The sequence below is a fragment of the Ascaphus truei genome, chromosome 4 (assembly GCF_040206685.1).
Source record: "Ascaphus truei isolate aAscTru1 chromosome 4, aAscTru1.hap1, whole genome shotgun sequence".
Taxonomy (NCBI): domain Eukaryota; kingdom Metazoa; phylum Chordata; class Amphibia; order Anura; family Ascaphidae; genus Ascaphus; species Ascaphus truei.
Window position 1 is genome coordinate 54,309,998 of NC_134486.1, and position 66,556 is coordinate 54,376,553.

General features: G+C 43.7%; 1 protein-coding gene across 6 annotated transcripts; it reads left to right on the top strand.

The window, feature by feature from the left end:
- The first annotated feature begins 20,958 nt into the window (after window positions 1–20,958).
- Window positions 20,959–58,619, top strand: PPM1B (protein phosphatase, Mg2+/Mn2+ dependent 1B). 6 transcript variants are annotated; one of them, XM_075595784.1, is made up of 7 exons: window positions 20,959–21,104; window positions 40,756–41,615; window positions 43,354–43,471; window positions 53,031–53,142; window positions 53,704–53,761; window positions 54,161–54,230; window positions 56,804–58,619. In XM_075595784.1, exons 2-6 carry the CDS (start codon window positions 40,770–40,772, stop codon window positions 54,209–54,211), a joined length of 1,185 nt encoding a protein of 394 aa, XP_075451899.1. In that variant the 5' UTR covers window positions 20,959–21,104; window positions 40,756–40,769; the 3' UTR covers window positions 54,212–54,230; window positions 56,804–58,619. The 6 variants fall into 6 exon arrangements, with proteins under 6 accessions (XP_075451899.1, XP_075451900.1, XP_075451898.1 ...); XM_075595785.1 differs by lacking the exon at window positions 20,959–21,104 and adding an exon at window positions 21,140–21,567; XM_075595783.1 differs by lacking the exon at window positions 20,959–21,104 and adding an exon at window positions 21,473–21,860.
- The last annotated feature ends 7,937 nt before the right edge of the window (window positions 58,620–66,556 follow it).

Below are 66,556 nucleotides of genomic sequence, written 5' to 3' on the forward strand. Positions count from 1 at the left end.
GGAACCGCAGCGTCTGCTGTGTCCCTGTCTAATCTAAATGGTACTAACGTGACAGGAACCCTAACCTAGGGCCTGTCCCTGTAGTACAGCAACCTGTAGTGGCTTGGGGAACTCCTAGGGCCTGCAGGTGTAATGACCTGTCCCACTCCCCCAACTACCCAAGTCCCTTCGGTAAGTGATCTGGAATGGACTAGAGTACTCTTCCATGCAGTACTTGGGCGTCTACCTACTGTTGGCTAGCCTAGTGCAGATCCTCTCCAGAATTCCTGCTCTCAGTTACCAGTTTATCCCTTCAGGCATCCTACCCCTAGCGCTACCTCAAGGTGACTAGAACAGCTATAGCCCTTCTCCAGACCCACTACTCTCTGACTAGTCCCAGCGCCTACCGCAGCAAGCTGTAGCTCACTTTTGACTGCAGCCAACGTGCTGCGCAACAAGGTGCCTGCCTGTCAGACCTCACAGCACTGACAGCCGTGACTCTGACAATGCAGCACTACACTAAGGGCAACGTCCCTATCTTGGGCCTCCCTCAGCAATTACCCACTACTCTAGTGGGGAGTTGGGGCCTACCTGGGGTGTGGGTACCTATGGGGTGCAGGAGCTGCTCTCGCTCCCCGCACCTTACTTCCCTACAGCTCCCTGACTCCAACTCTGCGTAACCTTCCTTTCCCAGCTCCCACTAATGTAAGTGGCAGGGTCCCTAACCCGAGGGCTGCCCCTGGCAACACTCACCTTACTGGGGAGCTGAGCTATCTCGAGCCCTGGGGGTGCTGGCCTAGTACAGGGAGTCCCTGACTCCTGTACCCTACCTCCTTCCCTGTGCTGCTCCGGTCTCTGACTGATCTAACGTGCTCCAAGCCCGCCAAATGTATCTCTTTTCCCAGGGGTCTCCTAAGCCCTATTGGCTCCCTGGGGTCACATGGGGCTCGCAAAGGCTCTGGGGATATGTAGTCCCAGCTCAGAGCCTTCCCTGGTAGGCTAGGGGTTCGCGGGCTTTTCCCTACCTTCACTGCGCTTGCGCAAGCTTTCCCGGGCTGCCTCGACCTTCCCTCAGCTCTCCCTGCTCTCGCGCGAGCTATCCCTGTCTCGGGGGCTGTCCCTGCGCCTACGCATCCCTGCGCATGCGCAACAGTATCCTCAATGGCGGCGCCCTGCTTGGCCGGCCGCCGGGACCTTAGAGACGCGATCGCGGCCTTAGCAACCGCCCGATCGCGTCCCCGGCAACCGGCCGCAGGCAGGAGAAGCCGCGCTGCTCCCTGCTCCAGCCCCCACCCCTGGAAGCAGCCGTCGGGTCTGTCGGCACCCGCGACCGAGCTGCTCAAGGGGAGGGGGGTCTCCAGGAGCCACGGGAGCTCCAGGCTACACTCTCCCCCTGGTGAAACTCCAACGACCTCGCTTGGATGGCAGACATAACCTGGTACACAGTTATACAATGAAAATGCAGGGCATATGTACAACCTATCACTGGTGACTTTAGACATCAGGTTACAATACAGTTCACATACCATACCCGAGGCCAGCTGAGCGTCAGCTGTTTGCTGAGACCATTCGTGGGGTGCCCCTAACTGATCAAGTGGGGGCACCTCACTTTTGCGTCCGTGAGCCTCCCCCAGAAAAATTTCTTGAAGAGCACACCGGAGGGCAACAGTCACTGGTTCCTCGCTACTTCCTCCCCCTGGTGGAAGGAGTAGCACCATGTCTCTGAAGCAGACCTTTACCCGGTCACCCGCGGCATGGATGCGGTAGACCAGGCGGCCAGGACCTTTTCCGCGGTCCACTACTTGGCGAATGGCACGCTCCCTTTTGGGCTTAAGGGAGGCAATTTTTACTAAATCCCTCGCCACACAGTCCTTGTCCCTACGTACTTGCGAGGCTTCCCCTGGGAAGCGAGCAATGGACAATGTCTCTTTCCTCAAAGTCTCTGTTTCACCTGGCAGGGGGTAAAGGGTAGATACCTTACCACTGTGGTGATTCACGGTAGCCAACAGGTCCTCGGGGACGCTGTCAGTTCCCACCTCGGCTGTATCGGGACCTGTCCCCGGCACTTCTGGGACAGTCCACTTACTGGCTTGAAACTCGGGAGCGTTGGATCCCGGTCCTGGGACCATTTGAGTCGGAGCGCACGGGCTCACACTCGGTTCAGGAGCCGTAACTCTGACCTTTTTCACGGCCACCTCCATCGGAGCCTGTGGGGGGCAAGGGGGTTCCTTACCACTCTGCTGGCTTGCAATGGTTTTCTCTTCTTGTGGAACACTGTCAGGTATCTGCGGTGCTTCACCTGACACCACGACAGAGCTGACTGTTCTCTTCAACTGAACGGTAGGTGGTAGATACTGGTCCACTCGCATGGCGGAACAGCTTTCTTCTAGGGGGAACACCTCCCCCTGTGATTCCTCTGTCTCACTGCTGGGGTGGTTCGCCGGTAGGCGCATCGCCACCGATGGTTCGTCCTTTTCCGTAGCTGGCTGGGCCTCAGTTCTTCCCGCTTGGTTGCAACAGGGAACCAGGGCAGCCTTGTCTGTCAGCTCCTCCACCTCCGTGGTTGAGGTAGAGCAAGTAACAGCATCTTCATCTCTGTGTTCTGCCATCTGAGATTCCTGCTTGGGATCTGGGACTGTAGACTGTAGCAGCACAGGCTTTAGAAACTGTGCTCCGCAACAAGCACACTTGGGACCCCAGGTCGGTTTGCCACCTGGGAAGTCACACTGGTCACAAACACATCTTATGCACCCGTCATCCTCCACCACTGCCACCCGCCATTCTATTGGTAGCCTAAAGGGGTTAAAGTCCATACCACCAGATAGATTCAAATCCTTTTGTAGGCACGGGCACAGAAGAAAGGGTATTTTTCCTCCTTTTGTCCGCCATGCCCCATACAACTGCGGGTGTGTTTCTCTACAATCTGTACTGTCTTTAGTGGGAACAGCGGTTGCTGATCGCTGTTCACTGAGCTTGCTCCCCCTGGTGGACTGTAGCAGCACGGGTTGCAGGGTCGGCGCCCTGCAGCAGACACATAAGCGTCCCCAGGCCAATTTACAACATGGGCAGTCACCCTGGTTACAGAAACATTCCAGGCACCCATCCTCGTTCGCGTCGTCCAACCGCCCCTTTATCAGGCACGTCAAAACATCAAAGTTCATACTACCCAACGGACTCAACGCTTCTGTCATACACGGGCACACCAAAAAGGATACGCACCCGGCTTTAGTCGGCCAGAGTCCATATAACGGTGAGCAATTTTCTTTGCCCCCAGTACTTTCTTTGATGGAGACAGCAGTTAGGGGTGAAGGCTTACAGTACTTGCTCCCCCTGGTGGAATCTGAAGGAGGGGCTCGCTCTATCACTGAGTCACTCACATTGCGGGGGCGGAGCTTAGGGTTTCCCGCCAAACCCGGCCAGTTTGCAACATTTTCCCGCGCGGGCGGGAAATCAGCACGTGACTTCTTCATGGCGAACAAAAATAGCACAATTTAGAAAAAAATATACCGGGCACCCCAGGTCTATCTCAGCAGCGCCTCCAAATGTAACGGGTATTCCCCCACCCAATCGCAGATTCTACTGTGTGGGTGCAGGAAACATATATTGTTACTCAGGTGTGGTGCATTACCTGTTGGCTCACAGGAGGGCTGAGCTTCCGCCACGGGGAACCTGGGGTAATTATACTAGGGGTGATTACTTACAACATCTTCTCGGTACAGCGCCTCCACCTGCGATGGCTCCCACCAGAGGGGGAGTGGTTCCTCGCAGGACAATCAATAATACCATACACAGTGCTTTATATAACGAAGGACTTTACTAACGACTAATAATGATAACCTGTGTCTCTCTCACGGTGAGACACTAACAGTGACGTCTCGCAGGACGATTCCCAAACACTAGGTGATCCCACCCAGTGTCCCAAGAACCCCACCCAATGTCCCGTACTCCTACAGAGATAGTCAATGGGTGACTGCGCAGTCACTAAGAACCTCTAGGCCTGTTGGTGCACATGTGATGGTATAATACCTGCCGAGCACTCCGGTGCTCGGGTCAGCAACAAACTTCTCAAAGGGTCAGACGTGTGATGAATCCGTCTGATCCAACCGAACTCCTTGCACGTGCGGACCGCTTCACAGGAACCGCAGCGTCTGCTGTGTCCCTGTCTAATCTAAATGGTACTAACGTGACAGGAACCCTAACCTAGGGCCTGTCCCTGTAGTACAGCAACCTGTAGTGGCTTGGGGAACTCCTAGGGCCTGCAGGTGTAATGACCTGTCCCACTCCCCCAACTACCCAAGTCCCTTCGGTAAGTGATCTGGAATGGACTAGAGTACTCTTCCATGCAGTACTTGGGCGTCTACCTACTGTTGGCTAGCCTAGTGCAGATCCTCTCCAGAATTCCTGCTCTCAGTTACCAGTTTATCCCTTCAGGCATCCTACCCCTAGCGCTACCTCAAGGTGACTAGAACAGCTATAGCCCTTCTCCAGACCCACTACTCTCTGACTAGTCCCAGCGCCTACCGCAGCAAGCTGTAGCTCACTTTTGACTGCAGCCAACGTGCTGCGCAACAAGGTGCCTGCCTGTCAGACCTCACAGCACTGACAGCCGTGACTCTGACAATGCAGCACTACACTAAGGGCAACGTCCCTATCTTGGGCCTCCCTCAGCAATTACCCACTACTCTAGTGGGGAGTTGGGGCCTACCTGGGGTGTGGGTACCTATGGGGTGCAGGAGCTGCTCTCGCTCCCCGCACCTTACTTCCCTACAGCTCCCTGACTCCAACTCTGCGTAACCTTCCTTTCCCAGCTCCCACTAATGTAAGTGGCAGGGTCCCTAACCCGAGGGCTGCCCCTGGCAACACTCACCTTACTGGGGAGCTGAGCTATCTCGAGCCCTGGGGGTGCTGGCCTAGTACAGGGAGTCCCTGACTCCTGTACCCTACCTCCTTCCCTGTGCTGCTCCGGTCTCTGACTGATCTAACGTGCTCCAAGCCCGCCAAATGTATCTCTTTTCCCAGGGGTCTCCTAAGCCCTATTGGCTCCCTGGGGTCACATGGGGCTCGCAAAGGCTCTGGGGATATGTAGTCCCAGCTCAGAGCCTTCCCTGGTAGGCTAGGGGTTCGCGGGCTTTTCCCTACCTTCACTGCGCTTGCGCAAGCTTTCCCGGGCTGCCTCGACCTTCCCTCAGCTCTCCCTGCTCTCGCGCGAGCTATCCCTGTCTCGGGGGCTGTCCCTGCGCCTACGCATCCCTGCGCATGCGCAACAGTATCCTCAATGGCGGCGCCCTGCTTGGCCGGCCGCCGGGACCTTAGAGACGCGATCGCGGCCTTAGCAACCGCCCGATCGCGTCCCCGGCAACCGGCCGCAGGCAGGAGAAGCCGCGCTGCTCCCTGCTCCAGCCCCCACCCCTGGAAGCAGCCGTCGGGTCTGTCGGCACCCGCGACCGAGCTGCTCAAGGGGAGGGGGGTCTCCAGGAGCCACGGGAGCTCCAGGCTACACTATTTTTGTTCATCTATTTATCAGAGCTCAGGGTTCAGGTTGCCATCTTGAGCCCCATGCATGTCCGATTACAAGCTAGCACTAATTTAGTATAGCCATGCATAATAATGGTATATAACTTTCCTCTCTGTTGGCAGTAAGTCCTGATAAGTACGGGTATGCCAGCAGTAGTTATGGAGGTTTTCCCTCACACCATGGTGAGGTGCCCTATGTATGAAGGGGAGTGGCTGTATGCTCTGAGTCCCTGGATAGTGACATCAGGGATGCGCCTGCCTCCTGAAGTATATAAGGCACAACACAATTAGTTACAGTGTGTTCTAGCAGCTGTGGAAAGTTGTTGGGAAATTGTATTTTCCTGCATAAGGGATTGTAGGAACACTTTGTGACCCTAGTGACGTAACTAGCGGTCCAGGTTGACCAATCAGCCTGTCGAAGCCACTCTGTGTCCAGGGACCTGGCACAGAGAGGATCTCCCTAGGAGAAGAGGGAATCCCACTTCAATTTGGGAGGGCGTACCCGGCGAAGGGACAGCACGGAGAGATGTGCGGCTAGAGCCGGCAGCTGCATAGGGCAGTCTGCTACATCACCGTCTACAATAAAGATGACCTTGTTAACGATACCCCCACTGTGTGAGTGTGAAATTACTCAGCAGTGGATGGCACCATCCAGAAGGAGTTCCTCACCAGGACCATCTCCCTGCGGAAGCATAGACCCCGATGAAGTGGAGGCGCTGCACATGATGTAAGTTGAACTCGTACCCACTACCTCAGCTACCTGTCCTGATGACATCCCCTAATACCATGAAGCGGGAGACTCAGGAGTTCTGTTGCCTACAGGTGCACCACCAGACACAAACACGTAATGGGGGTTGGTTATTAGAGTACCCGGGCCAATGTGAGATTGGGGGGGGAGAAACCTGTTACATTAGATTTATAGCTATGTTGTAAAATTCTGTTTAACTTAAATATTATAGGCTTTGCTCTATAGACTTTTATATAGCCAGGTGCTTTAATCCAGTGTGTTCTTTCCACCCCCTTTATTCAATACTTTGAGAAGTGTGTTCCCACTGCTGCAGTTATTGATGTGCTAGCTAAGACTTTGTTTTTCCTGCTTTTCACAGTATTGAAATGAAGCCTATATTTGATTTTCAGATATTTTTTATCTGTAATGTCTCTCTATATTATAAAATAATTTGAACGCCCCCTGTGAGATATAGCTTATCAGTGACATCACAATGCATATAGCCTGGTGGCAGATACGAGAGACAGATAGCTCTAAAGTTTAGACAGAAAGCAGATGAAGAAAGAAAGCAGAGAAAGAAAGAAAGAAAATGTCAGTTGACATGTGAGGAGAAAGCAAGAATGCTGGAGGAGAGGCGGAAAGAATAAATGACATCATAAGGTATTAAATGAAATAAGTGGTAGAGAGAAGGGAGGGAGAGTAGTGGGCGAAGACAGAGAAAGTGGGGGAGAGAGAGAAAGTGGGGGAGAATAAGGGAAGAGAGAGAGGTGGGAAAAGAAAAATGTCAACCCCATCATTATTTTGCACAGGGTGTGGTTGCCATGCATGGGCTGAGCCAAAATATTTAAAAAATAAATATATATCTTTTTTTTTTTTTTAGCTTTGAAATAAAATGTGATATTTTACCAAGGGAGTGGCCTTCAAGTTTTGCTCTTTTAATGTGTAGAAATGGGATTGCCGTTATCTTTTTATTAGAGGCTCTGTCGCTGGAATCCATTTCATTTTCCATGGATGGGATTCCTTTTTTAGCCGTGATGGTTCATCTGTCCGTGCCCTACCCTGGAGGCTTGAAATATCTTTGCTGATAGATTTGAATGACCCGAATAAGTTGACATTACTGGGAAATGTGTTTGACTCCAGACACCAACCCTCACCCAACAAATCCCAACATGTTAATTTATTCTGCACATTTTTGCTGTTGAGTAGCTGTGTTATCAGACATTTTAAACTCTCACAAATAGATGAGAAATTCTATAATAATAATAATTATTATTATTATTGTTTATTTGTAAAGCGCCATATAATGATAGTCTTGTATAGCTGTGTTTTTTTTCCCAACATATAGACCCGTTTAGGAGGGTATGTTTAACAATGTCAGCTCGAGCAGAGGCTCGGCATGCTGTGTTAGTGAATTCAACAATGGAACTCCTTTTGTTTCATTATAAGCACTATATTCTATGCAAGCTGTCACACATTTTTGTAGACCAACATAAAAATTATTCATGGAAGAAGTGTACAGAAAAAGTCATAGGTTTATTCTTGAGTTGTACACCTTTAGAAGAAACCTGTGAGGTTTCAAAAGCTTTGTACGCTATTATCTCATCTATGAAAATGTGTTGGTCAAACCTTGCTTGCTTTATTCATTGTAACACCGCCGGAAGAAGAGATCAGTGTATCTCGAAAGCTCGCACAAATAAAAGCAAGAGGCTCCAGAAGCCAGAAGGGATTCGCTGTCCGACACAGATCCCATAGTGTGTTTTTCCTGTGGTGAACCGGGTCACATGTCCCGACATTGTCCCCACATTGACTGTAACTATGCTCACGCCTATTTTACCCTGGGGGAGGCGATAGACCCTGCCAGAGCTAAATTCCTCATATCTTTGGAAGTAGAAGGAATTAAGGTGGAGGGGTTGGTGGATTCTGGCTGTAGTCAGACACTGGTAGAGCAGGAACTTTAAAGGGTCGGCCCAGGTACACATTGAATGTATACATGGGGATGTCAAGGAGTTCCGTCGTGCCAGAGTAAAACTAAAGGTGGGAGGACGCTCAGAGGTTTTGTTGGTGGCAGTCGTCAAGGAACTCCCATACCCAGTGATCGTAGGTTGGGATTGGAGGTTTTTTGATGAATTATTCACAAATTTTGTTTGGTCCCTTAGGCCCCAGGTGACGAGAAATACAGAGATAACGCTGGGGTAATTGTTCCCTTTTACTGACCCAGCGCTGTTTCCTTCCAGGTTCCGTCCCCGAAAATCCAAAAAGCAGCGCAGGATAGAAAAAAAAAGAAGGTACCCCCCAGGTTGTAAGATTTGGTACCGCCCAAGAGTTAGAGGCACCACAAACTAGTCAGAAAAGTGTTCCCCAACAGGTGAAGGGGCAGGGAGTAGATAACCCTCACACATTGGAGGCCGAGATGTTGTCGGATTTTCAAATTTTCTGGTAGAACAAAAAAAATGACGATTCCTTAAGCCGGGTATATGACCAAGTGGTAGTGGTAGACAAGGAACTAATAAACCCACAGGGGGTCAGTATTTTTCCTCATTTTGAGTTGCATAACAATCTCTTATACTGAGTTGAGAAAGAGAAGCAAACTCAAAAGATACAAATGCAACTGTTAGTGCAAAGACCCTTTAGAAAAGAGGTATTATGTTTAGTTCATACTCTTCCTTGTTCAGGTCACCTGGGAAGGGAGAAAACCCGAATCCGCCTCATTGCACGGTTCTATTGGCCAGGTATTTATAGAGCATTAAGGGTCTTCTGTGATTCGTGCCCTGAGTGTCAGATGGTTGCCCCAAAGGGGAACACCAAGGTCCCTTTGGTGCATATCCCATTAGTAGAGACCCCTTTTGAAAGGATAGGTGTGGATATTGTGGGTCCCCTGGAAAAAAGTGCTGCAGGGTACCTGTATATACTCGTCATAGTAGATTATGCCACAAGGTACCCAGAAGCTATTCCATTGAGAACGACATCCGCTTAGGTTGTAGCGACCAAACTAATTAAGGACTTCTCCCGAGTGGAGTTTCCTACTGAAATTTTAACAGACCAGGGAGCAAATTTTATGTCCAGGCTCATGAAGGAGGTCTGTGGTCTGTTAAAATTGAATCAATAGGCACAAAATAAGAAGGGGAGAGCTGATGAAGTGCCAAAGACTAAAACCACACAGATAAATGCATATAAATAATGCTAAATGACCATTGAAAGAAGGGGGGGGGAAGCAAATATCAAAAATCAATAGCACTACTCACATGGCCATATGTGAGCACACAGAAATAGTAGGTATCCTTTAGGCGTCCTGGATGAGCCCCAGGAACCACAGGACTGCCACGGATAGATCTTCCTTCACAGCAAGAAGGAACCCTCCTCAGTAGAACCCAAACTTAATAGTAGTGAGTGGCTGGTGTCTCTCCCACGATTCCAATAAGGAAGAGACACAGGTCAAAGGTATACACGGTTTATTGCAATATCAAATAACTGAAAAACACTCACACTTCAAAAAGCACTATCCAGCTCCTGTCCTCTCCTCGAGGTCCCGTTAGCGGTGAACTCCTGCAAACACGTCCGACCGCAGGACCGCTAGTGGAGAGCTCTTGGGAGTACAGGTTCCTGAAGGTTCCTGAACCTGAGGAAGCAATCTGTGAAACGCGTAGTTCCCTGCTAGTGCGTGCGTGCAAAGTGTGTCCACTACCAGCCACCGAACTCCCAAGAGCTCTCCACTAGCGATGGCTTTCTTAGGGTGGCTTTATGCACGGCCCATAGAGTGCTTTCTCTTACTTGTCATTTAATGAGAAATAATCTCATATGGCTGCTCCTATAGCATCTTAAGTCTCTGGTACCCTAAGTAGAAGGTTGTGCATATGCCCTCGAGCTCCGGTCTGTCTCTGATGTACAATATATCACTTAATGTCAGTGTCACTGGGGCATGATCCGACCAAGTAATGTTATCCTTCTCTGCTTTCCCTATGCGATCAACCAGGTCTCTAGATAGGAATATATAGTTAATACGTGTATATTGTTTGTGTGGTGCCGAATAAACGAATACCCTTTTGTTGCGGGATTCATCAGCCTCCATCAGTCTACTATCCCACACAGGTTTTGTTGAGTACTTCCTCTTTGGTCGAGAAGTAGTGGAGCCTTGTAATTATATCTCTAGGGTCTCTGTTTTCAAATTCCTTTGGTCTGGAAAAACCCTGTGAGCTCTGTCGAATTCCAGCTTGTTGTTGGTGGCTTCTGGGTGTATATGTAAGGATTGGACAGCCGTGCCGCGAGCGGCGTACACTCAGCACAGTTCAAGGTGCCGCGCTCCCCTCGGCGCAGATATCCCTTACCACAACCGGAGCTCTCACGCAGGTTCCCCGCCGCCGGCGGGATCGGAGGAATGCTGCTCCACTGTACAAATGTGACCACCTACGCCGCCCTAAATAGACTGCCTCCCGCGGGCACGCACGTGCACGGATTCTTGCACGCCCCCGCATGCAGACACTCCTACTGCTCTAAGGATGGCCCTTCATTAGCTGAGCACGCCCCACACCTGCAGCCTGTCCTCCGGTGGGTCCCGCCTTGCACACACCTCCAGGTCCCTGCCTGTTCATTGGATCCCATTCCCTATTTTACCCTGCTGCCTCACTTGCTATTCGTCTGAGCATAGAACCAGTTGCTCTTCTGATCACTCCCTGCCTCCATAGTCCTGTCTTGTTTTGCAGTTCTCTTCCCGTGTACCGACCCAGTTTCCTCCTCGACTACTCCGAACTCTTGGCATCAGACATCGGCTTCGGCAAACGACATCTCCGCTCTCTCCGCACCTGACCTCGGCTAAACGGCATATGACCACCCCGCTCTCTCCGCACCAGACCTCGGCTAACGGCAAACTATCACCCTGCTCTCCGCACCTGACCTTGGCTTACAGTAAAACGACTACGTCCCTCTCTCCAACCCCGCACTTGGCTAACAGTACCCTTAGCTATCCGTACCTCTCCAATCCTGACCCGGCGATCCAGACCAACCTACACTCAAGACGTACCTTCGCGTCTGCGGCTGGTGTCATATCCATTTCCACCTCAGCACCGTGGTCCCGCCTAGTTTGTGGTGAGCACAGCGTGACAGTATGTTTTGGAATAGTCTGTACAGGTAGGATTTGATTTCTTCTGGGGGGACTGACTCCACGACGTTTCGTACCCTAATGTTATTCCTCCTAGATCTATTCTCGGTCTCCTCTTGGGTGTCTTGGAGTCGGGATACCTGTTCTCTCAGTTGGGCTATGTCGGAGTCTACGGATTAGGGACCTGGTTCATTTGAGCACTGTAAACCACAGAACTTTGTTCTATCTGTAACACAATTAATCACAACAAACACAGACACAACACACACACACTCAATCACATCACCCACACACACTCAATCACAACACACACAGACACAACACACACAGACACAACACACACTCAACCACAACCAACAGACAACACACACACACAACACACACACTCAATCACAACACACACTCATATCACAACACAAACACCACACACTCATATCACAACACACACACAATCAAAACCAACACAGACATACCACACACAAATCACAACACACACAGACATAACACACAATCATAAGTCACAGACTTTCACCTGGGGGGAGTACTACTGTAAGCATGCTCTGGTCCCCCATGTTGCTGAAAACTGGGGTGGGTAACACAGGAGGAGGAGGGGATGTCTGTGTGCAGGGAAGGCCCCATCCCCGCAGCAAGCACACAAAAGCAGAAGCACAGAGCTGCTTCTTGGCCACCCGTGCACAGCTCTGCCCACCCCCAGGTTTCACCGCACGCCGCCTGCGCCCCCCGTAAATAATCATGCGCCCCCTAGTTTGCGCACCGCTGCTGTAGGGTGTGACATTGTCTCTTTCATGAGAAGCAATCCCTTGTCAGTCTTGTCGGAATAGCAGCCCAATAGCATTGGTTACAGATGTGTTTGCATCTGGCATGAATCATTCCACAATATTGAAAATAACTGAATAACCCTAAAAAGGTGCAGATTACTTTGACTTGTTAAAATATCTCTCCCAAAGTACTATTATTATGCAGCAGTGAAAAAGCAAAACACTTTCCTCTACATGGAGATTATGGCCCATATGTACCAAGTAATGTTATACCATAAGACACCTTATAGCAGATTCCCTTGAATGACTCACATGGAGTGTTGTGGTGCTGTAAATGGCGCTTAAGTTCAGTCTCAAGGGCTACCAAAAAGGCCAGATTTTCGGTGTAACACCTATGTGTTTAATTAGAGAAAACACCTGGCCAGATGGTAGCCCTCGAGTATTGAACTTGAGCATCACTTAGTAAATATGGTGCATCAAAGCACAGTATGCAAGAAGGTAATAAAGGAAAGAATTTAAGAGCATCCCACATGCTTACTTCATCACAAAGAGCCTTAACAATCCTTCTCCTTTACTTCTACACATTTCAACTCCCCCTTCCTTTTAGATTGTAGACTCCATGGGGCAGGGCCCTCTTTACCTGCTGTACCTGTGTATGTTAAGATTAAATGTTGTAATTTTATGATTATTGCCTTCACACCCTATTGCAGGGGGGCACAATCTTTTCCCCCTGCCGGCTCTCCCCGTGTAACGTTTCTGACTGCAGGACAGGATACGGACCCGCAGGGTAGAGGTAGGGAGTAGTGCACAGACCTTGGCCTGGGATCAGAGGCCTGGGATGCAGGGGTAGTCAGATCCAGTGCTGGGGTCGAGGTAGGCGCAGGCAAAGGGTATTAAGGTCCAGTTCCGAGGTCAAGGCAGGCGGCAGGCAAGGGGTAGTCAGGTCCAATTCCTAGGTCAAGGCAGGCGGCAGGCGGCAGGCAAGGGATAGTCAGGTCCAAACGAGATCCAAGCACAGACAGGCAAAGGCAGAGCTCAGACAGAACAAGGTACCAAGTACTTTGCACGAGCAAAGACTAGTAGCAACTGCCTTCTATTTAAAGGCCAGAGTCAGCTGCTGGCAATGAGAACCAAAGAAATGCTGATTTCCTGAGGGCAGGAATGCCAGGAAGCAAAATGGCCACTGTAGTATCAGTGAGGGTGTGAGTTCATGTCCTGTCAGCAGCCATCTTGAATTTTCAGACAGATCCCTTATACCTCACCCTCCTCACTCCCCCCTCCTTAACTTGGCTCCGGCTTCTGATGCCGTCTTCGGAAGCCGTCTGAGCTAAGGTAAGTGAAGATTACATAGGCCTTAGTCGCTCCCCCGGCATTTAATTTTAATGCCTTCTTGAAGCATGCGGGGCCTCTATAAACCCTGCACCCCCGCAGAGAATCTCACGCCCCCCAGTTTGCGCACCCAGGCCCTATTGTACTGCGCTATGGAATATGCCAACCTTCAAACAAGTGGTAAGAATAAAAAAGAAGCACACACCCCTATTTGTCTGTCTGCAGTGAAACACCTGGTGTAACATCAATGAATCAATGATCCAGTCGTCCAGGATCCCTTCAGCTTTTTTCTTATTTCCCACAGTGCCTTCTTTTTGCTCAGTAATAGTCAAGTTAAAACAAGAAATTGGACATCTCTTAATGTATATGTACCCCCCCCCCCCCCTTTCCCTATAACTAGGGAAACTATGTGGCAATTACACATGCTGCTATACCTGTTGGCTTAAAGAAGGCCTAAAACTCAGCTTCTGGGAGCCTGGGGTTATCTCTCTCTGTTCAGTGCAGTGCCTCCACCTATGGGGGGATCCCAGCAGCGGGGGATAATTCCACATAGGACTCAATAAACACTATACACTGGGTATAATATAACTTCTTTACTAACACTGCTATCATAAACACACACACAATACAATATCCACACACACAATGCCCAACACCTGGCGTGGTTCCCCCCCAAAGTACTGAGGGTGCTCTAGGCACCTGAACACCCGGTGTCTATAAAGCAGTCCCACCCAAAGTACGAGGTAGCGCTACCCCTGTGTGGATTTGCTGGTGCACTTTAATACCTCCCTTGGCACTCCTGTACCCAGGTACCGCCAATGAGATAACAGATCAGTCAGGTCCCACAACATGGGGTCTGCAAAATCCCCTTTTGCCTCACAGATGATGGTCCGCCTCGTAGGGGAGCTCCAGCTGGTGTGTCTCCCGTAAAGTCTATAGGGCCCTGGGACTGGTCGCAGGCCGCAGGGCACCGCGTGGTCGTCCGGTCACCAGTGCAAATACTATTGCAGCAGTACTAAGGGGAGGGTCCCTATCTGGGTCCTTCCTACAATACTGAGATACTGTGACTCAGGGCCTAGCTGGGTCCTACAGGGCAATACTGGCCTAGTCCAGGGAAGCACAGCTCCCTTGACACTACCTGCTCCGTTGACTCAAGCCCTATTGGCTGTGCTACTCCCATGTGATGATCCCCCTAGGGGATCTTGAGACTTGTAGTCCTGCGCAGCTATTGCAGAGCCACATAACTTAGCTACCGCACTGTGCAGTGAAGAAAAAGAATCAGGCACACGGTCTTAATCATGAATGAAAAAAGGTTTAATGTGCAAAGGAATCCAACGTTTCGGCAGTAAAACTGCCTTTCTCAAGGTGTAGCCTACATCTCTTTACTATGTAGTCCCCTCTTTTTCAAGGGACCACAAGTAATTGGACAATTGACTCAAAATCTGTTTCATTGACAGGTGTGGGCTATACCTTAGTTATTTCATCATCAATTAAGCAGGTAAAAGGTCTGGAGTTGATTCCAGGTGTGGCATTCGCATTTGGAAGCTGTTGCTGTGAACCCACAACATGCGGTCAAAGGAGCTCTCAATGCAAGTGAAACAGGGCATCCAGCAAGGAGGCGGCCTCCACATGCATGCTTTCACATCAGGCCCAATAGGCCTGAGAGCACGGCAAATATATATGGGGGTGGACATTTTTGCCACCCCAAAATGTTGCCGGCCCGGGCCTAACAGACCTAATGGGTAATCCGACACGGTGGGCGGCAGCAACAACACTCAAAGTAAGTCTTGCTATATCTGTACTTGGGAGACTGCAACAAAAAAACTCATTTTTATTTCACTTTTGAAAAAAAGTGTACGGTATTCATTGCGGTATTAGGAAATCACACCCAGAATTGGGCTCCCTGTTTTGGTCTAGATGGCTAGTTAGTACTTTTTGTGGTTTCTGGTTTTCCCATTTCTATTGAAAACATGATGTTAAATATGTAATATGCTCAGTACCGTTTCTGATGATCAATTAATTTGCAAAATTAAATGTCTGACAAATCACTGATGTGCAGACTAAGGAGAGTGGACGATCATGGAAGTCATATCAAAGTCTTTCAAATCACGCAAAAAGAAAACTGTGTCATATTTTTTTACAGTAAAACATTACCAATGAAACCAAAGGGGTTTTGTTCTTTAATAAATCTAGTGTAGTGTTGAAGCTGGGAAACTTTAATCAAAGACTCAGGAAGTAGTTACTCTGCAGATTAGATAGCAAAATCTGAAAATCTGGGGCAAAAATAGCACCAGATTTATCATCTGAAAAAAATCATATCGAAACGAAGTGCAGTTGTTTACTTGATAAATAAGGTGCTCATTTTTGCCCTACGTTTGCAGTCGGAAGGCTGATACTGTACATAATCCCTTTTGTTTCCACTCACTTGCTCAGCCGCTTAGATAAATAATCCTATTAAGCAATTTTAGAAACTCGTTGAGGACTATATCAATCATGACAAGATTGTCAAGCTACCAATACAAACCTTTACAATTTTATACTTTGCTTCTACATTGTTCTTTAAACCTGCTGCCAGTGGTGGATTTATGTATAAGATAAATAAACTACAGCTGGGTGCCTCGCAATTTGAGGGGCCTCCAAATCCTAACAATCTTTTTTTTTTTTTCAAATACCTATAATATATTTGAGGGATCCCGTAAATCCAAAGGGTCTAGTCACGCTAAAAATAAATTAGAATAAAATCAATAGTGCTTTGAATCTTTAGTAACAAAAGTTGAATGTACATAAAAAGCAACCTATGTCATGTAAAAAAAGACGAACCACAGTGACGCAACAACATTTTGCAGAAGAACATAATGATTTAGTTAGTACAGTAGTTCTTTCCTTTGATATCATATCCACAATTCCTGTTTTGTTAAAGTTCTAGGAATGGACTCTCACTCCACCTTTCAATGGTGAGGAGTCCTCAAAACAGTTTACGGTAGTTACCCTGACCACAATATTTTTTTTAACATGTTTTATAGGGGCTTCATCTTTATCATGGTTTAGGGCAGGGGTGCGCAAACTAGGGGTTAATTGAGGTAACTTTATTGTTATGCATACTGAGCAGCTTCATCAAGGTGAATGAGAATCTGTTTAGAATTTCCAACATAATTCATACATGTTGAAGACGAATATAATTTAATGTCAACTTCTATTAGATGTCACATACTGTGGCTAAAAGTAGCATTGATGTGTCTAAGAAAGGATCTGCATTTGTTTTTAGGCAGTCTAATTTTTGCATTTCCATCACTACCGTATTTGAACATGAAAACCTCCTAATTAATGTAGCCCAGTCTCCTGGGACTACTGATTTCCTGGCCTCATAACAATGTAAGTCCCCTTTAATAAGTGGCAGTAGACTATGCTGAATATGTTATATTGTTCATTGTGCATGCTCAATAAAGCTCAGGACAAGCCTGTGGTTGTAAGGGGGGTCTATGACAGTGAATAGGCCGGCTTACAAGCCGCTCCCCAGGGAAGGAGGTTTTTTTTTCTGTGTATTGTAGAGTTGAGTTAGTGGGTGGGGTGGTTCTGAAATAGTCTTCAGAGTATGCAGACACTGAAGAGGGTTCTCCTGCTAGAGGAGTGTATTGAGGCCTAGTCCCATAGGGGATAGGGTACTAATGATATGTGATCCAGTGCATGCATCTTGCTGTTCAATAAACTTCAGTCATACCAATACCTGGCGTAGTATTTGAAGCATGGCTATAGAATATAGATCAAAGAAGAAGTGTCCATGAGGTGCATCCTGAAGCCTCAGGATCCTCTTGGACTGGAGGCGCTGACCACTAAAGAACCACCATAAGCCTGTCCTGATGTCCTCCCCACAACATCGCGGAGATCTTCTGCCTCCTGTTACCCCTCAGGTATGAAACAGCAGCCACAGAAATCACCGGTAGCAGCACAATTCCCAGGTGGTGGGGGGGGGGGGGGGGGGAGGGGGGGAGGGAAAGAGGGCTACATTAATTTTCAGCTACCTACTGTAGCAAAGAGAGTTTTAATATAAACTAATCGTCAGTTTTCCTAAACATCATAACATTTGCAAAAAAATAATTCTGTCCAGTCTGCTAGACATCTACGTTTTCTGCTAGTAGCGCAGTTTTCCCCATCATAAATAACTGCCCACTCCACAGCCATGTTCTGAAAGAGAACATAGCAAGTGCCCAAGAGCAGACATAACCTTGACATTTGAATTTACCTGCTTCCTCAAGAGAACTCCGGTTGATGCATATTTTATTTATAAAATCTTTTACCAAGAAATAATACATTGAGAGTTATCTTTTGTTTTCAAGTATGTCCTGGGCACATAGTTGTTGACAATACATGGTTACATTAAATGAACAGAGGTTATACAGGCAGGCAGGCAGCTCACCCTCCGTTGTCCTTAAGGAAATAGAGCTCCAAGATAAGGAGCTAGTTTGTACTTCTACATCCTGTTGGACTGGAACTAGCCTCGCTTTCCAATCGGTTAGTTAATCTCTGTTATGTTTAGATAGTATTCCTAAGGCCGCGTTTATAGTCCTTGCTACGGCGACGCTGACATCGTTGAAAAAATCAAATTGAATTGACTCCCGGTGATCGCGACCAAACCGTCGCTCGCTCCTACTATAAGCGCACACGACAGATTCAATACATTTGTTTTGACGCGACGTCGCCCGGGAAAATAAGCGCGGCCTTATGTGAATAAAGATTTTAGTTTTATGCTTTGTTTTGCCTTAAAGGGACAATGTATCTAATATTTTGTTATTGATGTGGAGAAATAACTTGCTAAAGTGTTATTTCACCAGAAGAATTGCCGCCTAGTCACAAACCACTGCCATCCTGCCACAACAACATATAAACATTTGAAATATTATGGTATCGGGAGGTAAAAATGGAGCTCTCCTCAAAGTTCAGTGCAGTAACCTCAGATGCTAGGACCTGAAAACATATTAATATTATATGAATTAAACTTATACAGGCTTCTGCAAGCATTGCTTCTTAAAGATTTGAAGCTGATTAAAAGTGAAGGATGAATAGAAAGTACAGCAGAAGGCTACGATCATTCCGGCTTGGCGTGCGCACGGTCCGGTGATGTCACTGCTGCAATACGGCTAAGCGACATGTGAACTGAAGTCAGGGGGCAGCCAAAGGATGCAGGGAGGCGTAACCGTGAACGGTTCGCCCTCATTGGCTGAACCGCTCACGTTATGCGGCCGTCTCCTGCCGAGTGTAACGGTCGTGCTCGCCACAAACCTGGACCGGACCGCGGGGCTGAGGTGGGGATAGATAAACACCGACCTTAGACCACGAAGCCGGGTCCGGATTGAGGGTTCTGTCGTCTTGGATAGCGGGTCGTGGTTGGAGAAGGCGGGGTTAATGGCATCCAGGCAGGCGGCACAGGAGCGTAGGTCGCGGTCACAGGTTGGGGTCAAGGCAGGCGGCACAGGAGTATGGTTGAGGTCACAGGCTGGGGTCTGCATCAGGAAGGCTTCAGCGTAGGTGCTTCAGCGAAAAGCTTCAGCGTAGGCGCTGCAGTGCAAGGGAAGGTCTCTGGGGCAGGACTCCTACAGCGTAGGGGATCCATCACAGGTGCTCCAGCACAGGAGGTCCTCAGGAACAGGGAGGGTTCGGCGTAGGTTCTTCAGCGTAGATGCTGCAACGTAATGAAGGTGAAGTCTTAAAGAAGTAGGAAGCTTCAGCACAGGAGCTTCAGCACAGGAAGGCCAAGATGGACCAAGCAGAGGTGCTTGTGGCAAGCACAGTCACAGGAAGAAAGGATTTCAGAATTATGCTCAGCCACTTCTGATGGAAGGGCTGAACCTAAATAGCAAGGACAGCCAATAGGTACGGAGCTGCATAGCAGTCAACATGAAGCAGACTGCAGTGTGAGTCCAGAACCAGGTGATTCTAATTGCCAAGTACAGGGAGGACTTTGCCTGGAAGCTCTATCTCCTTGTAAGGGTGAGTTTCAGCCAACGCCAGGACCGGAACCCTTAAACCGAGAACAAATTCTCAAGTCCGTTCTCCTGTCTGCTGCCCTGCCTACCCTCAAATTCCAAATTCTTAGTAGCCCTGGCAATCTGACAAAGAGTGCCCTTTATTTTGAAATAATGAAATCAAATGACAGTGTCTCTGGTTGTGATCTAGAGCGCAACGTTCTGTGGCATTGGTCCAGGTGAAGGTCTGACTCGACCTGTCGGGTAGCACGTGGGACAGCCATTTTGTGGTGAACTCCTCAGGGTCCATGATGACCTCCGGAACCCCTCACAGCCTGATGTTATTGCGTAAATAGCGATTTTCAGTGTCCCCGTTTGTCCACTAGCTCCAGGACTATGGATTTCACGTGAGCTGTGGATTTTTCTGTTTTTTTGTAATGCAGTTATGGTTGAGTCAAGTTTTCTTTCCAGGTTGTGTGTTCTCTCACCAATACTGTTAATGTCCTTTCTCATATCCCAAAGTTCTTTTTGAAAGAAGGTTTTTTATTTCTTTACAAAATTCCCTTATGTCACTTCTCGTGACTAGGTCCTGGTCTCTTGCTGCTCCCCTGCTCTCCGACCCATCACCCTCCGAATCGGAGTCTTCGTTACGGTTAGGCGCACCGGAGATCCCCTCTTGCGCAATTTCGCTTTTTCGAAAGTAATCCATTAAGACGGGGGCTACTTTCTTTGATTGTGACCTTGTGGTCATCCTGGGATGTTCCGACTACTGTTAAGTTGTCGGAGAACTGTGTTCAATTTTATTGCCGCTTATGTAAAAACTTAGCGCCGGTTGGGACGGAGCTCAGTGACTAAGACTCCATTCACCTGGCCGTCGCACATGCGCCTCCAGTCTCACTGATTTTCTGCTGAAATAAAAGGAAAAATAGGAAGCATTATACTTTTTATTGGACCATTAATGGTTTGCAGTATACAAGCTTTCATTCCCACAGGGTGGTTCTTCAGCCTCACAGACTTCAATGGAGTCTCATTGGCTCCAAATCTCACAGATTTTTGGCTTTTGGAGGGTGAATGTCTCTTGTGCTTTGGCACAACGAAATACACAATAAAAATGGGATTTAATATAATTTCAAAGCCAACACTAACGTCATGCAAAGGTGGTTCTATTTAAAAGTGTAGTGGCTTTACAATGAGGTTATTTCCACTGTAATATATTTTTCTTTGATAAAGGCAGTTTTTACGTGCACCACTTTTGCTGCACAATGCTCTAAATTGTGTTTCAAGCTTTCAGCAACAAAAACTTGGGGTCTATGCATCAAGGCAAATGTTGTGCAATTGTTCTTGGGAAAAATATCTGAATCACATATACAGAATTGTTCCACTTTTGCCTTTACATCACTCCCTTTGTGTTAGGTGTTAAAGGTCCCCCGATAGCCCCGCCCCATCAGTGCACATGATTGACAAGCAGAGCGAGTTGTTTTGTGGTCGGTGACGTGATCCTCTTGGCTGATTGGTCGCCGATGATGTCATGTTACATACGGGCGTCTATTCTACCCCCCCCCCTCCTCCTCCACCGCCTCGCATTGAAGAAAACAACATTCATTCTGAGATACGTATCCCTCCCCTCGCCTACTCTCATTGGTCGCCACGCACGCCCATCATACCGCACCAGCCAATGAAAGCCCGAAAGACGGGACTCGACGCCTCCCTTCGCTTCAAACAAGGTCGGTTACGTCTTCACCAACAACATTTCTCCCTTTAGACCGCAGTCCTAGTCCTCCCCCCCTCGAACGCGCTCGGCCGGTATCGTCACTTAACAACATGGTGAAACGCCAAACCTGTCCCCTAAAAAAGACAAAGCCATCGAAAATAATAAGGGAGATTTGGCTTGTCGGTCGCGGCGCATAGCAGTTGTGAGGGGGGGCGGGAGGATAGAGAATGACTGACACCCGCGCCAGCCAATCGCGCGCCGCTGTGGTGGTTTTTCTCCCCACCCTATTCGAGCGGTTGCTGGAACGTCGGTTTTGACAGGCAGGGCAGCGGACCAATCAGGCGCAGGGGGGCTGTCAACAACCCACTACAGCGGGTAGGGCCAACCGCCGGGCGAGGCGGTGTTATTTCCCCCTCCCCCACGCTGCTGCGGCGCTCGGGTCGTTGGAGCGGAGGAGCCGCGGTGTCGTTCAATGGGTGGGGGAAAAAACGTCATCTAAAATTGGCTGCGCTGTGAGCGCCGTTTCCCCCCCGCGCCTCGATTAACCCTGTCATGAGGAGGGGGCGGCAGGCGGCGGTAACAGCGGCACGGCTTCCGTTATAACGCAGGGAGGGCGAGAGGGGGGCCCTGTCTTTACTTTTTTTTAACCTTCGTTTTGGTCCGAGATGTACGCGGCGCTTGCCCGGCCAGAAAGCGGCGCCCTAGTGTGAGAGGAGCTGGGCTGGTGTGTAGGGGAGGAGGAGGCCGCCGGTCATATTTGTGCCGTTAGGTAAGTGCCAGTAAGAGCCCCTCCTCGCCCCCCCCCCCGTGCCGTGCGGGAGAGGTCACAACTCGGGCCTGGTCACCTCGCCCCCCCCCCCCCCCCCTCCAGGCTGCCGCGGTCAGGGTGACCCTGCCAGGCCTCGGGCAGTCAGACTGGCAGTGATTTCTGCTCCACAGATGTCCGTGTTAATTTCGGTGGTGAGGAGGATAGTCTGCGGTGGTAGTAAATGGGGGTAACGCGGCGCAGACATGTTCTCGTGTTGGGCCTCGTGTGGCGTTGAAGGCTTTTTTCTTGGGAATGTGGAAACGTCGTGTTGATAGCGGGACAATTTTATTTTTTGTTTGTGGAGGGGGAGGGGGGAGAAACGGCACAATATGTTTATACCGGAAGAAAAATATCACAACCTGGCTGCAATGTTTCATATGTTGTCATTGAAGGGACCAACCACCTGTTTAAGAGCACAGTCGTATTTTAAATGTGTGGGGACTGAAATGCAGTCGGATATGGCCTCCCGTGACTATACTCGTACTGCTTTCTAGTGACTAAGCTTTAATAAGTGTATAGCCTTCACCACCAGCCACAAATGCCCTTTACTAAGGCTTACTGCTAGTTTTCTTTTTTTGTTTGGAGTGAAAATATTTTGGGAACAGAAGACTGGTTAAGTTTGACTACTGAAGACATCTTCTGTTGGTTGGAAACCTCCAAATCTTATTTTGGTATTGTCTTCTGAATGTAGTTTTCAGGCAATTTATACTGAAGTCCATAAGCCACATGGAAGTGGCTTTGATATCTTAACAATATTAGACCGTAACCAAATTCATGAGCATTGTTGTTATATTGTAGCACTTTGTCTTGCCCCTTGTGTTTTCTGGTATTTAGTTTGTCGTTAGGTGGGTAGCCTTTAATCACTACCTTTTTGTTTTTTATTATTATTATTTTTTAAGTTCTAACTTCAGGTCACTTTAGCCCCTCAATGTGGTAAATGTGAGTTTCCTCAAAGCAGTGTTCCAGGTTTATACTTTTAAGAAAGTAAAACTACTAAATGTTATATCATACCAAAAACATATACCGTGCTGTTCTAATACTGGCTTCTCTAGTAAAATAATTTCTTTGTAGTTTTAAGTAAAGTATTAGACCGAGTTGTCCCTGAAGTTGGTTTTTCTGCGGTCTGAGGAACCCGGGCCACACCAGGGTTTAGGCATAACCAAGACGGCTGCACACAGGTGAATGTACCTAATTTACATAAGTACAGATTTTGTGGTTGCCATAGAAACCAGGGGTTCCCATTGGAGGCGTTGGAACCCACTACTCTTAATTCCATGTTGCCCACCCACAATACACCTATTTTATACATGTGAAAGAGAATATTTAGACCTCCTGTGCCTTCAAAATAGTAGTGATGGAAAAGGGGTGATTCATAACCATGTGTTTATCCTCAATGAATTGTTTGGCAACACATACTACTTTTAGCTGGAAGCATTCCAACTGTTCAAACATAAGTGTGTAGTTACTGTAGTAGGTAAGACAATATGATGTAAAATGTGACACGCCTGCACTGCTGCTTAAAAATGCCTGGGCCTTCCCAACTAGAACCTTAACTTCACTGTACAATCTAAGAATAAAAGTGATTTTAGCATATCATAAAGTAAAAGCAGTAATAGCTCTGTGTTGTATAATAGGTTACTTGGGCCCCATTTCACTATAGGGTGCTAACATTTAGCACAGCTTAACTCCCATTAATTTGAAGCTTGGTCCTCTTTAGTGAATCTGGACCTTGGCTTACAGGCCAAATATGCTTCAAGAGAGCTGACCACAAATTCAGAGCTTAGTTTTTTTTAACAGATGCTACTAGGCTTGGTGGCCAATATAAAATGGAGGAGTAGTGAAGTCTGCTTCTGTATTTATCTACTTTCATGTACCACACAGCTGTGTTAGTCTCACTGGAAGCAAGGTGGTTAATATGTACAGCCTGTGTAATGTATCCTAAACTAGAACTATGTTCTGAAAGATATTTCCTTATGAATAAAAGGGCAATAATGTTTTGTGAAGCTAGTTACCTTCTAGTCAATGACTTGTGTGTAACCTAATTTCTGTAGCACATCAGTACCCAAACTATCTCAAATCTTGATAATACAGTTACATATTTTTTGTTTTCTCTGCTCCTATTTTGCCTCAGAACTGGGAGATTTTGAACAGCACTGTTGGATATGTGAGCTTTGGGCTATTTTTGTTTAAGTAATTAACCTTTAACCCAACACATAAACAGCAGAGTTGGCATGTATAGAAGCTATGATGGTTAGTACTTTGACTACATTACATTTGACTGCCACTTGAACTCTGTATGATCTTGGGTAAATCACTATCACCCAGTTTGTAGCCCACATAACTTGGTAACAGTAGTACATTTTCCTCCTCTTGAAGTTCACACCAGCATAAGCACTACAGAAAGTGCTGCTAAGGTAGGCTTCAAAATGAATTTTCGAACTGTAAGGTAAAAAAATAAGTCTAAACAGTCTTACTATACTGTGACCATGTACTCCATATCATCCTTTATACTAAATACACGTATGGTTGGAGTTTTAAAGTTTTTTTTTGGTATAGGTTTCGTGTCGCTTTTTACCGACCATAACTTGATTTGCTAATTTTATCATACACTGTTTTCCTCTATTGATGGAATGTTATTGTATATGTTATTTTGTGTGAAATAGCAAGTAAACTGCTAAATAAATTGTTGACCCGATAAACAATTAACAATTCGACATATTTACCCATTGTAATTAAGGATTTGTCATAGATTAAGAAACATCTCATTACTGTTTTTCTTGTGTAGTGGTGTTTGTAGGAGCAACCAGCAGTATTAGGCCTCGGTCCCGCTGCGCTCGGTGGCGCGGGCGGCCACACGCGAGTTCCCCTCCAGCAGGGGAATCCTGCGGAGCCGGCCCCGGTCCCCCCTGGCTGCACAGCTTACTACACGCTGTGGCGCGTCAGCCGCTATGGGATACAAGAGAATGGTGATCCCTAGCGTTGACGCGTCACGTGGTGTGGCTGTGAGCCAATGGGGAGGGGAGGCTTCGGGAGGAGGAGAGGCTTCGGGGAGCGGGGAGGAGTGTGGAGTGAAAGCAGCGTGAGTGCCTGTCTGTGTGTGTGTGTGTGTGTGTGTTGCTTTACTTACCTTCAATCAGCAGCCCAAGCCGTGGAGGGAGGGGGGGAGAGTAGCGGGTCCCTCCGCTCAAGCCACGCCCCCCCCCTCCCGCTCAAGCCTCCCACTCCCGCCCACCTCCGGCTCCCTACAGACCGCGTATCGCGGTCTGTGTATGTCAGCGCCCCGCCTGTCTGCAGTGCGGGCGCGCTGACTCTGGGAGCGGGGCCTTAGCCTTAGGCGTCGTCCATGCTGCTGAAGACCGGAGGCGTCCCTGCGCGGCACGATCACGTTCCCTTAAGGTAGGGGAGCGCAAACTTTTGAGCGGCTCCCCCTCAATCTCTCGGTGCCAAATGACGCTGCGGGGTCATGTGACCCCGTTGCCATGGAGACGGGTGTGGGACGGCACTCCGCATGACACCACGGCATCATTTGACGCTGTGTTGCCATGGCGATGCGTCACAGCAACTCGTTTGAATCCATGTGAGTTGCAGAGGTCTCACACTATCCCCCGGCGTTTAATTTAAATCTCTCGGAAGAGCGAGGGCATCTGCAACCGCCTGCGCCCCCCACTTTGCGCACCGCTGCTTTAAGGCCTTGATCGCGCCCATAGACTGCGCAAGCACGTGACAGCAGGAGGGGGCACGCGTTGTGCGAAGAATCGGTTAAATCTGATTTCACGGCGCGACGGGTAGGTCACGTGAGTGGTTCACCCAATGAGGGCGAACCAGCTCCGTGACGTTGAGCCCCCCACAGCGCGTCTAGCATGTCCAGAAAACGCACCCGCTTCACGCTTGTAACGTCATGGACGCGCACGCACGAAGGCTGTATGGGCGCAGCCTTAGACCCTTTCAACAGTAGAGAAGCTAAAGAGTTGTTCTCTATCTTCCTGAACGGAATTTTTTTATGGGGACCTTATCAAGAGTGGAAATGTTCATCCTTTTTATTGACCAACTGTACCTCATTGTAGCTTGTAAAATTGTATGAAAAAACTCCAATCCGTATATCTATACTATAGCTATCGTATTGGTAATTACCTGGTTGAATCGTGCAGCCAAATCAGACTAACACTGATTTTGTGTTTCCCAAGTTTAACATGGGTGGTATTCATAGCAAATGTGTATACCTAGGCTATCTTATGTCCTTTTTATTTTATTTTTTCTTCCCCCTCATAGCGTTTACAATCTAAGGCTAAGGCCCCGCTCCCTCAGTCAGCGCGCCCGCACTACAGACAGGCGGGGCGCTGACAGACACAGATCGCGATATGCGGTCTGTAGGGAGCTGGAGTGGGAGGGAGGGGGTGGTTTAAGCGGAGGGGGGAGTGGTTTAAGTGAAGGGACCCGCTACCCCCCTCCCCCCCCCACGGGCTCGCGGGCTGCAGGAGGGAGCTGCTGCGGGCTGCCCTACTCACACGCTGACACTCAGACACACACACTAAGGCACACACAGACAGGCACTCATGCACACACACACACAGGCAGGCACTCATGCACACACACGCAGGCAGGCACACACATACACGCACACAGATAGGCACTCACGATGCTTTCCCTCCACACTCTCCTCCCCGCTCCCCGAAGCCTCCCCTCCTCCCGAAGCCTCCCCTCCTCATTGGCTCACAGCCACACCCCGTGACGCGTGGACGCTTGGGATTACAATTCTCTTGAATCCCCTAGCGGCTGACGCGTCACAGCGTGTAGTGAGCTGTGCTGTGAGGGGGGACTGGGACCGGCTCGGGGGGATTCCCCTGCTGTTGGGGAACGCTCGTGCGGCCGCCCGCGCCGCCGGGCGCAGCGGGTCCCAGGCCTAACTTTTTGTACCTGAGACACAAGGAGACAGCTCAACTTGTGACCATGGGCAACTTACTCTGTCACTGGGATTCAAACCGTGTGAACCCATGTTAATGACATTACTGGCGATTTTCTGACTGAGGCGCGTTTCTGAAATGGTGCAGCGTTAAGATGTAGTAGTTATGTTTTCTTTTTTTTTTTTTCTTTTTAAAGCTGGAACACTCTAGGCACAATTTAAGATTATTCTAGAGCCAAAGTGATCTAATAGGAGCTCTTATGTTAAAATTGGCTGAATGTTATATATTCCTATTCTCCTTGTTTAAAAGACCATGTTTGAGGTCTTGTTCTACAGTCATAATGTAGAGAGAAAATCATTACAATACTCCTAATGGTAGAGCAGCGCGGATTTCTGGCATGGATATTTGCCAAATTCGATCTGAATCCCGGAAGCCAAAGGTGAGTTAGGCACTAAAAAAAGTCCACCGTCGGATTTCAGCCAGATTTCAAATCACTGAAATATGGCATTTTTGCTGATGCATTCTGAACTTCTAAGTATCGCAAATTCGTCAGGCGGAATTTTAGTGATTTTAGAAGAAAACAGAACTACTAGAATACTTGTCATGCAGAGCAGTGTGGAGCAGAATAAGTATTGGGAGTAATCCAAATTAAAAGTTGACGGGAAACAAAACAAATGAGTAAAATGTTTGCTTTTAGAGTTTTTTAATTTTTAAGAAGGAATTTGTTGAGTGATCAGTAGTTCAAAATATTTTTTCTGCAATGTGGGACTAAGTGTGGTGCCCTGTAATCTGATTTATTGGAAAAGAACTGTCAAAACTATACAATATATTTTGAATGTTGGGGATCTATACATAACAGAAGAGAAGAGAGAATATAATGCTGGAAATCAAGATTTTTAGACTAAACAGTTTATTTTTATTTTTTTAATCCTTTAAAAAAATCTCTCTGTTCACTTATTTTTGCTTTATACCATGCTGCCTAGGTTAAGAAATACACTGTAACAAAAAGAAAATGGTTGTGTATGATTACTTTCCTTTTTGTATTTCCAGCAATATGTTTAAGTGGAGTAAGTTGCTGTTAATGCGGATTTGTATAGCACTTGCATTAATATCTCAAATTCTTATGTAGAAAATATACGTTGTTTGCTTTCTGTTTCCGATCTTCACAATCCAGGGGGAGCATGGGAGAGTATCAACAGGAAAAAAAGGAAAAAGAAATCTAAGTGCAGGTGTCTTGTGGAAATTGTGGGTCATATGACTCTTGGCTCATATAGAATGGCCTACTCGGTGTAGTAGGTGTAAATATGCAACTCACCTTTGGGGGGGGGGTGGGAGTGAGGGAAGAAACATGTGCGCATCAGAATAGTGTTATCTTCAAATTGTTAATTCCTATCACTATATAATATACATTGTATGAGGGCGGAGGTACATTTCTGTTGAAGTTGAGGAATTAGCGAAACGCGTTGAGTGAGTTCAGATTACAGCATTCAGTGACGTGGAAAAAACCGGATGTGACATTGCGCAGCGTGTGAGAGACGCTGGCAAGGAACCAAACAGCTGGAGAAGGCTCCCTAGACCATCGGCGCTACTGAGGCAGTGAGATGGCGATGGCTCACGATGTCTAAATTACTGTTTGCTTTTATTGATTGTACAAAATGTAAGTACGATTCTTACCCCTTTTTAAAATATAAAGTTTTTTTACTTGCTGATCTGTGCTGTGGTTTGCGCATTTCTTCTTCACTAAGGCACCTACTGCAAGAACATAGCCACAGTTTTGGAGTTGAATATTTACACCTACTAACTACACTGTGAGTAGGCAGTCTATATGAGCCAAGATTCATATGACCCACAAGATACCTGCACTTAGATTTTTTTTTTTTTTTGCCTGATGTTTCTCATGCTCTCCCTGGATTGTGAAGATTGTTTCAGACTTGTAGGGACCAGCGAAGACCGTCCCTGCCAGAGCATTTGAACAGTGGGTTACAACTATATTTATTCACTTTCTTCACCGTATGCACTACATTAATATAGGCACAGTCACGAGTGAACGTATCAATACTGTACACTTGTTTTTCATTTACATTGTATTTAAAATTCACTCATTTCACTTAATTCTATTCTGTGGGAGCTCCTAATTAATCACATTGTTTGCTTTCTGTTTAGTCAGGAGTATACAGTGCAGGGATATCCCTTTTATTTAATGTGCAATTTAAAAATAAAGGATACCCTGTAATATATTTTATTTTTAAAAAAAAAAAGAGAGAAAAGGCAGGGAGCACTGCTAGGAAAAGAGAGAGAGAACTGGAGGTCAAAAATAGAAAAATAACAAAAAAAATTATTGAGGCATCATGCCTAGTTAAAAGGGAAACTAGTCTTATGGCGGTTGCAGTTTATATATGGATTACAAGGGTGCAGCACTCAGGTACCCTTGGAGTTAAATGCAGACATCTATGTGGATTTCACATTGGTCGCATAGGTTTGTAGCGCCTACCATTGAGGGTCCTCCTCTTTAATGATAAATTAATTTATTGAATGGTTTATCAGAAGTCTGTAGCATTCCTATAATCTTGAATATTGTAATGGTTTATTGTAAATCACATACAGGGCTCGGGGCAGAGTGGCTACTCTTTTTTTGAATTTGCTTACTTGGTGCTCTGTCTGATTTGAGCAGTTTTTTGTTGTACATCTCATGCTTAATTTTTCTGGAATTGATTAATATCAGAATACAGATAAACAGTGCCAGCCCAATGTTGGAATCCAGTTCATGGAGACCCTAACACAGCCTTCCTTCAACCTTTTTAATGCATTGTCACCTTGTAGACTGTTTTGAAAAAAAGTTTTTAGTTGTTATATGTGCCGGAATGAATTGTATAAAGTAAAAGTTCTACAAAGGTTCAAAGATCAGAACTAGGTTGGTTTAAGGACTGGTTATCATGCAATTTAAATTTTTTTTTTTTTTTTAAATCTTTGTCACTTACACGGCAGGGCAAAAATAAAAACCTGCCAGAGGTTTTGTTGATGGGGAGGGGAATTTGACTTCTGACTCTGCGTTTGTGTATTGACGCACTGACACATGATTACCGCGTATGTAGGTACATAATGTAGTATGGTATAAACACGCACAGACTGCTCTCCTCGCCACAGGCTAAATTCGGTTTTCCCGGCAGGGATGAGCGCTACGGGAGGGCTTAGGCTGCGTCCAGGGTGCCTTCTTCCGTGCTGAGGCGCGCGGAGGCTGAGGGAAAGCGGAGGCTGAGGGAAAGCGGGTGCTTTCCCTGGCCTTGGTCCGCGGGCGTGTCGGGGGGCGGACCAGTGACGTCACAGAGCTGGTTCGCCCTCATTGGGCGAACCGCTCACGTGACCGGCCCTGCGCTCCGGCGAGCTCCAAATCTAAAATTTGTATGGGACCTACGCTTGCTTTCGCAAGCTTGCGGAAGCGTAGGCGAGCCCCTACTAAAAACGCTCTCATTACGGCTGTAGGGGCTTACTGGTAAGCACTAGCGCGCCTCAGCGCTGACCATGCCCGAGGCCTAAGGCCCGGGCCATAGAGGGGGGGAGCCGTGCTGCACCGCGCTGACGCTGAGGCTCGCCTGCAGAAGCTGTGCGATTCCATGCACATACAGGCGAGCCAGCGTCCGCGATCGGAGATGGGGGGAGACTGAGGGAGGCGGGGCAGTGACGTCACTGATAACTGATAACTATTGGAAAAACTATTGGAAAAAATTGTAGAAATCTGAAATTAAGAATATAGATATTTATGTGTAAATTATGAGACGTGAAAGTTCACAAAATGCATACTGTATAAACTAGTTTCTCCAGAGTCACGGTCTATAAGAAATAGTAATGGCTGTTACATGTACTTCAAACAAGTAGAAGTTGATATCTTTAATGGAGCATATATTAGAAAATAAATTTGCATTTTAATGTTTGCTAAAAGGTAACCTTGACAAATGTTTTTAATAAACTTGGCTGTTTGTTTTTGTTCTCAAATGGTTCAAATATGTCATGCTAGTTTAGATTCACCTCCCTCAAGCTTGGTCTGCGAAATTAAAATGTAAAAAATCTTATTTGTGGTTCAGTTTCACTTAAAGCATTACAGCTGGCCATCAGTGGGAGTTGGCAAGTCTGCGTACCCGTCAAGTGACTACTTGGCCTGCCAGAAACGGATGCCAGGCTGCTATTTCACGCCCTAATTGCACCTTTTATAAAGGGCAAACTTTGAGGTGCAGCACACTTGATGGTACAGTGTTTTTAACCCCTGATTGTACTGTGCTTCATGCTCTTAAGCTTTCCCCTATAACTACTCGGGACAACTGTCAAATAGTAGGCTAAATATAGAGTGAGCACTGTTGTGTTTTTTGCCTTGTCATCGCCAAGGTCATTGAGCACGTCTTGGTAATGTTTCAAAAATTGTGATATTTCAGAAGTTAAAAAAACAGACTTGCCCATTAAAGGCACTTCTACATCTATTTTTAATTTAGTATTAAATGAATATAATGGCTTGTTCTACTTCTTGTAAAGCTTACATTTGGATTAATGCATGTAAATGCATTTTTAACACTTTAAATATTCTCAGGTGTTGTAATCACTGCATCTTTTAGACTGTTTTGATGTATATTTGCTTCTAGATTTGTAATTCATACTGATTCAGAAGGCAGTCTGCGCATCACTTATATTAAAAAAAAATATGGATGCCTTTTATTTACCTTTTTATTGAAGACTAATTACTTAAGCTGACTATTCATTGTTCTGTGATTGATCAGCAAAGACCCTGCTTCCCAGGGCTTTAAATGGCTTCCTTTGTTTCAATCAATCCTTCTTCAGCCAGTGTAACCCAGCACCTACAGTGTCTCCTTACATTACTTAGGCCTTGCCCCTGCTGCCTACTACAGCGTCCGCTGTGGCGGATGCTGCACAGACTAGAGCCCTCCCCTCAACGGCGCCGGGCCAGCTGCGAGGGAGGGCGCAGCGCTGGGGCGAGAGTTGCTCCTGCTCTCAATAGAATTCAGTTCAGCCAATGAGGGCGAACCTGCCGGGTGACGTCATGGCCACTCCCCCGCCACGTTCCATTCCCCCCCCCTCCCCCCCCCCCGGTCTCTCTTCCTGCAGTGAGCTGCAGACCGGGGAATCGGCTGCACACGCCGCCAATCTCGCGGGCGCGCGTTGCAGCGGAGTCACCGGGGCCTTAGCCTAAGGTAACATCTATTGTCACAGTTTGCAGCTCAAACTGCTGGGAATGTTGGCAACAAATGATCACAAACCGGAAAGTGTTGCAAAGGTCTTACACTGCTGGGGAAGTGCTAAAACGACTATAGAAATCGAAGGATGCTCAGTATATTGACTCATTAAAAATGGAATTAAGAAATGAAATAAAAATTTTTTTTATTGTCTAAAACTTAAGTGATTTATTCTGAAAACACGTGTAGGATATTGCGTGGGTTGCCCCAATGGAAAATAAACTGTTTATGCTTGAATGCCATAACTTTCTTATTCCTCCTTTACAGTAATCTGCAGTTTTCTCTTTCCATGTATGGAAGTGGGTTTTAAGTAATGAACTGGTGGTACATACAGCGGGTTCCGTTCCATGGCGCCACCGCAAAGCGGAATTGGCGATTTTTCGGAGTCTCCTACCCTTCTGCGCATGCATGGACCTGCAGTCCCCTGTTCAGCGTGTGCGCAAACTCTGCCATTCCTGTTCTGCGCAGACATGGCGGCCCCCTTCTCGGTAACGCTGTATTGGCGGATCGCTGAGAAGCGGGGCCCCACTGTATGTAAAGTACATTAGAGGCAATTTTTTTTTGTTCATATATTTCTTTATAAAATGTTTTGCCAGGAAGTAATACATTGAGAGTTGCCACTTGTTTTCAAGTATGTCCTGGAGAGGGAGATTTTCATCTCACTATTGGAGGCTATGCATATATTGTAAACCTGGTTCTTAAAAATGACTGCTCAAACAATTATTGGACATTCTAGGAAAGCACTTTCGTTTCTTCTAATATTATTCAGCAAAAAAACCTCTCTCTCTCTCTCTCTCTCTCTCTCTCTCTCTCTCTCTCTCTCTCTCTCTCTCTCTCTCTCTCTCTCTCTCTCTCTCTCTCTCTCTCTCTCTCTCTCTCTCTCTCTCTCTCTCTCTCTCTCTCTCTCTCTCATATATTTATATATATACATATATACATACATACATATTTATTTCTGGAAGAAATTCTGTATGGTTGGTCTTCAATTAATCTTGTATGCAAGTAGTTTAGCTTTAGTATTTTTTTTTATTTTTTTTATTTTTATATAACCACCTACAGTTTCCTGTAAGCTTGCATTGCTTTCTTACCTCACCATACTATAGTTCCTTAATCTAGGGTTTGTTGTGTAATGCAGCAGAAGAAAGCTTTATGGAAACGTCAATTGTTCTTAACCCTTTGGGGGCTGAAAGACCAGTGGCAGTCTTGCAGAATCGCAACCATATGATTGGTTAGGATAGCGATCAGTAGACAAGGCTCCACTTTCATTCTGATCTTGTTAATTGCTTTGTTTGAGCAGTGAACGCAATCTCCCCCTAGAAAACACGCAATATAATGTTCCCTATGTGTATTAATGGGTTCATAAAAGCCTATGGGTTTGTGGGATTTATAGAAACTGTAAAACATACTGGACACCTAACAAGCTCCTATTGAACCCCCAAAATAACCACAACATATATATAAGCATATGAGTGTCACAGAGGAGTGCTACTGAGCATGGCAATATATATTTAAAACCAGAGACAAAACATAAAACACAGACAGAGCTGTCTGTGCAGTGGGTATTGCACAGGTTATTAAGCATTTATTAGTGTTGGGGACCCCTGGAATTGTGGTCTGCTGTGCAGTGGCTCAGGCGCTTACAATAATTTTGGCCAAAAATGTTAAACTAAAATACCATTTTATTTAATAGATATTTATACATATATATTTAGACACTGTACCGTATATGAATTTCACTGGATGTGCACTGAGCTCTGTCTGTGTTTTATGTTTGTCTCTGGTTTTAAATTTATAGAAACTGAACAGAAGTTGTGTGGAACTTGGTGGCTATTTCTTTATTTCCTTAATTAAATGTATTTTATGGTTTTCCTTAACACATGGAATTCCTGCATGTGTGATTTACAATATATTACAATTTTTATACCCACTGCTTTTGAATTTGATGCCCTGTCCAAATTTCAGGGTTATTATAAATTAATTTATAGGGCATACCTTCATACGTAACTATGGCTGTTACAAGGCTGGGGGTAAGACACATACACCTACATTCTCACTAGCTAGTGTAAGAAACAGTGGTTAATTGCAATTCTTTTGTTGTACTGTAGTTCTGCAATCCTGCAATGTTGTACGAAAAGTTACGCTGCAGTCAAAGATTCTGGCTAATAACCCATCTATCCATTTTATACCCAAATTGTTTTCCTTGGGTATGAGACAGCATGTGTTTAAAAATACATGATGGAGAAATAAAGAAGCACTCGCCTCCCCCCACCCCCCCACCCCAAAAAAAATGTGCACAACAAGATAGATCTGCAAGCTCAAAATACAGACCACAGTATTGTGTCTAGAGTTCTACTGTGAAACTAACCTCAAATATACAATTTATGTACGTACGTAAATACCCAATACTGTGGTCTGTGCCGGCGACAGCTGCGCGATGTCTCGGCAAAACAAATCCATTGCCGCCGTCGCGTGCTCTTTATAGTAAGCGCGGCGGATTGGTCGTGATCGCCGGAAGTAATCTCTTTGATTTTCCAGCGACCGTCACCTGACCATTGCCGGCACTATAAGCGTAGCCTTACGGTCAAACTAGCTACTTCCGTGTTTGGAAAATGAAGTTGGTAAAAGCATTTTTAGCTAAGAATTGTATTTAATTGACCAGTGGTCCAATAAACCCATTTGATTCAGACATTCTGTTTTTAATTTATGTGAGAAAAATATCTCACTATTCGGTAAAATGGAAACATTTTTATTATACAGAAGTAAGAATGGTTTCAAAGAAATTGTGCAAAACCAATGCTGTTGCTTTTTATAGAAGGACAGTATAGCCACGTCACTTGCGTCAATTCTGCAGCCTCTTGTAGTACTGGAATCCATGATGGAACTGTAGTGGCAAAAGTGACTTGAAAGCATTATTTTTGTGTTATGTACATGGATACAAAGGGTCTGGACAATTCATACTTGGTTTGAGAATACATGTATGCTCTTCTGAAATGTAACTTTGTTCCTTCAATTGCCAATAGGCAGTAGATTGAATTGACGACGTGCTCTTGGGGAAACACATTTTAAAACACTGATTCTCTTCAGGACCCTGACCAGCCCATGGTTTTTAGGGATAACAAGATAATCGCACATTAATGGTAATACAGATCTTCATAAAATCTGCGGTGTGCTGGATGTGGGTTGAGTTTCAGAGCAAATGGCTTTTTAGTTATTTATAAAATATTTTACCAGGAAAAATAAAATGTATGGGCTTAGTGTTTTTTCAATGCCTTATCGCTGTACCTACAATTCTCTGCATCTTAAGTTTGCTGTTCCGTGACCTGTAGGTATAGCAGTGGGTTTCCATTTTAGACGGAAGCAAACTTGTGCTGAGATGGTATCTGTCATTTGCATTTGACTGCAATGTTTTGGTAACTGCATACATATATTTGTGAGCATAAACCGTGTGAAAAAAGTTAAAATTGTCTCCCAGAATATGATGACATTTTTTTTTTTTTTAAAGTTGCTGATGCCACTCTTTGCAGCCTAATTTGGAATGTTCATTCTTGTTTGTTTTTGTCAACTGAAGGAAATGTGTAATGTTCAGACGCTGTCTGTGTCCCCACCCAGATGTGAAAGTAAATTTAGTTTCACCTTGGCATAGCCCCAAAAATCTTTAAATGGTACAACCTGTCTTTCTGCTTCAGACTTCATCCATTGGTTGCATGGTTTGCAGCATTTTCAGTCAGTTGGCATATGTTGCAATAAACTCCTTAAAACATTGTGCTTGTAAGGTCAGGGTGGGCAGCTCCAGGCCACTAACAGGACAGGTTTTCAGGATATCCCTGCTTCAATACAGGTGGCTCAGTCATGGTGAATGACACCTGTGCTGAAGCAGGGATATCCTGAAAACCGGACCTGGTGGGGGCCTTTGCAATTGCTCACTCCGGTTGTAGGCCATTGTAATGTATTGCACATCTGGACTCGGTGCGTTCAAATAAAGTTCCTGCTGCACACAGTGGAATTTTGGATCAACTCCAATTTTACTACACAAATTAATTATGCTTTACATGGGTCTGTAATGCTGTATTCAGGACGTTGCACATTTACCACCTTTCAAATGCAAAATAGATTATTTTGTTTGTATTTTTTTTTTTTTGTAGTTAAGTTCTAGTTAACAAAACGTGTCCAAGTTGGGGAAACAAAGTTCCATACTAAAGATGTGGTCTGTTAGACCCGTGAAATTCTTGTTTTTGCCAGCTGTAAGCTGCAGCCATGATGAGCGGGTTGTATACGTGGCACAATCAAAATAAGGTGCCTCTGAGACAGGCTATTTGCGATGAGAAGCGCTCGCGATCCATGAGCAGACAAATACATTTGTTTAGCGACGGCCGAGTAATGCGAGCGGTTCACCCAATGAGGGCGAACCAGCTCTGACGTCACGGCCACGCCTCCGACACCTTGTCGCATCTACCCCTATGCCACAAATCGCTACAGGCACGCATGTCGCCACGCTCACGATGGACGCAGCCTTGTATATTCTAGAGGAAATACATATGCTAGTTCTACAGCAACACTTGACCCACAATCGTTCACATTATTGTAGTCTACATAAAAACTGTTCTTGACCGAAGGCTTACGTTTAATAAAAATTAGTAGCCATTTATAAGGTGGTATGAAAGTGTATGTCAACACTTGCATAAGTCATAAGTGACTTGCAGCTTCACATTAATTTGCACATGGTCACCCGGGTGGCATAAGGAACAGCTCAATTTATTTCCCGAGTTCATTTAAAACTAACCCTCCCTAATAGTAGCTGGCATACAATTGCTGTAGCTTTTATAAAGTAGTCTTTCACTACTTCCACCTGCCTTTTGCTAAAATTATCTGGACAAATGAATGGGGAAAAAAATACTCTGAACTGTTCTTTGGAACATACAATTCCTGTACACAAGTTGGTTTACCGGTCAAACATGAAATTGAGCAAGAGAAGAATTTGAAGGAGGGCAGGCTGCCATGGCTTAAATTCTCATAACAGTGGCATGTTAAGGTTATAATACGTTTAATAAGGTTAAATACAAGTAATTGACACTTTTTTATGATCAAAGGGGTTTATTCATTAAAGTGCGTGTGTCTAATTGGTACTATTGCACTTTATTGAACATGCTCCCATGTCTCCATAGTAATCAAATACTTTGGGTGTTTTTACAGTCTTTGCCCAACTTATTTTCTAATGAGACTATATATACTCCTATAAAAGTATTGGGTTTACATACAATTAAAAAAAAAAAAAAAAAGTAGATTAACAATGCCAATAAATAGCCAAACAAGTAAAGGGGAAGTAGCAGATGATATTGGAATGGTTTTCATGGGCCCCAAAGAAAATATAAATGTGTTCATTTATTACAGGAATGCTTTTTATAAGGGAAAATGCTGAATCTTGAAATGGAAGCACATTACATGTTGATCTATCAGCTGGGTTAGCTCCACAGCAGTCCAGTACCAGCTGCTGTTTTGCACTTTTAACATCTTTGATACTTGTTAATTTAAAACTGAATGTTTTGGTGACCATATATATACCTGTGTGAAAGTGTTTATAGCAGATCTTCCAAATAAAATATTTTATTCGTGATTGATAAACAGTCTGTAAATGGTTATTAATCTATCACTTTTTGGCCCTAAATGGTGACTATGTACTGTAGTCCAACTCTCCAGTTCATTGCATTGATAATTGGAAAAATGTATATAAATGTTTTCTGTTCTGCACAGGCCTCGTTTATTTTATTTAAAAAAAAAAAAGTATGTATACAAAAGGGTTTTTTTGTTCACTGACTCATTCTTTTCTCACTGGGAAATTGCTTGGTGGCCCTTTTAAAAACTCTAGAATTGTAAATGGCTACATTAGTTTTTAGTTGAGCCCTAAACAAGAATTGGTTGTCTCTCCTCAGAAATATTGTCTCCTTTTTTGTCATCCATTTTCCTTCTCGTTTCTTTACCTAATAAGCAGCACCCATTGGGAATACTTTCTTTGATTTTACAGACCCCCTATGGCAGCAAAGGGGTATAGAGCCGTTAACTTAAAATAATTTTCGCCCTTTGACCATACAATGCTAGCATATTGTGACATATGTTGACAAATTGTATGCACTCAAAGTTATGTAAATATTTATACAGGAAAAAGTATAGTTTGTTGCATGAGCTCATCCAAATGGCTTCTGTAAATTGAGTGTTCATGGTCTCTAGTAGGCTGAGTTATTATTATTATTATTATTATTATTATTATTATTATTATCATTATTATTCTCTGGTGTGGGTGTTAAATACTTTAATGAATGAGTATAGAATGATTATTTTTTATGTAATTTATATTTTGTGTCTGTAGAGATTGGTTTAATGGAGGGGTGAATTAGAAACAATACATGAAGTATAGGATACTTAACCATGTATAGTAATTGCTTCAATTTTATTCTCTTAAATGCATGATTTTAATGTTGGTACCATCTACTAGAACATTGACTTGCAAAAGTGAAAAGGAATCTACTTTGCGTTACCTTCAAGGCTTTTTACCATTTTAAAATGTTGACTTTGCAAATACCTTTAATGAAAGGCTACATGTTTAATGTAAATATCACAATAACAAATAGAATATACTGACAAAATAATTGCTCTATATAATTGGTTACAAAAATAATTAAAGGGATTGATTTGTACGCAGAATGTTTACTACTTTTAAAATTGGTGTGTACTCTCGTTCTGATTATGGATATTAATGTCTTGATTACATTAATTGATATATCTGCACCCTTTTGTGCCCTTTATTTGCGTTTGTCATTGCTGGTGATGGGGACCCACGTATCAATAATTATAGGCTGAAAACAATTATTTAAGTCTGGTAGTATAGGATAGGTTACTGGGTACAGGCTTCTGTTTGAAAGCGTTTAAAGGTAAACACTGCTTTCAATGTATTGTATTTCAAAATGTAGAATCCTACATGGGACCTAACGACATCTACAATTGGGTCAAACTAGGTAATTGGTGCCTTAAGGGGAAAAAAGGTAGTGTACATTTTTTCATGGAAATGTTTATGTACTTTATAAACATGAAATATACACTTTATTTCCTTCTGTCTTTCTGCCTAGTTATCTGTAAAATAGCATGTGAATACATCTGGTCTTTTCACTGGGTAGATCAGATATGATTGGTTCAAAGTTCCTGTTGTAATGTTGGGGGGGGGGCGTTGTGGGGGGGATATTTCAGACTTAAAACAAGTAACATTTACACAATCTGTATTTGTTTCCTGTGAAGTATACACTTTTTTAAACTTGACATTTAAAATCCGTATAATTTTTCTCTACTTGGCTTTTTAATTACACTTTTGGAACCACAATGATGTCATTCGTAGAAAAAGAAAATAAGCTAGAAAAGTATATTTAAAGCAGATAAAAAAAAAAACACATTCATAGCACAGACTGCAATTAATAGTTGAGAACTGACCAGACCATCAGTATTTGGACAAAAAAAGTGAACTTTCTAAGCAGATCACAAAGATGGCACTAGTGACCGAGCAATACCTCCCTCACCCACTTTCTTAATCAAAGTATGATTTGGGGATTTCTACCCTCACTTTATCAGGTTACTGAAGTGATGAAGAGCGAGCCAAAAAGGGTAGTTTGATACTGGCAGGTCTGGGTGCTTGTGGTATCTTTGAGTTGCCTGGATACGTTATGTATTTGTCCAAATAAATGATGGCTGTTTAGCCATGATCCTGTTGTGTGTATCTTTTACTGATTATTTGCAGCTTGCTGGATGTATTTCTTTGATCGCCTCTATTCCTTGTGATTCTCGACTACACGCCGACTGCAGAAATATTAATCAGATATTCAGTGCCTTTGGTTTGACATAAGATATACCTGTATCCAACAAGTAGTTTCAAAACCCAATATAGTAACACTTTCTGTGCCAAAGAGCTATCAACAAACACTTTCTGAGTGCCAAAGGTTCTTAAACATTTAACAAGTATGTTTAAAACTCCACTTGTCATTTGTTTGCGACATATGAATTTGGCACAGTTACTCCGGTAAGTCGGTGATATCTGACCACTGTAGACATCCTCCATCCTTGAGTTTTTGACCTTTGAATGTCAGCTTTTTTTAATTTCAAAAGAAACCAGAAAGACTGCACTGTCGTTTATTAATCCACATCTTAATATTCTAATGTAATGCGGCGTATAAGTTTTGGTCAGTTTGTGTACATCAGTTGTAGCTTGCAGTATGCTAGTTACAGGAATTACCATTCATTAAAAAATATTTTATCCCACCAATAACTACGGATCTTCCATTAATTTTTTTTAATTCTTGAGTAGCGACATCCACTAGACACTGATGCAACTGGCACATTGGTGGCCCTTGTGACATCTCAACTGATAAGGACTTCCTCTTCTATTTGTCATTTGGGGAGCATCACAATAATGTGATTTGCTACACAAGTCATGTGGGAAGGTCTCTTACGCCTGGTTGCTTGAGCCTTCTGCAACTAATGGGGTTACTGCTTAAATATATCTGTCAACCTTCCCAACACAGATTTATAGTCGGGTCTCGTTCAGGCAATATAAAGTATTGTTTACTATAGATCTTTGAGAAATGCATTCTACCATCTTCAAATAAGAAAGTGTGTGTATTAATTACTCACTCGTACTCAGTGTGTTTTTATTCAATTTATCCGTTTTTACTTCTTTTGCAGACTAAGTATTTAACATGGGGGCATTTTTGGACAAACCAAAAACTGAGAAACACAATGCCCATGGAGCAGGAAATGGCTTGCAGTATGGACTCAGCAGCATGCAGGGTTGGCGAGTGGAAATGGAAGATGCTCACACAGCTGTGGTGGGTATCCCTCACCGCTTGGCAGACTGGTCCTTTTTTGCGGTGTACGATGGCCATGCAGGATCTCGTGTTGCGAATTATTGCTCATCGCACTTATTAGAGCACATCACAGACAACGAAGAATTCAGGGCAGCAGAAACGCCAGGGTCCACTCTGGAACCGTCGGTAGAAAATGTTAAAAGTGGCATTAGAACTGGATTTTTAAAAATTGATGAATACATGCGCAACTTTTCCGATCTAAGGAATGGCATGGACAGAAGTGGCTCTACTGCTGTGGCGGTCCTAATTTCACCCAGTCACATGTATTTTATCAACTGCGGGGATTCTCGGTCTGTGCTGTATAGGAGTGGACAGGTTTGCTTTTCAACACAGGATCACAAACCTTGCAATCCCAGGGAGAAGGAGAGGATCCAGAATGCGGGGGGCAGTGTCATGATCCAGCGTGTCAATGGGTCATTAGCAGTTTCTCGTGCCCTAGGGGACTATGACTACAAGTGTGTCGATGGCAAGGGCCCTACTGAGCAGCTTGTTTCTCCAGAGCCTGAGGTTTATGAAATATTAAGAGCAGAAGAAGATGAATTTATAATATTGGCTTGTGATGGTATTTGGGATGTCATGAGCAACGAAGAGCTTTGTGAGTTTGTGAAGTCTAGGCTTGAGCTAACAGATGACCTGGAAAAAGTGTGCAATTCTGTAGTGGACACCTGTTTACATAAGGTAGGTGACTGCATGTAGCTTGGTATGTCATGTGTAAGGCCACGCGTATAGTGCCCGCGACAGCGATGCGACGTCTCCCCAAAAAAATGCATTTCCACCGCGTGCGCTTATAGTAAGCGCGATGGCGACAATGCGAATTTTGGTAGCTAGCAATATTTGATTTTTCAAGGGCTGTCGCCTCATGTGACAGCCCCATAACCAATGAAATGCCAGTACGCCCGCGCCGCCACCGCAAAGTGAAATATCACTTTCGCTCGCGGCGACGGGTGGCGTCGCCCGTCGCAGGCACTATACGCGCTGCCTAAGGAATATTTTGTTATGTAATTGTTTTAATGTTTGTTTTCTACAGGTAGCAAAAAAGAGTTGTGTGAACAGCTATTGTCTGCAAGATGAAAATGCATAGTATGTTTGTTAGAATAAAATTGAAGGCTTTGCGATGTTATATTTAATCCTACATTTCTGACAAATAGGCAATTCTTTGCCTTGTTGGGTCATTCCTTATGACCAATTAATTGACTTATCCCCTACTACAGTTTTATGACAAGTGGTTTCATTTCACACTCCCTTCCCCCCCCACAGACTAGTCTTTCGGCAGTAACAAACGGAGTGATTGGAGCAGCATTGGTTCCCTGTTTTGTTTTTTTTTGTCTTGTTTCTTATACTATTCTTTTATTTCCATGTTGGCTTTTCTGTCCTTGTGTTTATCCTCCTTCCTGCCATATTACAAATCATATATTGTACCCAGTTTTTTGTGGAAGTAAATACATGCTGAGTAGTTAATGGGAATACCTGAGGCAGCTATGTTTTAGTATGGCCATTACCACTTCTCACTGGAGAGCACTATCAACCCTTCAGGGTTACCTTTGACACTTGAGCAATGCTGACCAACCTGCACATACACATTACTGTACTGTACACAAGTTTATCACAGACTCCAATCCAGAAGAAGAAAATCGCATGAAGCTGCAATTCCTGTCATGTTTTATCCCTGGATGCCGGGGTCTACAGTGTAACTGGCACATTTCAAAAGGTTCAAGTAAATTTTAGGAAGGGCCTGCAGGAATATGGACGGGGTGTTTTTTAAAAGGTGAAGGAAGGTAAGGAAAAGTTCACTTTTTAAGTCTTTATAAGCTATGTTTGTGTGCTAGATCTCTTGGTAGGATGTGTTCTTTTTAGCATGTGGTATTTTTCTTTACAAAAACTTAATTTTAGAAAGACAATGGTGGTTTTATTTTCTCCCACCTTTTTTACTGATTCTTTCAATCCTGTAGAATGTGATTAAATGTGGGATTGTGGGTTCCCTGAGACTTGGCTACGAAGTTAATAGGGTCTGTCACTCCAGAGGCCCCGTGATGTAGATGCTGTCATAAAATGCTGGCTTCATTACTCCAGGGGAGAGCACGGCCTGTGGAGCGCAGGACGCGATAAGCAAATTAAGTGGAACGGAATGAGTAGAACTCTGCGCTGTCTCTGACATAACGGAAGGGATCACGTGATTGCTTCAGGGAAACGGTCATGCTATCGTGAATGCCAGGGGGAGGTCATGGCACATGTGCCATGTCCCATCTGGCACTCAAAAGGGTTAAGACCGTGCGTATGTTGCTGAAAATCATGTTATATCAATTATTTAACACGTAAATGTTTTTCTCCTTTCAGTTACTAGGGCTGTTTTACTTTAATGTTTACTACTGGTATAATTTGATAAATGTGTTTGTTTTTCTTATCCTTTTGCACACAGGGAAGTCGTGATAATATGAGCATTGTGCTAGTTTGTTTTCCAAATGCCCCCAAGGTCTCTGAAGAAGCAATCAAGAAAGATGCAGATTTGGATAAACATTTAGAATCAAGAATTGAAGGTAAATTTTTTGATTTGTGATTGCAACACATTAAAGTAGTACAGAAGAGGACCCAAGATTCAAAGTTGTGTGGAAGATCATGTGACTAGGCACTATATACAATTGGTGCACTGCTAGAGAGAGGGCAAAAGGGATGTGCCAGAGCCTGTCTCAGAAGAGGAAGGGGATGTGACTTTGTAAATGGTTGCTATAGAAACAAAAATGCTTGTTATAGAATACATTAAAAATGTCTTTAAAAATTTTTTTCCAAAGGGGAAAAAATATATATCTATCTATAAATCTATCTCTATCTATCTCTACAAGAAAAACAAAAAAACGGGCGCACTCATAGCGTAGTAAAGTTACAAAAATGTATGTAGAACTGGAAATGTAAAAATGCACACTCACAAACACAACAGGAATTATAGCATTTATTAGTAATACTCAATCGCCAGCCAATGGACAGGATACCAGCTGCTCCTAGTAGTAACCGTCTGATGTAGACTGGAAGCAGCAGCTCCTGCAGTGTACTCCGTGTACCGGATGTAGTAAGGAGCGTCTCTCCACTCCAAGCCCTATGATATTTTTTTCATATTCTGACCACTATATAGTAGTTTGTGTGTAGAAAATACTTGAAACTTTTGTTTCCTTTGGAATTTTTTTTTTAATGTATTCTATAACAAGCATTTTTGTTTCTATATATACAGCTTAACCCCGTTATAGCGCGGTCCTCGGGAGCCACCAGCGACAACCACGTTATAAACGGGGTCGTGAAAAAAATGGCCGCCGAAAGTTGTTTTTTTTTTTTTTTTTTTTTTTTTTTTTGTGGTGGTACCGCGTCCGCCGGAGGGGGAAAGCTGAGAACTCTCCCAGTGTTCCCAAACCCGGTGGGGCAGCGGCAACAGCATGCAGCACTTACCCGGCATCTGGCAGCTCTTCTCCCTGTCTCTGCTTACTGCTTATGCTTCTGTCTTGCGAGAGCAAGCTCCCTTAAAGAGACAGTGTGCTGTGCAGTGTGCAGTTTGGGTCCACGCTCAAACCTCGTTATATGCGGATGTGTGTGTGTGTGTGTGTACCCCGTTATAGCGCGATGCGCTTATATATTTTTTTTTTATTTAAAAACCAAACACTCCATTATTAATGCTAAATATATTTCAAATTATTTTTTTTTACCTTTTAATAATTTAAAACGTTAGTCCCCTCTGTTTATCACAATGAATTTATTTACTATCCTAGAAATGATTGCCTATCCTTAAACTAAAAAATTTAAATGTGTTTTGTAACCTAAAAAAAGTTTTCTGTATTTAGAAAATGATCTTGATTTTGTGGAAGTCCAGAGATGATTTTTTTGGTGCTTTTATTCGAAAATCCTCAAACAAGACAACATCGCTTAACAGAGCATTAAATCCAGTTGGTATCTCCCATTTTAGTGGACACTCTCACCCAATTGTTTCACCAGTATTTATCAAATTTTAGATTTTTTTTATTTATTTTATATGTCAATAAAATGTATCAAAATATATGCCTCCATTTCCAATCACCATATACTGGTTTACTAGTGGGCTAATAGTGTTTACTATCAAAAGATAGCAAGGCTATATGAGAATGTCCGTACCCTATATATTTTGATACATTTTTTGTGATCAAATTTTTTCTGATTTTGATATACTCAAATTGAATGATGCCTTTATGTATATTATACTTATATTGTACATATATTATACTTTCTGGTTACCCACATTCTGTCTCTGGCATGATGCCAGATTTTGTGGTTAAAAATAGCTAACAAACACATTTGTAATTTTAGAATACAGTACAGTGTGCCCTTACTACATGGGGGGCATCTCCTGGATCTATGTCTACAATTATTTGTACGGCGAAGAAAATACATAACATTCTAAGTAACAATAAAAATGATGCTCTATTTAACATTTCCTTAAGATACTTTCTCGTGAGATTGAAAAGAATTGAAATGTATACAGAACTGTCAGTGATGTCCTTGTATTGTATACTCTTTAGGGAAAAGGTTCCGTTTTTTCTTATGCGCTTATCTTCTGCATTATATTAGGCATGAAAAAATATGTAATTCCTCATTTAAAATATTCTTAATAGGATTTACTGAAAAGTGCTGCATTTAAGTAATCCCCCTCATACGGCACACGTTTAAATAGTCTTATGGTTTCCTGACTGACGTGGTCCTGTTTTTGACCTTGTCACATTCTGACAAATGGATGTATTATACATAATTTGGTACTGTTGGTGCTCATGAAGTTTTGGAGGTGTTCATCTTCTCGGCCAGTTGAGTGAACAGTGGGTAGCAAAGTAGACGAATCTTATTCTACACTCTGTTATGAATGGTGGGCTGTCAAGTTGGAGAATGAAGAGAACCTTTCAGATTCAACTGGCGGGACTTTGAATTGTCACATTATTTATATATTTATAAAACACTAAGTTGCTGTAAATGTCTGTTGTAGTAAAAGATAGTTGTTTGGGCAACATGTATTTCAGTATCATTAGTCTGAATTTCGAAATGAACTTAACTCTCAAAATATTTAAATAGTGGTTCACTGGTTTTTTTTTTTTTAAAGTATACAGTAATACAGGGAACTTGCGTATTATTATGGTAAATCATGTTATAATGATTATAATAAAATATACTTAAGTGGTTAAATGTGCATTGGTTCACTTTAATCCGATGGAGAGCTCCAAGCACTAAAATGAACCAATGGCAATGGTTTGCGCTTTTTTTTTTTTTTTCTCTCCAAGCTGTTTAACTTGAGCCATGAAAGCCTTTCTCTTTTGTGTGATATATTGGACATTAAAGTTTACAATCAAGTACCCAAAACAGCCCTAAAACTTGATAAGGATTACTTTTTTTGCAACAATGAAAAGCTATAAACAATGAGGCACAATCTGTTTATATGCATGAACATAGTGATTAGCAGCTATTTAGTGTAGAGTAAATGGCTGCATGAGCAGTTGAGTAGCACTTTGCTTGTTGCACTCTATTGAATATTAATTTCTACTACTCAAGTTCAATAGTATATTTTGTAGGACATATCCTTCCCTTCCATATTTTATGTGGTGGGGAGGAGGGGATTCATTGTGATGTTTGCTCCATTCAGGCTAATGAAGTGCGCGCCTCCCCACCCCTTTCAAACCTTTAAATGGACCACATTGAAGAAGCTTACAAAAATTACATACTGTGGTTTGTTTTTTGTTTGTTTGTTTTTTTTAATTTAGGTTGCAACATTTAGAGCCGTATAAAAAAAATATTTATTTTTGCACCAATTATTCCACCTGAACAGAAGAGTAAAATCCTCAAATGATCATTATCAAACTAGATTAGTATATATGCTTTAGTCCTTTTTCATAATATCCCCCTTGATGCTTCTGATACAATTCCATAACTAATATCATACAATTGTTTTCCTTTTTTTTTCATGGCTGTTCTGCTCCAGCACTCACCACTTTTATTGGTTAACGTGTTATTGTATAATAAAATAAAAAGGGGAGGGAAAAATCAGTATTTTAAAAACATTGATGTAGCAATACATTTTTTACTTCAGACTCTGCTTAATGCTTTTCCAAAGACTTGCCTAATCTCTCACTGGCCCTTACTTTATATAGGGTTAAGCTGAGGAACCGCACAATCAGGTTTTAGTTCCATTTTGAATGCAGCTGAACTCGCTGGGAATCTGCTTTGTGGCATGTTAAATGAGGGCCATAAACACATGACCAGCTTGACCAGGGTAAAGGTGCAGTCCATTGTACCTAATTCAATAATTTTGAAAACTTGCAGCTCTAGCGGTCTTGGACACCTGCTTTTTGTTTCTTTAGAAATTAAGCCAGTTTTACTTTTCACCAGGACTGGGGTTCCGCTAGCCTTGACCCCCATATCTTTGCCTAGCAGCCGGTACAGATAAGGGAAAGGAAAGCATGTTGGAAGGGTTTTCTCCCTATGTAAGAAGCCAGGGGTCTCCAGAATGGAACCCCATTAATTTCAGCTTTGGGGCTCCCCTTCCCAAGATACTTGCTTCTGTATGGGTGCTGGTAACCGTTCCGTAGGTTTAGATATGAAGCCGCAAGTAATGTCACTGCTTCCTATTGGCCCGAGTGACGCCGGAGCTGCTACCGACATCCCCTACACAGGTAAGTATCTTGGGAAGCAGGTGGTCCCCGGTGCTGGAATTAACACGGTTTAGCTACATGAATGCCTGTTTTTAACCTATATATTTTTTTTTAAAAGGCAGGATTACCACTTTACAATACACACAAGGGAGTCACTGTAGGAAATTAGCTCGCCCCAACATGATTTTGGGTGGCACCTTGATGGCCTTATAAAATTTCCCCAACACCGTAAACTTTTTGCTGGTTTCTACGGTAGGTTGCGACTTCAGGTCTCGTGTAATTGAGATTGTGAACGGTGGAGGGGCCCCCGGCCCCCTCTTCTGTTCACTACGTTGGCTCGTATCGGACCTTTTTAATCACTACACTAGCAGGAGCGTGACATAAGGTGCTTCAGACCTCCTGCTATGCCACGGGTTAAAAGCACTATGGAACCTGTATGATGATTGAAGTGGGAGCATACTTCAGTAACCAGTGTGAGCTATGTAGAGGTGCTCTTGAATGCTACCCTACATTGACATTGTGGCCAGCAATAAAATATGCATATCTGTTGTGTGTAATATACACTGTACACAAATCAAGTGGTGACTGATATGGTCCTATTTTTTTATTTTATTTTTTTAAGCAGACCACCTTTTAAGACATACAAAATCTTGTTTTTACTAGAGGTCACATTGCTTCAACAATCAACCCTAACTAGCCCTCCTATTTTTACTTGGTTGGAACTAACGTGTTCAGAGATGAACCACACTATTTAAGGCTAAGACCCAGCTGCCTCAGACAGCGCACCCGCACTGCAAACAGGCGGGGCGTGGCCAAAACGGGCTGTGGGCGCAGAAATGATGAGGGGGCGGGGCCATGGCGCACACCGGCACGGCACTTCACCGCTATATGCGGTCTTTGAGGAGCGTGCAGGCAAGAATTCTTTCAGGAACCCCAATCATGACCGGCAGCGGAATCTTTATACCGGGAGACCCCGCTACAGTCTCCTCCCCCCCCCCCTCTTCCCCCCTGTGCATCTGCTGCTGCCTCCTCCCAGGGAAGACAAGCTCAGCAGCAGGAGCTGGCCGCAACCTCCCCAGCACGCACAGCCTGCAAGACGGGCACCGGAGGGAGGGGGGGGAGAATAACATACACACTCGCACCTCCCTCCCGTAGCTGTAGACTGCTTCACAGCTTCCCTCCGCCCCCTCATTGGCTCCCTGCCGCACCACGTGACGCGTCGCCGCTTTGGATCACGATTCTCGTGTATCCCCTGCTGGCTAACATGTCACAGTGCGCGGCGAGCCTTGCAGTGAGGGGGGACTGGGGCCGGCTCGGGAGGAACTCGGGTCTGGTGAGTGATGCGCACGGGGCCGCGCGCGCGCTGTCTGGTGCAGCGAGACCCAGGCCTAAGCCCCCTGTTCATGAGAATTTCAAGCATTAATTGGTTTTTAAAGGGTATGTAAATGACTGTCCAATATAATTGAACACACAATACCAGCAATCTCTAACCCCAGAACCCACAACCTCATATATTGGTGTCAAAAGGAGTGCTACAGAGCGTGGCCAAATGTATACAGCAAAAGACAAAAATACTCGATGCTACATCCAATGTGACAAAATACATCAGTGTTGGTATTCTCATGAATAAGGGTCATTTAGTTAAACCCTTTGGCCAAATTGTCATGTCTGCAGCCACTTCATGGCATGACCAGTATGCAGGTCTTAACAATACTTGTAAAAATTCTCATTAACCTCTGCAGTGGAGGGAGAATGGCTGCAATGGACCTGTCCTGCACAGGTACATGGAAACCTGCTACTTAAAAAGGGTGGAGGGTTAGGATGTTTGTACGTGTCATGCCGTGAAGTGGCTGCAGGCTTATAATGCTTTGGCCAAAAGGTTTAACTAAATTACCCTTATTCATGTGAATACCAGCATTGAAGTATTTAACTATGTTTTTTGTTACATTGGATGTAGCATTGAGTATTTTTGTCTTTTTGTGTTGCCAGTAGGAAGTCTTGATTTTACATCCATTTTACTTCTCCCTGGAAGGGAGCTTTAAACCAAAGTATAAATGGCAACTGGGAGGTCCCCAGAGCTGAAATTTGTGAGCTTTAGCTAGAAAGAATCCCCAAGTTCCAACCCCCAAAACAGGGGGATTAAACTGTAATGAATGCAACACCTGCTCACATCCCATTTCCTCATTTGCTCACTTCCCATTTCTTAACTTTTCTACCCCAAAAGCAACATTTGTAATTGGTCTGATATTGCCATCCTTTCTCAGTAGGTCTCTGTCCCTCAAAGATCCTCACCTTAATCTGTTTAAAGGATAAAGTGAACTAACTTAATTTCCATAATGTTCCATGGAGGAAAAAAGGTTTCTGCTAACCAAATGTTTTAAATTGTTTTAAAGTCTTGATCTAATGAAAAAAGGTTGACATAGTTTATGGACTAGTGCAGCGGTCTTCAACACTTCAAGGAAGGAGACCTTTTTTATAAACGGTGTCCAAAATATTCAGAGAGCTGCAACACATGCATGAACATTACTGCCCCACACACATACTGTACACACTAATAGGTATATACAGTACTGTGCACGTCGTCACAGAGAGGGCTGGTGTGGGATGTAGTCCAGCAGCTGGGGAAATGCTCAGTGGCAACAAGAGGCCAGGCCCCCCCCCCCCCCCACTGCCACCAGCAGCACAATGAAGGGAGAGAAGCAGCAACCTGCGGACAGAGGAAAGCCACATGTAGGTGCTGAAAGAGCCGCATGCGGCTCGGGAGCTTCCGGTTGCCTACCCCTGGACTGTCATCTCTTCTTTTGACCTTGGGCTAGTCACTTTCTCTTTACTTCGGACACAAACTTTAGTCTAACATTCTTCGGTGTTAATGCTACATTTAAAAAAAAAATTATTTGCTCATTTTTGTCTTGTTCTTTGGTTAGTAATGAATTGTAATTTACTTTACAAACGCACAAATGGAGAACAAGGAGTATCTGTTAGAGATGTTTCACTGGCGCTTGTAAATTTGGCAATAAACCTCATTTTCACATTCATTCCTTTTTTTTTGCCTGCTACGTGACTGCCTTTGGGAAAAAAATGTTGGCACATTCACCACTGTCTCGTGGTCCTATTTGCATGACCCCCACATTCTCCAGAAACAAATTTTAAATTAAACGTAAAGCCATGCATGAGAACCTACTGCACCTACTACTTAATCCTGATCCGCAAGTTAATACCGGTTATCTCTATCCTACAGCAGTAGACATACTTGCGCGGTTAAACACTAAATTGTGCGGTTTTATTAGAGCCGCGGCCAATTGCGCCTTCTGCTATATCTAGTTTTTACGTCTGTAGGCTTGTGCCTTTAATTTGTCCTAGCTAAATCTGCTTAGGCAAATATTCTTGGAGCATTCCTTCCACGCTCAAAAACAAATAAAATGTTCTCTTATTTTTCTTAACCTGGCTACATGCTCCATTGTGAAATGTCAGTGTTTTCACATCAATGCGTAAAAATAGAGAACGATGCCATTGTGACTTTCTAAACTACTGAATAATTCTAATCGCTGTAAAGTTGTAATTTTGTGTGCCTACCTTACCTAGTGCTTCACAGAAGCATAATATACTGTTTGAAAACCTAATAAAATATAGAATAAAGCTTGGATTTTTAACTTAAATATGCATAGCTAATAAACTTTGACCAGATGGAAGAAGCCTTTAAAGGCACAATTGGGTTGTTTTAGTACGTCTTGTGCTGTATGCAACTGATGCACTTAAATGGTGAAGAGCAAGTATTTGATTGTCTCCTAAGGCTGCGCTTATAGTGACGGCTACGGATGACGTCTCCCGTCTCCGTAGCCCAAGCGAAAGTTGTCGTTTGGCAGACGTCTCTAGCTACAAGGGGAGTGACAGAAGGCAGAGAGGGGTGGTGACAAGAGCAAGGGGGGAGGCTGAAATGGAGGAGTTGTAATTTCTGTTAGTATGCTGAATTTACAGTACTTTTACTTTAAATTACGGGAGAATTAACTATTTTAAAGTTGTTCATATAGTGTGTTTCACTTGACAGACACACACACAAACACACACAATCAGAGCCGCTAACAAAAATCATGGGGCCCAGGACAAATGAAAGGAGCAGCTCCCTCCCCAACCCATAGCGCACCTACCACGGAAAATCAAATTTTAGCGTACAACTTTTACTTAACCCCCCAATACATATAAAAATACACCCCCAACCCCCCAATACATATAAAAATACACCCCCACCCCCTCCAATACATATAAAAATACAACCCCAATAATAAAACGCTGCACCCGGTGCCGGGTCTCTTGGCAGCGGCGGAAATCAGCTGGGCTAAGCTTCCACCTCGCCGGCGTGAGAGGGAGGCCCGGCGCACACATGAGCAGCCATTGTGGGACAGAGGTGCCTGCAGCTGGGCCCCTGCCACAGCCAGCCCCCCGCAATCCCTCCAGCCGCCGGGCCACTGGCCCCCCGCAGTCCCGCCCCTCGCAGTCCCGCCAGTCGCTGGGCCCCCGCCACTGCCCCCCCCCCCCCCCACCACCACCACACCGCCCCCCCCCCCCTGCAGCCACCGGCCCAACCTGTGATAATCCCCAAGGCAAGCCTGATTTGTATATGTATTGGGGGTGTATTTTATATATGTATGGGGGGGGGGGGGGGAGTGGGGTGTATTTGTAGATGTATTGGGGGGGAGTGGGTGTGTTTTTGTATGTATTGAGGGGTTAAGTAAAAGTTACGTGCTAAAAAAATATTTCCGTGGTAGGCGCGCTATGGGTTTGGGGGGGGGGGGGGGGGAGTATTCTGCTCCTTTCATTTGTCCTGGGCCCCATGATTTCTGTTGGCGGACCTGATCTCTCACACCCAATCCCACACACACACTCAATCACACACACAATCCCCCCCCCCACACACACACAATCACACACACACAATCCCACACACACACCCCCCTCCCTCTCCATGCATTCTCACACACACATTTCCCCTCTCCCTGCATCAGATCAGAAGCTATCTGATTGGTTACAACCTGTCACATGAGGAGACAGTCTCTGTAAAAATCCAATTCTACTGACTACAGAGATTCATGTCTCTTCGTTGCTCCGTCGCCCCTACTATAAGTGTATGCTACAGATTCAATGCATTTGTTTTGAAGCGACGTTGCTGTCGCCGGCACTATAAGCGCAGCCTAACTGAGACATTACATCCCTGTTGGAGCTCAACCATGATCTTGCCACGCCTGTTTTAATCCTGTGCATTGTAAACTAGACTATTACTTGTTACATGAAACCCATGTGTTATTTACAAGTCATGGGTGACCTGTACTGCACTTTGGTTATATGTTTACTTGAGAGGCTATTTACAGCCGCAAATTAAAACTCTTTTGTTTTTTTCGGGTTTTTTTAAATTTTGGTCACAATGGAACAAATTGTAAATGTTCCTTCCATCTAGAAATCATGACGAATGCTGGGGAGGAAGGGATGCCAGATCTTACTCATGTAATGCGCATCTTATCTGCGGAGAACGTCCTACATTTACCACCTGGAGGTGGCCTAGCTGGAAAGTAAGTGACTGAAAAGAATGTGTTTAGTAACGATCTCTTGTGTTTTGAGTTTATGGAAAAGTACTTTAGGCACTTTTTTTTTTTTTTTTAATTCTTGCATTAATAAAGCTTTTTGTAACTGGATAGATTTGCCAAAGTATTCTTTATTATAGGAAAAGTGGGCTGTTATGGGTTTCTAATCAACATGGCTATATCTAGTAAAATATGTAATTTACAAGGTCTCACCACTTTCTTCACGCAGACAAATAGTTTTTATTTTGCCTTCATTTTCAAGGAGATGCATCACATCTTTCCACTGTAGTCTTGCTTGTTTCACCTTGAAGTGCCCAGTATTCCTGGATATGTACGCTTATATTAATGTAACTACTAGTCCTAAAAGTATAATGTTGCAATGTTTTCTATTACACTTAAAAGGAGTCCAGTGAGTCTTCTCACACTTTTTCCCCCCTTTTTTCATAATAAAACAATTGCGTTCTGTAGCCATTAATGTGTAAATACGGCTTTTTAAAGTTTTTTTTGGTTTGTAAAACAATTTTTTGAGATCTTGAATTTTATTAACAGACGCAGTGTTATTGAAGAGGTGTATAATAGGCTGAATCCACACAGAGAGAATGACGGGGTAAGTTTCGCTGAATAACCTTTCATAAATATAAAATTAAAATACACTGCAAACCGTAAACTTATATTAATACCGTAAAGTTTCTCAGCTATTTTCACAAATTAAGATTTTGTATTGGCAGAATTGATGCATAGTAAATGGAAATTGGATGCTCCTGTGGGAAGACAACTTTCCAGATTTATTTTTTTTTACCGATTTTCAGTATTAAATTGTCGCATTGGAATAAGTATAGCAGGATAAATATTGAGTAAGAACTAAAGGGTATTAAAAATATGGGCAATGTTCGATGTTTATGCAAAAATGCACACTTGGTCTAGTAGATGTGTTCTGTTACTGCTGTCACTTAATTTTTTTTTTATGTAGTGTTTTTAATATATTTTTTTCTGTGGTAATGTATAGAAATGTATTCTTATCCGGTCTACTGACACTGGGGTCTTGCATCTTAAATAAGGACCCCACTGGAACAGAGGCAAGTGGAACGCATGGGAAGTTGGTGGAAGCTGTCAGGGAGCTGAGAATTAATCATAGGGGAAACTACCGTCAACTCCTCGAGGGGATGCTGTGTAGTTACAGGCTAGATAAAATGCAGGGTGAAGAATCCACTGCAGGACCAACAGAATCTTCTGCTCCCGATAATCCTGTGGATGACACAAACAGGAATTCACACTGAAGGGAAATAACTTTTCAGATTTTTTTTTTTTTTTTTTTAATGTAAGATTATTCAATCTTTTTAAGATTGTCCCCATGTGTGTAATGGGGCATGTACAAAAGTTAAAGGGGTCTACATAGATCAGCTTTTATCCCCAGTGGCATAGTGTTTTTAAATGTATTTGAGACTTTAACAGTTTTTTTTGTATTTGTCTAAAGTTGTGGTTCTTAAAACTGACAGGAATTCAGCATTCGCAGCTAATTTTTGAAATTAAACAAATGTGTAGGCACAATTTATGATCAAATATGTTTGTAAGAAAATGGTAAGGCATATCTTTTATGAATGTTATATGCACTGCTATATGCCACTTATAGCTCCAAGCCTGCAAAATATGCATATTCTAGCCTTGCTATTTTTTCCAAATCTTCTGAGGGTGGCTGCAGTGACTGGATTAACGTTTCACAAACATACAAAATGGCTGCCTTTACCTTCCCATCTGGAGAGGCCATTTGTAAATGTGAAGCCATTGAAATAAAGTATTGTGAGCACAAATGTACTTGACATGGGCATTTTACAGACTTAAAAGAAAATTGCCGGACAGCCTTTTATGTAAGGGAATCGTGGCCATTAATGTGAAATTTCACATTTTATGGGTATCTCGCTTTTGTAGATGGTCCTTATTACTTCAATAGGGTGTGTATCTACACTTTGGCATTTATACAGAAGTAAATCTATCGTTAAATGACTATCCTTAATTATAGCGTGACAGACAAGCAAATTGGGGTTTAGCTCTATACAAATTCAATAATTTTGCCTCCTGATACGATATAAATCTTACACAGAAAGTTATTGGGTTGGTGACACCATCTAGACCTCTGGGAATAACGGATGTGCATGGAGATTAACTCCTACACTGGATTCATGAAAAGCACAAAACCTGTCCATTGTGACACTTTTTTTTTTTTTTTTCCCTTGGGTTATTACATTACGTTGTAATATTGAGAATAAGTTGAAACCAGAGGGTGCAATAATGAATCTGAAAGCTCTTCAATGTCTGAAACTTACTGTCCTAAATAAAATCATAATTCAAAGATAGCTGTATTCTGACTCCTAAAAATAAATGAATACGATTTCAGTCATTGTAATTTAGGTTTTACCATCTAACTACTTTAGTGTTACATATTCATATTTGGTATTCAAAATAAATATACATGTAATCTGTCTTTTCAGGCTAAATATTGTATTTGTTATTTCCTGGTAATACAGTGCTAAGTAAATGTTTTTACTAAATCGGTGAGGCTTGAGTTACAGTATGAAGAAGTAGATATGGGAACAATGTTTAAAAATACCACTGCAGGGAGTCCAAAAAATGTTTTTACCAGGAGAGATGCTTGTCCCTTTAAGTGTGGTCACACTTGCAAGTATATAAGACACAAGAGAAGAGACAGCACTCAGTCCTAGGCAAGCATGTGGCACAGAGCATGCGCACGTGAACAAACCTCTTGTCTGAGGCTTCCCATAGAGCACACGACCGCGTGTGCGCGATTCTGGAGAAGACAAAATATTTTGATGCGTGCATGGTTCAGCCAATGAGGGCGAACAGCTCACATGCCGCCACGTCTCCCCATCCTTCGCCTTGGACCTCCGTGCAGGTTGCGCACGTGTGATGCCATGCGCTCCGTGGCGCGTGTGCGGCAACTATAATTGTGGCCTAACACTCATAACTCGTAGCTGCTTCCTGGTTCGTATCAAACAGCACACCCGGCTAGTGATGCAAAAGGTTACCTTTATTTAGGAAAGGAACATACCTTTTGCATCAATAGCCCTTTGTGCTGTTTGAAACGAACTTGGATTGAGTTACAAATTGTGAGTGTTACACTTGCCTAGGACTGAGTAACCTCTCTGATTTGTTTGTTAATATAAGGCACAAAAGTGTAGTCTTTGCAAAAGCTGCTCTTGATACTAGAACTCTATTTCTAAGAATTGTCCACTGCTATATTGCATTCTGTAGTAAACACAAACAATGCATGTTTATGTAGTTTTGCATTTTTATACTTGTGTTTAATTTAACAAAATGAAGAAATTATCCAGTGGTTCAAAAGCTAAACACTGCATGCTATTTATTACATTAACAATGCCTCAATATGATGGTGCAGATTGTTATGCCAAGATTATGGAAATTCTTTAATTTCTTAAATATTTCTTGTCAGCTGTTCAGCATCACTTTTATATTGTATGTACAAAATGTAAGGCTGGAAAAAGTTAATTGTCCATTTGGATACCAAACGGAAATATTATCTCCAACTTGGTTCCTTTTAAAATGATAGTTGCTAGGTTCAATGAAAAACTGTGGTAAAGTTATTTTCTCTTTTTTTTTGTTTTCTTTTCTGTAGGGTGCTGGAGATCTAGAAGACCCATGGTAGCCTTACAAAAGTCCTAATAAGATTTTTGGTCTGGAAAAAAAGGGGGAAAAACTTTAATCACAGTTTTCTTCAAACCAATGGGGAGATTCTGGTGGATCGTCAGCTATGTACAAAATGGGCAAAAAGAGAAATGATTAGTATTTTGCACCATTTGTTGGTTTGTTTTATAACATTGTCACTCTTAGCAGTATTTTTGCCAGCCTCAGGATTTCTGGTCACACTTGCATTAAACATTACTCCTAAGCACTTGAAACTGGAGGGCCTGCAGTGCATTGCAATGCAATTTGTTGCAGGCACCTTTTGGTGCTAAAGTGCTTAGGAAGAAATTTGATGCCTCATGCAGTTTTATTAGATGTACCGAGGTGCATGCAGTTGTACTTGGAAGGTACAGCGCTTTTGAACTAAACTCACCACACACGCATGTAAGACAACACTTAATTGTATGAGACATTACTTTTTGATGGAAGGTTTTGGCTGTTTCAATAATTTGGTAGATTTTAATTTCAGAATATGCTACTCCAGAATTTTTTCTTTTTTTCCCCTTCAGTTTTTAATTACTAAATTTTAGTAGTTTTGTTTTTCCAGCATCCCAATTGTGGTGTGTTGCCTATTGCTTGCTTGGAGACCATTGCATTTGGCAGGAGCCTAAAGATTTAAGGCATGGAACACATCTGAATATTAATGTATAGAACAGAATCCCTTAAACTAATCACTCTCAATACTCAATTACTTTTTTTTTTAACATCTGTCACAGCTGCAGGCATTCTCTCTTTTTTTTTTTTTTTTCCCCTCAAGCTAAAAACTAGCCTTTTATAATGTAAATTGTGATTTTGTTCAAAATGTGGTTTTTCTAGTTTTCTCTGATTTATTTCAGTGTGAGATGGTAGCATTGTGTAATGTGGGTATACGTTTTAATTGTTTGCATTATTTTCAGAGCTCAACTTATCACTTTGAGATTACTATAAATTCTATTAAATGATCTATTTTAAATATTAGCAAATAATACAGAGATATTTTCATGGGTTCTGTGACCTTTTCATTTTATAAGCAATGGGCCTGGTACAGAGTGGCTGTCATGTGAGGTACTTGAAGATTGTCTAATTCTATTTTTGCAATAACCTTGATTTATTCTTTTTATTAAGATTCCTTTTGAGTTGTGCATGTATGGAAATACTGTTTTATGCTGAAAATAACGCAAGAGAAATATTTATCTGAAAAGCTAATGGTATGGGGCAACAAGGAATGTATCCATCTATATATGATTTACATGCTATGGATGCCTTGTGAACATTCTGCTGTTTTTTGAATCTTTCAGCAAAGACTGTATTCCCCTTGTGTAGTTTGATCTGACGAGTCGACTAGTTTTGTGTGAATTGAAATTCATGGTATTTTTCTGTAACATTTTCTTCTTGCTGAATCTGTAAACACACATTTACATACTGGTACCTAGTTGAACTATCCCAATCATTTTTGTTTCATTGTGTATCTGATTTTTATTTCATTTTTGTTTTATTTTTGTCTGAGGATTATTGCTACCATATTTTATTTATTCATTAGATTTTAGCTTTGTAAGTTAAAGTGTTATCAATGATAATGCAAACCTCTTTGTCCCTTGTCTGGGCGGTTTTGGGTTATTTTATAAAGATGGGAAAGCAGAATGGCTTGATCAAACTGTCCACTCTGGTCCTAACCTGTACTGATACCTTCCCAGTATGATATTGTGATGTTTCATACAATACAGTGAACATAACCAACTTGTTACCTTCAATAAAGGATTGCTAAAATAGTGTGGTCTTTGTTTGTTTTTCTTCTGAATGTCCATTACATTAAACTGCAAATACAATTACAAGCCTAACTGGATGGCTAAACCTTGTCATTTTTAGAAGGAAGTATTTGTTCGAGGTTTTAACAATAGACTTGTATGAAAAAATGCAAATTCTATGAATAAGGTAAACTTTTTATTATTTTTTTTAAATGCAGAAACATTTAGATATCTAAGTCTGTACCTGCAAACATTACCTGTAAAGGACTAGTGCAATTACAGTACATCAATGTATTCACTGCAATGTGGAACAAATATTGATCAATGTGAAGGTAAAAAAATTACTTAATAGTTTCCCCCTCAAGCACCGGTGTAATGACTGATTTTTAGTTTGACTGTATAATATGAAGCCTTTGAGACTAGATAAATGGAGATGCTGGGTTTAAAAGTGGAATTCTTGGCAGTACATTTAAACAGATTTAGGAAAGCTGCACATGCCTGGTACCATTTCAATAAACCTAGACATAGCACCAAATTTACTGAGACATGCAGCAATGCAATCTTCAGGTAGTAATCCTGTAAACTAGAAAATATTCTCATTCAGTTAACATATCAAGCCAAGTGGTTTGCAAACTGTAGTTCATGAAGACTTTTAAGTGGTCCCTACACACCTTCGAATTTTAACGCAATCTGTCCCTTTTATGTAATTGCCAGTATACTATTGTAGATAATTTCACTCTTCACTTGGGAGTCATTCTTTATACTCAAGTGTCTAGTGTCAGCAGGCGTTTTTGTTGGAAAACATACTGAAATGGCGCTTCATAAAAATACTCCATGTTCTATTGGTCTTCTAATTTCATGTGATGCGACAGGCCTATTGAGGGCGGCTAATCTTTATAAATAACTTATTCCATAGTTTAAACGCTTTGTCCAGATATACAACATTTACACTTGTTAGTTGTAAGTGAACACTACTCAACGTGAGAGGGAAAAATAGTGCTTCCAAACAGTGCATTTAGGGTGGTGCTCACAGGGAAGTAGGTAAACTGTGTATATTGTGAGAGAATCCCTATGTGGCACTAAGAAAACACCCTTGATTAAAATAAACTTTATTAGTAATTAAAATAATACTGTTTGGATCCAACAATAGACAGACAAAACAACAAATACAAACAATTAAAATAAAATAAACGTGATTAAAATAAATGGAGGGTGTGTAGGCAGAAAAGTACTAATGATCAGGCCAAATGTTAATGTGCTTTAGTATTATAGTATAAATAGTAACTTTAAGCTTCTGATTTGCACAGGTAGTCACTTTAATTACAAGAAATGGATATATAGTAGTACAGCCACTTCATATCCTATCATTAATTAAAGGATATTTAAAGCTATACTCCAAATACAGGATGGTCAGTGTATCTTTAGAATAGTATCAAAGATGGTAACCCGAATCTGTAAGAAGGCACCCTGTTGAGGGAACTCTTGCCACTAAACTGTTATTCTGGAACTGTTTAGTTGGGTTTGTACCAAGTGTAGCACTTAAACATTGTAGCACAGTGGCTACACTTGTACATAACATCAATATAGATGTTAACACTAAGCTCAGTGAGTGACACTGTAGGATAACTATAATACAGCTACTAATAGGCTCAAAGTATGTCCAAATAATCAGTATAGCTTTACGAACGGTCAGATTGCCGTTGCTGACCACGGCTGCAGTCTATGAAGCACTCCAACCAGATATACGCCCACACCTCTCAGATGAGCCGGCATTAGTGAGGATGTGACGTCAGATGTACCAGACGTACGGTTCACCTTTTGTGGCTTCATCGGGGGCAGATTCCAAGGAGTACAGGTAGGGTTTTTATTCACAGGTGTTTCTATGGGAGAAGATAGCTGCGAGCCACTCATTGGTTCTACATTGATCCAATGAGCATACAGATAAGTGTTGCACATGCCCATAGTGACTCTGTAGTTCTTCTATTGGAGGTATGTATGCAGTTGATTTACTTCTTGCTTCAGCACTATTGGCTGCAGGCAAGAGTGGGGGCGGATACCCATGTAAGACTAGTTGCAGCAGAGGCACTGGTTATGATTATGCGGCCCTAGTGATAGGCACGCCTCCGTTGCTATAAACAATGTTGGATCTGTTTATTATTCACCGCTTCACCCTCGTATAGAGAATAGGGGGTGATGAATATTAGGTTAAATTGAACCTATTCGGGTTCTCTGCACTTCCGTTTGTCCTAGATTACCCATGTAAGATGAGTTGCAGCGGAGGCACTAGTTGCTATGATTATGCAGCCCTAGTGATAGTCATTTTGTGTGTGTGTGTGTGTGTATATATGTATGTATATATATATATATATATATATATATGTATGTATGTATATATATATATATATATATATATATATATATATATATATATATATATATATATATACATATACATATATATATATATATATATACATATACGTATATATATATATATATATATACATATACGTATATATATATATACGTGTATATATATATACGTGTGTATATATGTGTATGTATGTATGTATGTATATATATCTTATACTATATTAGTGAAAGCACTGTATGTTTGCCTGCCTGCCTGCCTGCCTGCCTGCCTGCTGGATGTCCGTTGTCCCTAGCGGCAATCTCATTGGTCCCTTGGCCCGCCCGCCCCCGCACACCTCTCATTGGCCTCACACACTCACACCACCCCCTTGGCCCGCCCCCCACACCTCTCATTGGCCTGAGGCGGAGTGACGGGCCAAAGGTCCAAAAAAATAAATAAAACACACACACACACACACACACCTCTCTCCCCGCTCCAAATCACCTCTCTCCCCGCTCCAAATCACCTCTCTCCCCGCTCCAAATCACCTCTCTCCCCGCTCCAAATCACCTCTCTCCCCGCTCCAAATCACCTCTCTCCCCGCTCCAAATCACCTCTCTCCCCGCTCCAAATCACCTCTCTCCCCGCTCCAAATCACCTCTCTCCCCGCTCCAAATCACCTCTCTCCCCGCTCCAAATCACCTCTCTCCCCGCTCCAAATCACCTCTCTCCCCTCCCCAGCGGCATCACCTCTCCCCGCTCCAAATCACCTCTCCCCGCTCCAAATCACCTCTCCCCGCTCCAAATCACCTCTTCCCCCTCCCCAGCGGCATCACCTCTTCCCCCTCCCCAGCGGCATCACCTCTTCCCCCTCCCCGCTCCAAATCACCTTTCCCCCTCCCCAGCGGCATCACCTCTCCCCCCTCACCGCTCCAAATCACCTCTCCCCGCTCCAAATCACCTCTCCCCGCTCCAAATCACCTCGCTTCCCGCAGCTGCCACGCGGCGCGTAAGATGGCGGACCCCCTTCCTCCCTCGCGGCGCCGAGTCAGACGGTGGCGGCGCCCGGAAGTACAGGTAGGTGTCGCTCCCCACCTCCGGCGCCAAACGGAACTGAGAAAGGGCGCATCAACTGAGGTGTATGTGTGTGTGTGTGTGTGTGTGTGTGTGTCACTGTCCACTGCCCCCCCCTCCTGTCCACTGCCCCCCCTCCTGTCCACTGCCCCCCCTCCTGTCCACTGCCCCCCCCTCCTGTCCACTGCCCCCCCCTCCTGTCCACTGCGTCCCCCCTCCTGTCCACTGCGTCCCCCCTCCTGTCCACTGCGTCCCCCCTCATGCAGGGGGAGGAATCCATGCCTTTGACGCCCCCCCCCCTCCCTTTGACGCCCCCCCCCCTCCCTTTGACGCCCCCCCCCCCTCCCTTTGACGCCCCCCCCCTCCCTTTGACGCCCCCCCCCTCCCTTTGACGCCCCCCCCCCCCTCCCTTTGACGCCCCCCCCCTCCCTTTGACGCCCCCCCCCTCCCTTTGACGCCCCCCCCCTCCCTTTGACGCCCCCCCCCCTCCCTTTGACGCCCGCCCCCCCTCCCTTTGACGCCCCCCCCCTCCCTTTGACGCCCCCCCCCTCCCTTTGACGCCCCCCCCCTCCCTTTGACGCCCCCCCCCTCCCTTTGACGCCCCCCCCTCCCTTTGACGCCCCCCCCCTCCCTTTGACGCCCCCCCCCTCCCTTTGACGCCCCCCCCCCTCCCTTTGACGCCCCCCCCTCCCTTTGACGCCCCCCCCCCTCCCTTTGACGCCCCCCCCCCTCCCTTTGACGCCCCCCCCCCTCCCTTTGACGCCCCCCCTCCCTTTGACGCCCCCCCCCTCCCTTTGACGCCCCCCCCCTCCCTTTGACGCCCCCCCCCCTCCCTTTGACGCCCCCCCCTGCCTTTGACGCCCCGCGCGCACACACTGACTGACTGCCGCACGCACGCACACACTGACTGACGCGCACACAAAGCCTGACTGACGCACGCACACACTGACTGAGGCACACACTGACTGTGTGTGCGTCAGTCAGTCTGTGTGTGTTTGTGTTTCTGCCTCAGACTCACTGACGCGCGAGCAAACACACAGTGACTGACGCACACACGCTACATGAAGCTGTAAAGGAGGGAGGGAGGGGGGGGACTGGATTGATGTGAATGGGGGACAAACAGAGAGAGGGGGGAGGAGAGAGAGGAACGGGAACATTACATCCCGGGCAACGCCGGGTCTCTCAGCTAGTATGTATATATATATGTATGTATATATGTATGTATATATATATATATATATATACATATATATATATACAGTGTTCGACAAACCTATAAATTTGCTCGCCCCGGGCGAGTGGATTTAACCCCCGGGCGAGTAAATATTGGCCCAAGCAGCACACGTTTGGTACTAGGTGGCGAGTAGATTTTTTTGTGTGGCGAGTAGATTTTTTGTTGATTTGTCAACCACTGTATGTATGTATGTATGTGTATATATATATATATATATATGTATATATATATATATATATGCAAATATAGCTGTATGCTCATCTGCATGTCTTAGGCAGGTCTGCAACCCCGCATATTTGCTTTCCTGTGGAGGGTTTTTGTCACTTTTTTTACTCACCATAACTTAACTCAGTATTTTATATATATATATATATATATATATATATATATATATATATATATATATATATATATATATATATATATATATATATATATATATATATATATATATATATATATATATATATATATACAGACACACACACACACACACACACACACACACACACACACACACACACACACACACACACACACACACACACACACACACACGTACCATGGGTGTATTCATAGGCATACTGTCAATGCCTTGAAAAGACCGTACACCTGTTTCCTTGATGCATTTCCCTTGCATGCCTTGACACTGGGGTATCCAGACTATTTTTGATGGACCCTATGTGTTCCTGGACTACAGAATTCTCTACCTGTTTTGCCGACATATTTCATGCCACAACGGCAGGTAATGAGGTATACGATCCTGGTTGTTTTGCAGTTGAGAGAGCCCCATATATTGTATTGTTTCCCTTTACTCTCAAACGTTTTGCTTGTTTTAACTTATTTACAGGCTTTGCAAGATCCACAGTTGTACGTGTATGTGCCTGCAGTTTTAGGTGGAAGCCACATTACCAGCGGTTCTGTCTTAGGTCTTTGAAAGTGGCTATGTACAAGGGCATCCTTCAAATTCCTTGACCGTCTGATAACCATGCCTGGCTTGTCATTGAGTACCTAATTCAGGTCACTATCTTCCAATAGTATGTGCCAGTGTTTATTGTATATGTTTCTGATGTTCTTTCACTGTGCACTTGGTAAGTGCCTATAAATCTTATTGTACTCCTTTTTGATCTTCTTTCTTTTTATATTGCAGTAGTAATGATCTTGGTGTTGAAAGCTTTGTGATACGCTTTCTTGATAATTTTGTGGCTATATCTACGTTGCAGAAAGCATTTTGTCATCAATTTCTGCGTGCAGTTTGAATACTGCTACCACAGGGCACTTCCTCCGTATTCTGAGGAATTGCCCAGTTTGTATACCCCTGAGGGGGGCTGGATGGTCACTGTCAGCTCTGCGGTGGCTGTCGTTTTTTGTTTTTTTGCGTACGTACTCGTACAGATAACACCTTATGAGTTAATGTTAACACGGAGATCCAGAAATATAATGCTCTTATCGCTTATCTCGTGTTAGTCTTTGCCACTCCTCCGTTGTTCTAAACAATGACAAGGGCCGCATAATCATAACTAGTTCCTCTGCTGCAACTAATCTTAGGCCCGTAATATAGTGGTCTTGCGAACAGGTGTCTGCCTTGTCGTGGCTCGCAAGCTTACAACGCTTTGGCCAAAGAGTTAAACTAAATGACCCTATTTCAAGAGAATATATAAATATTTTACTGTGTATTTCTGTCATGTTGGATGTAGCATTGGGCTTCTCTGTCGTCTGCCAGCGTAGAATGCAGGAAGATGGAATCCATTTAATCTTTGATCAATCTAGGTCTAAGGCAAATAAACGAATGTCAATTGTTATACAGTATGCCTTACTAAGGGCCTTGGCCAATAGCTTTGTACTAGACACCCTGCGAATAAACCTCCTGGTATAATGCCTAAGCCTATGTCTGAAATCATACAGTTGCAATGCAGTCAGAAAAACGCTACATGGGGTACCCAAGCCCATTCTGGCTTTGGATTGAAATGCGTATATACAAAAAAGGCTGCGTAAGTGTGTAACGCAGAGAGTACCCTGCTCAACATAAGAGGGAAAGCGAAGGGGGGCCAAACAGTATGAGTGGGGTGGTGCTCACAGGGAATAGGGATAAGTGACAGTCTAAGATAGAAAAGGATCCCTTTAATGTGGCACAAAGAGAAGCACCCTAAATTAAAACATAATCTTTATTAAGGTAAATTTAAAATAAAACTGGAAACCACATATACAAGACGCAAAACCTGATAAAAACAATTAAAAGAACTGAAGAGGTGTGGGTAGGTTTAACTGAAGTACAGGCAGTCCTCGTTTTACAACGCATGGCTTATCCAACGCTATGCAATGCCTACCTATGTTCATTTTTACATGAAGTCATAGATGGTGGTGCAGCTGCCTTGGAAAGAACGATGACCAAAGATTGCAATAAAAACTAAGTACAAAAATTTATTGGCACAGGAAGAAACAGCAAAAAAAAGTCCTCTTACGCGTTTCGCGTGGTCACCCACACTTTATCAAAGAGTATAGTATGCAAACCGATCGACTAACCTAAATACCCACAGTTCCTAACTTCATCCATGACGTATCGGCGCTCCTCCAATGAGTCATCACGCCCCTTTTCACGGACGCTCCATACCATTACCCCATACGTCAGCTAAATCTTAAAGGAAAATGCCGTCCAGAGAGACCAAAACTTGTCTCTCTGACGTATAGGCTAGAAAGCCAATACTAGCCCTCATAACCATTCTCTCAATGAAGGCCTTTGGTAAAAGTTAACCCATAAGATGCTGGAATGATAGGTAGAACGAAACTACATGGGGAAGTCAGGAACTCTGTATTTTACAACACACATACAGAATAAGTGAACTGTGCAAGAGATAAAATATACATGTATTAGAAATTTGAAAAGTTATTGCAAAACAGCAATACAAATACAAAGCATATACACAAGCACTGTCACTAATAAACTGTAAATAACTAAAAACCACTTATAATTAAAGTGACTTGAAAAATTTTAAACCACACTACTGCTGTAGCTCAATCCTCCCAATATAATAAAAACAGAAAAGTACCATAAACAGACATAGACATTAACCACCCTAATCAAAAATGAATTATAAATATCTTCCACAAACAATATATGTAAAATATATATTTAATTCTAACATATACTGTTATAATAAAAAAAAATTAAATTGGTGAAAAACATTGTTTTTGTGACCGTTATAAATGATATAACCTAAAGTGGTGGTCACAACACTGAATTCATATCCCTCAGGAACAATTCCAATCATAATAGATATTATATCTCATAATTAATAATAT

Excerpts from the sequence above, each read along its gene's own strand:
- PPM1B (XM_075595784.1), top strand. The coding sequence starts at position 40,770 with ATGGGGGCATTTTTGGACAAACCAAAAACTGAGAAACACAATGCCCAT. Across the intron at positions 53,143-53,703 it reads GGAGGTGGCCTAGCTGGAAA|ACGCAGTGTTATTGAAGAGG; the intron begins GTAAGTGACTGA and ends TTTTATTAACAG. Across the intron at positions 53,762-54,160 it reads CACACAGAGAGAATGACGGG|AAATGTATTCTTATCCGGTC; the intron begins GTAAGTTTCGCT and ends GGTAATGTATAG.